The sequence below is a fragment of the Desmodus rotundus genome, chromosome 2 (genome assembly GCF_022682495.2).
Source record: "Desmodus rotundus isolate HL8 chromosome 2, HLdesRot8A.1, whole genome shotgun sequence".
Lineage (NCBI taxonomy): Eukaryota > Metazoa > Chordata > Mammalia > Chiroptera > Phyllostomidae > Desmodus > Desmodus rotundus.
In genome coordinates, this window is record NC_071388.1 from 2,340,826 (window position 1) to 2,409,926 (window position 69,101).

Sequence of the window (69,101 nt, forward strand, 5' to 3'; positions counted from 1 at the left end):
TTCAGGCATCCCAGCTCTGGGAGAGTTGCTGACCTTCATCCATGGAGCCAGGATGACATGAAGCTGGGACGATGTGAGGCCAGGGGACTAAACCAGGATGATGCACCTGGAACCCTCACCTGCCTTATTGGACAGGACGGTGCTCATTGGCAGGTACGGAACTTTGCAAACTCCTCCCCTGATCTCCTTGTTCTGTCCCCTCTCCCTCCTTATGAAACCTCTGCCTCCATGGAGAGGGGGAGCTGGGCTCTGAGACCTGAGTCCCCATCTTCCCAGGAGATGGGCTCTGAGACGACAGTCCCCCATCTTCCAGGTGGCCGGCACCTGAAAATAAATACCTTTCCTTGACATGGGCACCTGTCTCTTTAGTATTGGCTTTCATAGTGGCAGGCAGCTGGCCCTGTGTTCAATTACAGTTTTTGGCGACTCCAGATGGGACAATGTGGGCTCCAGTGAGGCCCAGAGGGCGGGCTAGAGTCCAGCTGCTTGTGGCAGGCTAACCCCATGGCAGGAACTGCAGGAATCTCTCAGGGGCTGCCGAGAGGCTTTATCTCGGGGACTCTCCCTGCTCTTCCTCTCAAGCATCAGCCACCTTTCAATGCCTTGTTGGTGAAAAGAAGCAGGTGGTGAGTGGGCTCACGTGCCCAGGCTGGGTACGTCCCTGGTGTGCCCGGCCGGGAGCCCTGCCCTGCCACTTGGGTTCTTTGAACCGTTTGGGACCCGGTAGGAGCCAACAGGCACTGCTTGGCAGTAGGCACGGCTCAGTGACAAGAAAAAATCCCAGTTCCCAGTGTGGGATTTGGTTGGGGCACTCTTTTCATTTCAGTGTGGGTCTCGTTTGCTTTTCTGGTGGCACACGGCTTTTCAATCGCCTGTGATTGTGGCTTCTCTCTTCAGCTGCTGGAGGAAGTCTCTGTTTCAGAGGTCTCGGGGGTTTCCCTCATCTGTCTGAAATGAAACTTTGGTTACGACTTGTAGCTTGCTTTCTTATCTTTTGGGAGCTTGGTTTGATCTCTGCTGTTTTGTATCCACCGGGAATCTGCGGCCTCTGCCATTTGGGCTTTGTGCCTTTCGGGCCTGTCCGGGTCCTGGTGTCAGATAAGGTTCCAAGTCTGGTCCCAGCCCCCTCCCTTCAGGGGATTTAGTTTGAGAACACCTGTTTGCTGGAACTTTGTCTTTGCTTCAGATACTGTTTTTGTTTCTCTTTTGAAAGAAGCAACTGGGTCTCAGAGTCCAGGAGATTGTATCTTAAACTAATTAGAACTGTGGTGCCAAAGGTCTGGTAAATGGGGTAAGATCTTTAATGTGCAAGCTTTTCCCTTACATCATAAGGATTCTGCTTGGAAAGGATCTAAATTGATGGTTTAAAGAGGGGAAAAGATCTCACTCCCCTCTCACACAGTAAAACTCAGAAAGATAAGGGAAAGCGGGAAACAGGCATTTTTAAACTTCAGCGGCTCCAGCCGTGCCAAGCCTGATACGTCCTCCACTTCTCCTCCAGTCCCCTAAAAACTGCCCGGGTCACTGGATCATCAAGCACCTCACTTTGGAGCACACAAAAGGGGTACAGTAATCGCCGAGAATAAAAATGTGAGTGTATTTGCCAGTGGAAAGAAAACCGTTTCTGAGAGTTATAAATGTATTCATGAATTTGTCGGTCTAGAAGAGTGCTAATGACTTACTTTTAGTTGTCACAAATGGAAAATGCTAATTAAGTTGGGAAAAAATACATGGTTTGGGTAATAAAAGGTATAAATTGTGGCAATAGATTTTGAAGGAAATCGAATTGATGGGAGGTTGTGCTAAAGTTGGTCATTTCTAGATGAGTTAAAAGGGCAAACTAAAAGGGACTAGGGAAGTCGCAGAAGGTTTGTGTGAGTCACAGAGGTTTGGTGCAAGTTGGAAAGTGACGCGGATCCCAGCCCGCGGGATCCGTGTGCTGTGGCAGCAATGGACAAATTCACACGGACTACAGAAATCCTGTGGAGAAAAAGGGACGGCATGGCCACTCTCTAAGTGAGAGAGGGCGAGAGGGCCAGAGAGAGCCCAAGAGAGCCTGACCCCTGCCTGGACAGGCTTTTATTGCTTTTCTGGGCACATTACATGGAGGTTGGTCCTCATTTACTATGCACAGGTTCACTGTAGGTGATTACCTTTCACAGACAACCAAGGACAGAATGCTACTGATTACTTCAAAGAGAAGGATGTTACAGCTCCAGGGGGAAAGTGGTTGAACTGGTTACACTCCATACTTGGGTGGTTTAGCACAGACTTTAGGAAGTTAAAGATACTCAGTAAACATTTGCTGCCTCAATCCAGGGTGAGGGAGTTTTAGCAAAAGCAAGTCTCACAGCAGCCGAGGTACAATGCAGGCCTGATTCCCCACAGGAGAACCTGTCCGTGTGCGTGGGTCCTGCCTGCCGAACCTCGCACCCACTGGCTTTTCCGAGTGGGAACTGGGCTACATTTCCCACGCGTGGAACAGTTCCCTATAAGAAAGGATTGTGTAGAAGGAAGAAGCGAAAAGAGAAGGGACTGAGGAAGTGAAAAAAAGATGAGAAAGGGCAGAGGAGAGGGACACATGGGAAGGAAGGATATTTGGAGAAGGAAGCTCAAGAAGGGAAATGGAAAAATTAGGAAAGAAAAAGAAAGGCACATGGTAAAGCAAAGTGATCATTTTAATGATCCTCCGAAAGTTCCCTTTGATCCTCCAAAACCAATTGTCATGTCCCAGCAGAAACCCCAGGGACAATTGACAGTGAGGAACGAGTTCATTGGTTTCGCGGTATGGTGTACTTCCATTTGTAATCCTGGCGGTTACCTTAAAACGTCGTCACCAAAAAAAGTGAATTCCTTTGTCAACTGCATTATAATCAGATCTGCCACCATACCACTTTAAACATTTTTTGTCACTGTTTTCCTCTGATGCATTTGCAAAAATGTTGCATCTTCCAACGTATTCTAAAATATGAATTTCTGCCCTGGCTGGATTGGCTCAGTGGATTGAGCACTGGACTGTGAGATGGGGCAGGGGGGGGGTCACTGGTTCAATTCCCATTTGCGGCACATGCCTGGGTTGTGGGCCAGGTCCCCATTTGGAGGCACTCAAGAGGCAATCACACATTGATATTTCTCTCCCTCTTTTTCTCCTTCCCTTGCCCTCTATAAAAATAAATAAATAAATATGAATTTCTGAAAATGAATTTTCAAATCATACTTTTGAAATAGGAGGGATTTTTAGGGCTCTGGGAAATGAATGGTTTGTGGAGATAGTGGTGGATAATGGGGAGAAACAGGAATGATTGTGGTACTGAATGAACTGAGGGTAATTACTGTCCTTACTACTTTGTTCAAAATATTGCTGATTTTTAAAAACTTGTTTGTTCTCTTAGAGCAATTTGGTAAATTGCAGCAATATTGAAGCATTTATATTTTCTCCCTAGCTGATCCCTCCAGAATTTGGAAACTCTTAATGAGTGAGTTTATTATTTTCATGGGAATATGTTTCTTTACATGAATCCAATAGTAATCTGATTTTTTCCAGTTTCCAGTTGTGGATTTATTAGCCAAGAATTTGACAGAATTTCACGTCTGAGAGAGACATGTCTAGACTCTGGATGTCAACAAAATGTTTTAAAGAATAAAGATTGACTTTGGAGCTGATAAAAGCCACTTGGAGAAATGGCCTGGCACCTTAGTTATTCACGTGGTTCCTGGCAGTCTTTCCAGGGAAGGAGCAAAGGTTGCTTTCCTGGGAGATGGCCAGGAAGAACCTCAAGACATTTTGGGGACCTCGAGAACTTGAGGAGTTCACCCAAACCTATAGGTGTCCCAGGCAAAGCCTGGTGGCAACTGTGCGGCTTCGTTTCTTCACCCCGAGAGGCTCAATCTAGAAATTCCTTGTAACACTCCCACAAAGCGGATTTCAGAAAGCCTATGTGACTAATTGCTATTTATTTTTTGTTTATGCAAATAACCAGGCCAAATCGAAACTGTACTTAATGCAGTAAATGAATTGGTCTTAATTTGGTTCCTTGATAAAAATGAGGGTGATTTTAGGCAAAAAATTATGTTTCAATAGAATCTATTATACAGTTATGAATATTAATTTCTAATTCAGTAAATTGTCTGTAGAATTTTATTTTTTCACTTGTGAACTAGACTGGGTCCTGAGTTTTTTTAGTTTTCTTAAATGTTTTGGCTACAACCATCTAACTTCCATAAAAATGGAAGAAAAAATGCCAGTGAGGATTTGCAACAGTGGAAAATTATAATGGTGGGAAATTGTAACCCACCCCGCCGTTCTTCTGACATTGTTTCTGTAAGTACTGACTCTGGCTGATATGTAGCTTGTAGATAAGCAGCATGTTTGTGGAAGAATCCTAGGAACAAGTTTCAAAAGATATAGACTTCAACCTTCAAGCATCCCAGCTCTGGGAGAGTTGCTGACCTTCATCCATGGAGCCAGGATGACATGAAGCGAGGTGACTAGTCAGGATGATACACACGGGACCGTCACCTGCCTTATTGGACTGGACGGTGCTGTTCTGCGTGTAGAGAACTTTGCACCCCCCTCCCCTGATCTCTTTGTTCTGTCCCCTCTCCCTCCTTATGAAACCTCTGCCTGCACTGAGTGGGGGAGATGGGCTTTGAGACGCAAGTCCCCCATCTTCCTGGTGGCTGGCACCTGAAAGTAAACCCCTTTCATTGACATTGGCACCTGCCTCTCGAGCATTGGCTTCCGGAGTGGTGGGCAGGCGGACCTGCACCCAGTTACAGGATGGTCTGGGCTGTGTAAGACTGCGGTGGCCAGAGGGCCTTGACACCTTCCCCATAAGAAGTCTAGTAGGGTGAACGTATGAGAGATGGTGGCTTAAAAGGAGGCTGAAAGAGGAAGGAAATGAGTGATTTTGAGAACCAGGTGAGGACAGAGGGTCCCATGCATGTGGCTTGGTCTCTGAGTTGAGGTTGGCTGTGATAGCCGAAGGGGAAGAAGCAGGCCCTCCCTGCCCCACTTCCTCCTTTGGCAGATGTTAAGTGAGTTCAGGCTACGCTTTAGGGTTTCCCTGTCAGCGACTCAGAGGAGGAACCGGCCCCACCTCCTCACACACACAATTTGAGGGAGAGGCCATGGCTCACCGTGGGCACAGCCATCTAGAACCTCAGCCAGGACCCACCCAGAGGAAGCTCAAGGGGGGCATTGGGCCTCCACAGTAAACTTCACCCAGGAGATGCTCGTGACGGAGTTGAGACTAGGCCCAGTTCTCCATCCTGTCCCCGGACTGCTCAGCGGGTCAAGCGGGTCATGGTGTAGGGGAGCGGCTGTCCCCAGGGAAGGCTCAAGCCCTCGTCAGGACTCTGCAGCCCAGAGAGCGCCACCATGGGTCATCTGCCCCGAGGAAGGCCGCTGCACAAGAGCATTCCACGTCTGGGCTGCTCTTTCTCCACAGACCTCCCTCCTGACCCTTCTCTCTGCTCACGCCACACTCAGCGGAGGTCTCTGCCCCATGCTTCCCGCACAAAGCTGTCAGACACCCTCTGACCCACACTCTTTCCCTGCCTCCTTTCTCCTGTCACAGAGAACGAAAGGTCCCAGCTCCTACCTAAGACCAGCCCCCCAGGGCCCCCAGATACCCCTCCCTCCTCATTCCTGCCTTTGTCTCCTTTCTCCCCACACAGTCTGTCACTCCCTCCTGGCTCCTTCTCAACAGACCGCGGGCTTGCATGAGAACCTCCCGTCTTAAAAATTACTCACCCTCTAAAACAGCCAGGAGATACCCCCACACACCTATGAAAATGTTAAAATCCAAGACGCCGACAACCCTAAACGCTGGCGAGCTCGTGGAGCAGGAGAAGCTCCCACTCGCTGCTGGTGGAGATGTAAAATGGTGCAGCCCCTTCGGGGGACAGTGTGGCAGTTTCTCCCAAACCTAAAATCTCTTTCTAATTGAATTTATTGGGGTGACATTGGTTAATAAAGTTATATAGGTTTCAGGTGTACAATTCTATAACGTATCACCTGTATATTGTATTATGTGTTCACCACCTCCAAGTCCAGTCTCCTTCCATCACCATTTAACCCCCCTCCCTTCTCCCCCCATGTCACCTTTCCCCGTGATCACTATATTGTTGTCTGTGTCTGAGGGGTTTTTTGGGGGGGTTGCTTAATCCCTTCACCTTTTCACCCAGCCCCTCAATGGCCCCTCCCCTCTGACAGCTGTCAGTCTGTTCTCTGTGTCTGTGAGTCTGCTTCTGTTTTGTTTGTCAGTTTATTCTGTCCATTAGGTTCCACACATAAGTGAGATCATATGGTACTTGTCTTTCTCTGACTGGCGTATATCACTTAGCATAATGCTCTCCGGGTCCATCCACGCTGCCGCAAAAATAAGATTTCTTCTTTTTTAGGGCTGAGTAATATTCTATCCTGTAAACGTACCACAACTTTTTAATCCACTCATCTACTGATGGGCACTTAGGTTGCTTCCAGATCTTGGTCATTGTAAGTAATGCTACAATGAACACAGGGGTGCACATATGCTTTTGAATTTGTGTTTAAAATTTCCTTGGATATATTCCCAGAAGTGGAATCTCTGGGTCACACAGGCAGTTCCATTTTCAATTTTTTGAGGAAACTCCATACTGTTTTCCACAGTGGCTGCACTGGCCTGCATTCCCACCAATGGTGTGCAAGGGGTCCTTTCCCCCACATCCTCACCAGCACTTGATTTATTGAGGATGGCCGTTCTGACAGGGGTGAGGTGGTATCTTATTATGGTTTTCATTTGCATCTCTCTGATGATTAGTGATGTTGAGCATCTTTTCATAGGTAAGAATAAATACACATTTTTAAAATAAATAAATTCCAGGGGTTTTTTGCATCCCCCCTTCTATCTGTTTTTATGCCAGTACCATGCTACTCCAATTACTATGGACTTGTAGTAGGTCATCAGGTGGCATGATCCCTCCAACTTTGTCCTTCTGTTCTCTTTTCTCAGGATGGCTGCGGCTATTTGGGGTCTCTTGTGGTTCCATATACATTTCTAATTCTGTGAAAAATGTCAGTGGTATTTTGACAGGGATTGCATTGAAGCTGCAGATTGCTTTGGGTAGCATAGCCATTTTAACGGATGTTGATTCTTCCTCTCCATTCATTGAACACATTTTAAATTGAATGAATTAAATTAAGCGCCAGGCACTGTTCTGGCCCCGGAGGATACCGCAGGAAACAGAACAGCAAAAGTCCCCTTCTCCCTTGCCCTGGGGAGGGTACGGGGCCAAGCGGGTGTGCGCTGCTGGCCAGGTGGTAACTCAGCAAACGTCAGTAAATTGCGCGATCCGTGACCCCGCCCCCGGCCCCCAGGAGGCGGGCGCTCGGCGGCGCGCGCACCCGCGCTGGGGAATTGCCCTGGTTTCCGCGAAGACCGCCTGAGCACTGAGCCCGACGCTCCGCCCAGCGGAGCCACCCGGCCCCCGCGCCCGCGCTCGCGGGAGGGGCCGCCCCCGCGCGCATCCCCCGGCGCGCAGAACCGGGTGCGGAAGGGCGCCGGCGGAGCCCGGCTGCGGGCGGTGGGGCCGCGGCCAAGCGTCCGGGACCCGAGCGGTGACAGGCTGCCAAGGTAAGTCGTAAACCGCGGGACGGCGGGGAGGGGGAAGGGGTGGCGCGCGCGGTGACCGCCCAGCAGATGCGCGTCCCTGCAGCCGCTTCCCGGAATCCCTCCTCCGGAGTGCCTTCCGCCCCTGCGGCCCCGGCCCACCCCGGCCCTGCCGGTTTAAGGGCGTCGGTCTGTCTCCCCAGCGCCGCGCTCCGCTCCTACCCCACTCGGACCTGGACCCTCCCCCAGCAGCGATCCCCGAGACCCGGGACACTGGCTGCTGCGGGGTGTGAGCCGTGCGACTGAGGGGCGCAGAGGGGACCGGGGCCGAGTGCCCCACGTCCTGCCAGATCCGTCGCTTGGAAGCTGGAGGGAGGGGGAGAGACAGGATTGAGCCCCCTCCAGGGTCTGGAGGGGGTGAGAGCGTGCGTGCGAATCCGAGCCTGCGTTTCAGACCCGAGTAAGTCAACCAGTTAAACCCAGTTAGGAGTCCGGCAAACAGTCAACTCACTGGAAAACGCTAGGTATTCCGCCTCCTTTGATTTCCTTGCCTTTTTTTTTTTTTTTTTTTTTTGCAACAGATCTTAGAAACCAGTGTGACAAGCCCTAGGGTCAGCTCTGAGCGGGGAAATCTAAAGAAAACATCCGGGAGACTTCCCTAGTGGTGTATGGTGTGCTCGGGGAGATTTGACCTGTTTGTCCCAGGAAGTGACTGGAACTTTTAAGTTCTCTACTTCACAAGTTATTTCTTGATTTTAGAGCATCAAGAATCTGCACGGCTCTTTTATTCTTACCTGTATTTCCTCTAAAGTTTCTCATGTATTGATTTGAAAGTTAAAGGAAATCTTCCTGAAATTTGCTCCCTATGATTTGACAAATAGTATTATAATTTGCCTTACGAAAAGTTAGAAGAACCACAGCCCAGAGATACTGTCTTGAAAGTGAAACCTATTAAAATAAATATTCCATTCCTCCCACTCACGCCCGCCGCGCCGTATTGGACTCATTTTCCTGTTGCATTTATAAACTTACAACCCTTCCAGCTCTCGAAGAGTCCATGGCGTGTGTGCTCTTTGACCCCATCATTATGTTTTCCTGAACCTTAAATGCTCTTTTGTGGTAAGATGCACTTTGATTTTACGTGACCAAGTAAGAAAAAGTGCTGCCGGTCGGTCTCACTCCCCGGGGCCCCTGGAGGGAGCACGGTGGAGGCCCAGAAGTTCAAATATCAGAAGGAAATGGGCCTTTCACACAGTGGGGAATCCGGTGTGAGCAGAGCGGAGCTCCACTGCCCTTGTTCCTGAGGAGGAGCATTGCTTCGAGAAATGAAAATGGTTCTTTCATTCAATTCGGGAAGAACCAAGGACGCGCGTGTGGCCGGGAGAGCGGGTGGCTGAAGCAAGGGTGCGCAGAACTGGAGAAAGAAGAAAACCGAAGAGAAAGTCGGACGTGGGGAGCAGGGCCGAGCTGCTGCCCCGCGTCTCCCGAGCCAGCGGGGGACTGTGTGCATCTCCTTTCCTTGCCAGCCAGGGCTCTACAGACTGGACGCGGGACAGGTATTCTTCAGCATTGCCCTTGTTGTTGTTTTAATTCTGAGGATTTTTTAAATATTTAAAATTTGCGTGTGCCCGATCACCAGACACTATACTGGTAAGTCAACAAAAATCTTGAAAATGCTCCCTAATGAGTAGGGAAAAAAGAAAACGAGTCTTAGCACATTTAACTATTTCCTCTTCTGACAGAGGTCAGAGGTCAGGGAGATGAGGCAGGTCTGCTGGGCTGACTGAGCTGGAAAAGCCAGCAGCTTGGTCAGGAGGAGCGCCCCCCCAGACCCTTGTGGCCAGGTCTTCCTCCCTCCCCCCCACAGAGAACCCGCCCGCCCCACACCACCTGCCCGGAGGAGGGGCGGGTCAGCACCAGTCCTCCCAACAAGCTGGCATCAGGCGCACTTGTGCGGAGAGGTCAAGATTTCCCTCCGCTGTGTCGCAGTGACAGGCGACAAGGCTGTCCAGGTGCGAGCAGGTGAACAGGAGTGGCGTGGGGAGGGAAAGAAAGTGAAAGAAGGAGGTGCTTGCAAGGAGTCGTCCTGAGGAGAAAGTAGGACCCTTGGAAGAGCAGGAAATTTCTCACAATAGCCTTAGGGCCTACTCTGACCCTATAAAAATGAGAGCTCCGTCAGTCAGCGAGTCAGGAGGAGGAAGCTGGAAGACTGAGATGAAAAGGGAACAGGGAACAGCAGGCTCAGGAACGTACTGAAGGCCTTGGGACCCTGGCCACAGGAGGAACGAGAGTCAGGCGCAGAATCGGTACTGCCGAGAACAAATATGGTTTCCTAGAGGACAGGCTGGATCGAAGCCCAGTGCATACAGATGGGAAGGGGCAAAGATTGGGCCAATTAGAAAGACCCAGCTCTGGGAGGCAGAGACAGCGCCATCAGGCATCAGGATGACGGGGATCCCCAGTGTCGAGAAACCAGCAGATGGGGCGGAAAATGCCAGGAAAAGCAGGATGAAAGAAATGTTATGGAAATGAAACAAAAATGGTCCGGAGGCCAAAAGAAAATGACATTTCCCAGGAAAAAGTGTCACTAAAGATGCTAAAATATAAAGCTTTTTCTTTTCTTCCAGTCTCTGTCTCGACTTGTCATTTTTACCTTTGCCATTTAATGTTGTTGCAAGTTAAAAAATAAAATTCTAGGTGGTTGGCCTGAGTTTTACTAATCTGCCTTCCACGGGGCGAAGCCAGATCTGCCCACGGACATGAGAGCCTGTGGCCCGTGTGGGGAGTCGCCGGGTGCCCTGGTCTGCAGTCACAGCACCACCACATGGAAGAGGCAAACAGAAGCCAGACACGGGAAGAGAGGGTCCCTGGGCACACAGCCAGCCCAGGGACACAGGCCCAGTGCAGCTCCCACAGGTCCCTCGGGCGACTCTGGGCACCCCTGCACTTGAGCCTGGAGGGTGCCAGATCCCCCTCCTGTGAGCCACCCCACGCCCCAGCCTGGACCTGCTCTTCCCTCCCCAAAACCTGCCATCCCAGCCACCAGCAGACTGGCAGCGCCCACATGTCTTTAACCTCTGCCGCTGACTGGCCGTGCAGGGATGGAGCTGACCTGGAGCTCACCCCCAGCAGATTGGCCACCCCCTGGGGGAAGCAGGGTGGGGCAGCTTCCACCCTCCTGGGAGGGCATCCAGGCAACGTGGGACTCTCGACAACGAGACCCAGCAGCACCCACAGGAGTCAGTGGTCCAGTGTGAGACCCTCACCCTGCGGGACACGGGGAAGGGGACAGGGAGGAACAAGATCAAGTGAGCCGGGGCTCACGGTTCCACTGTCCCATCAGACTCAACTAACAAAAGACCAGTTCAGAGAGAACACTGTTCAGAATTTCACATCGGCCACAGGGGAGCAGTGAACCAAGCGTGGGGAACCTCCGCATGCAGGGCCTGGGACCGAAGCTGGCCCTGGCTGCAGAGATGGCCGAGGGCTGGCCTTTAGGAAGGCCGATTTTTCTGTAGTCAGGGAGAGATTTAAGAAGCTCCATGAACAATTTCAGGCAGGGGGCCAAGAGGAGAAATTTGATTTTTCAAGCAAGCTAGAATTAGTTACCAGACAGCTCCGTGAAACTGGAGTGAGAGTCACCAGGAACAAAGAAGGGGAGGAGGGAGGAGAGGACTTCTAATCGTGTAGTTGTGTGTGTGTGTGTTTCCTGGCTGCTGAAGTTCTGCAGAGGCAGACCCGAGGCGGAGAGGGGCCGCCATCCAAGAGAACGATGGAGGCAGCACAGGCCCCAGGGCAGATGTTCAGGCACAAGGGATTCGCCTCCCAGTGTGGCATTCCACAGCCATGCGCGCCCTCTGCTGAGGAGGGACACGGCGATGACGTCGCAGGTGACAAAGGCATCTCTGTACTAGGTGGGTACGGAGTCATGGGGTCAGCTCTGGGCAGAGGGCCCTGGGCAGCTCACGGGTATGTGGCGCCTGCAGGCCATGGCAGTTCTGGCCTGGGACCTCCCAAATTCCTCTAGAGTACCCCGAGGGGCATTCCAGCACTGTTCCCAAGACAGGCCAGAGGTCTTGTCCGTCTGTGTGCAACCATTGTTTCATTTTGACCCGGGGCTGGCGGCTGCCCCAGTGCTGGGGACAGAACAACCCCAGCATCATAGAGCTGCAGGGTTCGGGTGGAGACAGAAGCTGTGAGAGAGAGAATTCCTTCTCACCTTGGAGTGAGGAAGACTTTCGGACTGAAAATGTAGATTCTAAGAAAGAAAATACCTTTAAACGTGAAACCATAAAGCTCAGAAACTTCTGCGTGGTGAAAAACAAACGCCAGTATAAGCAAATCGGGCAAGTGGCAAGGAAAGGGGACCAAAGACATGACGTCACAAAGGGCTGGTGCCCCCCTGCAAACCGGGAAGGAAACAAAAGCAACTCGGTAGAAAAATGGGCGCAGACACAGCAAGACAGCTAACAAGGATTGCTCTTACAGATGTGAAGACAGGCTCGGTCCCACTCAGAGTAGGAGAAGGATTTTCCATTCATGAGTTCGATTCTTAGAGACCCCAGAGCTTGCCGACCACCCCAGGGAAGAGGCTGTGGGGAGGCGGAGCTCTCACACCTTGCGGCGGCCACCAGGCCGGGCGGTGGCCTTCTCCGCCAGAGTCACAGATGCGCAGCTCCTCTGCTCCCGGTCTCTTCCGTCTGCCCCCCAGACCTGCCCCCACCGTCCCCACCCTGTACTTTGCCCTGGCATCCTGTCTGCTGTGGGTACAGCCATCAGCATCCTCGTTCTCTGACTTGTGCTTGGGTTCAACCCATGTGGAGCCCCAAGAGAAGGGAAGGAAGACAGTGCTGGGTCACTTACTGACCCCTCAGCTCCATCTGGCTTAGGTCACGGCTCTCCTCACACAGGATTCTCTTCTCCCAGAGTCCTGCGTGGGCACCTGCCCTCTGCCCCTCAAGCCCAGGGGGGTAACAGCCCCCGCTGTGGGTGGCATCACAAACCACATTCTTACAGTTTTCCTACATCCTGTTCACACGTCGGGTTAAAGACCGTCTCGAGTGTGCTCTTCGCTGCTGGGACTCTCACTCATCGGCCCTTTTGCCCGCAGTCCTACTTCCGGCAAGTTTCCCTTCGCAGAGACAGGCCCCTGCACAGAAGGACGCAGGTCTGAGATCATTTAGCGCAGCAAAGGCGAGCAGCGGTTGGAGTAGCCCCATTCAGACTAATGCTGGAAAGGATGCCCGTCCCTCGGACAGACGGCGCACCCTGTACCACGGCTGCAGCAGCACCTCGCGGTGCTGATGCAGAAAGGCCTCCCAAATCTTTCTTGGGAAAAGGCAGGGTGGGACAGGGGACGTATATATGCCAACCCTTGTCCAAAAAACGGGAGAAGTAACATCGGTTTGCTTTTGTTTATGCATAAGGGTATTCTGAAGGGCTCACCAAAAATAATAATAATGAAAGTACTTCTCTAACGGGAGCAAGTCTCTTCACCACTTACTTTTTGTATGTTGAAAGCTTTGGAACCGGATGGCTGTGTCCCTGTGTGAGGTTACATTCAAGTCCCTCCCTCACGGCCAGAGGCACGAAGGGTCTGGCACCCCAGACAGGGCTCTCCAGCCCATGTCTCCCTCGTCCTGCCTGAGCCCATTTGCATGAGACACTTCAGCGTCTTGATCTCCTGGTGCTGATTCCCTTTCAGATGTGAAAGTGAGGAAGGACTCGCGAAATCACGAAGATGCTCTGGGGCCACAATGCCTGTGCGATTAGACCACTTACCTTGTGTCTCCTGGGTGAGTGTTTCTTTTTATCATAGTTCTTGTAGGAGCAAGCCTGTGATGTCATCGTCACCCAGAGCCCTGTGGGGGGCAGCTAGCTGAGACCCACGCAGCCCGCGCAATGCCAAGGGCCCAGTGGAATGCAGACAGGAAGTCTGTGCTGATGGTTTGGAGTCCATATCTATTTCTGACCTACTGTTAATTTTAGGGGGAAAACCAGATAAACAAGAATGACTTAAGGTTCAATAACTATGGGGAATGTCTTCCTGTGTGATTTGCACAGTCGTTTCTGTCCACACCCTCATTCTGATCAGGATGGAATTGGTCACTTGCCCTTATTTGGGAAGAGGCCAGGCCCCCTCTGTCCGGCCAGCGTGGCCAGACGCAGGAGTCCTTCCTGAACTTTGGTTTAACGCTTCATTTATTACTGACGTTTTCCTGTGGTCGTTTTGTGCCTTTTCTCTACCTTTCTACTGATTCTCGTCTAGCCTCACTGTGTCACCTGTTCCGTGGTTATGAGTGGGACATCTCCCGGGCAGGACCGTCCATGCAGCTCAGGGTGTCCACAACACCCAGGGCAGCCACCCCGCTGCAGCACCACCCAGAGAGCTATGCAGCGGCCCACTCACCGTGCCCAACCCCGTTCTCCCCCACCACCCTTCTGACTCTCTTTACCTTTAGAGTCTGTTAATTAGCAGCATGCTTATTCATATTTGGAGAATTTTCCCAGACAGACTACTTCTCAGACCACTTCCTCAACCCGCCAGCCCTCGTCCTTAGTATCGGCTCCCACGCGGGGCTCATTCGGGGTCCACTCAGGACGAACTCCCTGGACCAGCTGCTGCTGAGACCGTGTCCACTCTCTAAGAGCATTGACTTGAGTGTGGTTATTTTCCTTAGCACATAAAGTCTTAATGTAAAAGTAACATGTGTAAAAGAATACCAGACTCCGAGCAGCAACTATAAATCGAACCCAGAGAAAGTGTTGCTCGTCTCACATGTTTTCCGTCTTTCTAGGATGTATCGGCCTTCTGTTTGGCGTTTCACAGCCTTCGCCCGGTAAGAGATTTCCCTGGCTTGACTAACTTTTGTGTAAGCTCACGGTTTGGGTGGCCACTCAGAAGTCTAAAGTGTGGGAAATTTGATATTTCCGATCCCAGGTTTGTTGCCCATTTTGTTTGAAATCTTTTCCTCAAATACTTTCTCTGGAAAAGGAGGCAGAATCAGCCAATTCTGGTTTTCACATTTGTCTGATGAAACTATTATAAGAAATGAAACACTAGAGATCATTATAAAACCCCTTAAAATAATATTCCATTAAACTCCTTCATAGAAGAATGAGGAGACACAGATTATGCCAAACAAAAATGATCCAAAAATAATTTCCCTTTAAAGTGCATTCTTCTACCTCTTATTCACTACCTGGTACCAGAGAAACGAAGATACTTTTCTTTCTTTCTTTCTTTCTTTTTTAGGTTTTATTTATTTATTTTTAGAGAGACGAAGGGAGGGAGAAAGAGAGGGAAACATTAATGTGTGGTTGCCTCTTGGGTGCCCCCTACCGGGGACCTGGCCTGCAACCCAGGCATGTGCCCTGACAGGGAATCAAACCGGTGACCCTTTGGTTCGCAGGCCGGCCTCAATCCACTGAGCCACACCAGCCAGGGCAGGAAGATACTTTTTTAAAGTAAACTTCTTGCCTACACGTGTAACTCTGTGCCCAGAACTTCACCTTGTGTCCAGTACACGCCCAGTCCTGTGACACCCACTGGGGGACGCCACCTCAGAGGCTCGCTGGTGGCTTCCACCTCCCAGCTGCCACGTCGGGTGCCCCCACTTCTCCACGGCACGGTCTGCAGCATGGCTCTGTGGCGCCTCCTTCGGCATTGTTGTGGGGTTACCTGCCCTATCAGGGCCCATTCGGGCCCACATTATTCTCTCCCTCCCCTCTGGGACAGGGAATGAGTTCAGTGGGGGGCGCATAGGAGGAAAGGATGGCTGTGGGCAGAGCTTCGGGGCAGGGCTGGATGCGCTGCCCCAGGAGCCGGGAGGTGAGCAGAGAGGCTGGAGCGTCCCAGGACGCCTGGGTGTTGTAAACCAGTGAGCCCCCCAAGTCGGGGAGGAGCTGGGTGAGCTCCGGCTCTGCCCACACAATGCTGATTTCCCGCTCCCTAAGCTCACCTGCCTGATGCCGCGGGGCCCATTAATTCATTGCATTAGTTCACGCCCCGTGTCGGGAGAGCCGTCTCTCCTCCCTGTGCTTCCCAGAATGCTGGGCCCCTTTGCTAGGAGTGTGGGCTGCAGACCCAACGGGTGGGCTGGACCGTGGCCCGGAGCACCCCACCGGTTCCGGATCCCTGTGTTTGTTTACTTTTTCCCCTGTCCCTTTAGAATTCTCAAATGACACTTGTGATTTCAACATGGTGTTAAGAAATTTCCGGCCAATTTTATCATGGAAGTTAAGAAACCCTCCCACTGCACCAACCCACTATACGTTATGGTACACAGACATGAGGTTAGTACGACATTTCGTTTTTCTCTTGTTAAATGTGTTATCTTTCTACTGTGTGGGAGTGGGGGGGGGTCCCCGCAAGCAACAGAGCCCCCGGCCCGTGTGTGTTTTATTCAGAGCTTTGAAACCTCAAAGACAAAGCACAAATCCTTTTGTAATTAGGTTGAACACTTTAACAATTCAAGGCTATTTTTGACAAAGCATATTTATAACCAAAGCCAGCGTCTACAGCTCAAAGCCTCAGAAACAAAATAAGTATTGTGACTGGTTTTCACAGTTATTTCTCTAATTCAGTAAGTCGGAATGTTTCCAAGGGAGTCATTCTCTGAGTGAGTCCAAAGGTCTGGTGACCAGATCGATGGCTTGTATTCCCTTTCCTTTGCTCAGGGAGACAAATGGCCCCTGAGAAAATGTCCCGGCCCAGACTGGGCAAGGCCCAGGCCCCGGGGCCTGGCGGGGCTGGACCAGTGAGCCTGTGCACAGAGCTCAGGCTCTCTGCACTGTCCCTCCCACTGCGGGGCCGATGCCAGGACTGGCCCTGGCTCTCTTCTTTCCACGTGGGACAAGCACCCTCACAAGTCGCATTTGGGCCCAGGAGCTCCTCAGGGTGACCTTGTGTTTGGTGGTTACTTGGCTGAGAGCTGTTACTACTACTGATGGACTGGAGGGCCTTCGAGTTTCTCCTTGGTGCTTGATAAAGTCTTTTTTTTAATCCCTGCCCGAGGACATTTTTTTCATTGCTTTCAGAGAGAGAGAGAGAGAGATGGATTGATTGCCTCGCACCCAGACTAGGGGTCGAACCCACAACCTTTAGGTTACCGGACGGTGCTCCAACCAACTGAGCCACGCTGGCCAGAGTGGCAGCTGCTAAAGTCCCAAGTTTCTCGCTGCACTTGGTCATGTGGATCCCCCACATGCCTTTCTGAAGCTGAAGGGATGGGATGTCTGTGTTGTCCTGTGTAGCACAGGCTGACCTAGGACGGGCCATGGGGTCCTCAGCTGGAGAGAGACGGGGTGTCGGGAGGGTGGTGTCACTCATGACTGTCCTGCAGGGGCAAGGAGATCTGGGACCTCCACCATGAGCGTCCAAGGTTTGCTCCCCCTCCCCCATCCGTCCAGCCCATGTTCACCGAGCACCTGTGACACCCCGGGGACAGCCATGGCCCAGAGTCCCTGCCCTGCTGGGGTAGCCCTTCTGCAAGTGGCCACAGACCTTGGTCAGTGAAATGTGGCAGGTGGTGGTAAATGGTCTGAATAAAAATGTACAGATAAGGGGGTGGGGAGAGAGCGGTGGGCGGGGCAGGGTAAGGTGTTGCATTTTAAATGAGGTGCTTGGCCCCACGACTTGGCAAAACAACCCCAGACCAGAGCCACCGAGGAAGGAGGAAGCGGGCCAGGCCCGTAATGGACTCATCCCGTAAGTGCCAAAGTTTTCCCTTGACTGTTTCTTTTCCCATCCAAGTGACAAAAAAGACACGGAGATTGTTGAGCACTGCACCAACATCACGAGCCTGTCCTGTGACCTCACGCATCTGTGGGTGGACATGTCCGAGACGTACGAACTGTGGCTCGTCGGGTCCCGGGGGAACGCCACGCCGGTCCATTGTTTCGGCAGCATCTTCCCAGAGGTGGACAGTGAGTTGATCTCTGTTTGTTATCTTCACACAGCCATCAAGGCCATCGCTATTTCTCTGCCGTGCGGTAGGCAGGTCTGCAAAGGTGCTTTCGAGTCGGGGCCAGGTTTGTGGCCTGATCCCTCTGCCCCGCCGAGCCTTGACTTTCCAATGCAGGAAGTGGGACAGTCCCCTGGGCTTTTGGAGGATTGGCGGTGCCTGTGGAAGGCAGACATTCAGGCACTAGGACCTAGTACTGGTCGGTTTGTTTTCCAGCTGAACAGGAAGTGGGGAGCTGGGCTACACGGCCTGGTGTCTGAGCAATCACAGCTCTCTGGGCTAGTGTTTTCCTTAGTGCTGCAGCCCCTCCCTGGGATTGTGCCCCGGTAGCCGTCTGCCCCGGGGGTGCCACCGCATGCAGGCCCCTGTGGGCCCGGACTCAGAGAAGTCTGCCACGCAGTACAGGTGCATCCCTTTTCCTTCCGGCGGCCGGCGTCGGCTGCCCCGCCGGTGTCTGTGGCCCTCAGCTGGACTCCACCACTTTGCCAGTGTCCCGATTTGCAATCTGTGGCCAAGAGAAAGCGTCAGTTTTAGCTCCTGGTCAAGAGGGGGCACGCTTCGCCAAGCAGCAGTGACGGCCGGGCCTGTTCCTGTGTGTGTCCACCTAGAAAAGAGAGAAAAGCATGGCTCACAGGTCACGGTGTTCGGGTCACTAAAGAGAGGCTAGTGAAGCTGGGAGGAGGTAGCATTTTTCAGGACTCCGAGTGGCAAGTATTAAAATGTGTCAAGACCCAGGTTTAGAGGAATGTAGGGAGTGGTCTTTCTGCAAAAGGTGTTTGCAGAGCACCTGCTGGGATCCCGAATTCCTCTTGAGCAGTTTGTCCTGAAGAGGTCATGGACAAAAGCAAAGATTTAGCTCCGAGAAGACTCGCTGATACACAGATTCTTTTCAGAAAAATCAGAGTCAGACCGCGAATCAGTGAGATCGTGGTCCAGCCACTTGGTGGAAGAGAACCAGCCATGTAAAACTATGAAGGCCGGGGGCAGCTGACTTCCTGTAAAGGGCCAGAGAAAGGCCACTTTAGTCTGACTGTGCGGGCCACGTCTGGTCTCTGTGAGAGAGTCTTTCTTCCCTTGTCCACAGCCCTTTCAAAGTAAAAACCATTCTCGACTTTCAGGCTGTGCAGAAATTCAATCCACAGGCCATTGTTTGCCAGCCCTTGATGTAGGTGAATATGTGTTATTAGATTTATGAAATGAGTGCAAACATCCCCCATGTGAAACAGTGTGGGTAAAGCATGGTGTGATTGTGGCTGGGGGGCGGGGGGTGAACTAGTGCAGTTTATATTTGTCTATATACGTCACACACACACACACACACACACACACAGCAGAGACAGGGCGATTAGCCACATTCAGGGACAATTATCTATATTTCCTGAGATTTCTCCCGTGGTTATGTTGATGGGAGAGACCTGGTTCTTCCTGCTGACATGTGTAAAGACTTACAGGTCAGCAAATCTAGTAGCGTGTGATCAGCTTATTAGTGACCCGTTCCCATGGAAGAGAACGGGGTTGGGTAGAATTGGGGGGTGAAAGGCAAAGTTTCAGGGCGAAGCAGAGCGGCAAAAGTATGAGTGGCTGAAGACCAGGGTGGCAATCCCCTGTATGGCCTGAGGCCAGGTGGCCGCAGGTCCAGTGTCCAGAGAGCCAAGAGTGCCCAAGCCCCCGAGAGAGAGGGAGCAAGTCCTTTGTTCTGAGGACTCACATAGTTGGTGGGATGGGAGGAAAAAAGTCACATACTGATTAACAGGTAAATGTGGTGCCAGCTTTCCTGGGGGAACGTGACCACCCAAACTCAGGCATGTGTGGGGGTCTGTTAGCCCGAATCCTTATCTCGCTCCAGACCCCATTTGTTCATCTTGCTGTAAAACACATACGTGACAGGAGGCAGTTAATTAAAACTGAGGCACTTTCCAAAGTTATTTATGGGCTCTTTCTGTAAGCATCAGGGACTCCCTCGTAAAACAGAGAGTGGCCAGAGGTAGACAGTTCACCAAAGTTGTTTTATGGGCTCCTTCTTTGGGCACCAGGGACCCTCTCCCACATTCCAGGCCCTGGGATGAAAGCACAGTTTCAAGGCTTTCTCTCCCAGGTAGTGGAAACGCTACATAGAATTTCAAGGACTTCCCTCCTTTCTTGCTAATGTAGTGTTTCTTGTGATGTTGGAACACCTGGCGATATTATCGGACCAGGCTCAGGGCTGCTGAGTTAGCATGTGAGACCTGTCTCCGTCCTCCTCCCTGCCTCGGTTTACTATTTAATAAACCTAAGTGGTTACAGGCGTTTCCTGGCAGCCAGGATGCCAGACGCTGGCCAGTAGCAGCAGCGCCGCCTCAGAGTTCTTCCTACGCGGTCCCCGCCTCAGTTATATATTACTGTTGTAATGTGGAAAGAAGCCATTTTTAGTTCTGTATTTAGAACATAGCCTGAAGACTGGGAAAGTACAGACTTCCCTCCCAAAAATCTGTCCTCCCTTTCTTATGACATTATGCCAATCACTTTTGTTGGTCCCCGTTTTTCACCAATTGACAAAAAGAAAAAAGAAAGAAAATCATGCTCCCAAAGAAATAAGCAAAACCCATGCTCCCAGGAGGACCGTGGGCAGAGGGACAGCTGCACGGAGGCAGGGTCACATCAGCGGGAGCAGGGACAGGCTGACGTGGGGTTTGTCTGACTTTGTTTCCTGCGCAGTGGATCTGGAGCCACCCGAGTTTGAGATCGCTGGTTTTACGGACCACATTCACGTGACCCTGGAGTTCCCCCCCACCCTGCCCAAGGGGCCCACGGGGCAAGGACCGTGGAGTCACCTCTCACTTGTCATCGAAGAGCAGTTAGAGGGGATTGTGAAGGAGGTAAGTGGCCAAAACCAGTTCTGAGTGGGCACATTTGACTCTTCTTCTTTTTTTTTTTTTTAAAGGTATTTGTAATGACTTGAACAATTGGATCTAAAGGGCGTGGGTCCATTGGGTCCATGTGGTCTGATTTCAGGAAACAGTTCTCCGGAGTCCATTCTTCATGGAACTGCATTGACATAGCCTGGCTGCATAGTTGCCTTTCAAAGAGCAAACCATGTTCCAGGGACACGGAGGCCAGAGAGGGGCGTGCAGGGTGCATGGGGACAGCAGGCAGATGGCAGCGTGCCAGGGCGGGCTTTTCTTCCATGTGGACGGCGCAGCAGCGCACAGAAGCCTCCGCGTCCCTCCCACTGCTGCCCTCGTGCACTTGAAGGGAAGGGGCTCTTCCCAGCATCCTCTTCCCCCCGCTTCCCCGAGGCAGGTAACTGAATGTCCGTAACCTCGAGTGACCCTGGTGTGGGAAAGATCTGGATCTTACCTGATTTGTTCTCTTGAGTTGTCTGCTCAGGACGCTAGCGTGAGTGGGAACGGACAGGCTATGCTGGCCGGCAGGTGGGCCTGCTGAGATGGTAGCAGACACTCACGTCGCCCTGTGTCGGTTACAGAACCTGGGCCCCCTGGCTGTCAAGGGCAGGCGCTTCAGGCAGAGGATGTGGGCAACAGAGGCCCTGAGGCCGGCGTGGTTGGGGTGCTGAGAAACAGCAGGAGCTGGGGAGCAGTGACCGAGACGAAAGTAGAAGGAGTGAGGTCAGGGAGGTCGTGGGGCTGGATGTGGAGTGTGATGGAGGCCCCTGGAGGATCCAAGGCTTTCCCAGGGCGTCCTGGCTTCAGTGCCAAGAAGAGACCACAGGGTGATGGAGGAGGAAACCCCCAAGCCCAAATCTGGGGGGGCGCCTCCAGGGGCTCCCAGGCACGTGGATGCTGGCCAGTGGACCTTGGGGGGACAGACGATGCATCTGACCGGGGTGGGTGGCACTGCAGAAAGATGAAATCCTTTGGCCTGGGCGGGGGGAGTGGACTTAAGGAGCCCTTGGCCCTGCCCCCCACTGTGCCCTGCTTTTTCTTTTTCCCTTCCCTCAGCTGGAGTGGGGAGCTTATGGATGCTTCAGGGACCTCCTCCTGGGGCCACAGCCCAGGGCCCAGCAGTTGGTTTGAATGCCCGACTCTGGTGTCTTGTAGGAAGTGCCAGAGCAGAAGCCTTAGTGCCAGCTGGCGGGAATCACTGTGAGGCTACCCTGTGGCTGGCGTTTCCTGCAAACCGGCTACCGGTTGGAGCTCCTTTTCTATTACAGGCACTCTGCCAGGCAGAGAGGATTATTTTGCTGTGTAAAATGCGCACTTTTTTGCCCAAACTTTTGAGGGAAAAATAAAGATGTGCATTATACGTAGGTTTACATACCGTATGATCATCCCATGTGTAAGGCATGTAAAAAGTGGGTGCACGTTATGCACAGCAAAATGCAGGTGTGTCTTTCCAGTTCTTAGGGTCAAGTCTGGGAGGCAGGTGTAAACGAGTAACTGCCCTACAGTACAGTGTGTTTGAGTCACGTGCGGATGAACTGCTGTGGGGCCGTTGCTGGGAAGGAAGAAAGTGACTTCTGAATTACACACCTGGAGGAAGGTGAAGTGGACGAGGCTCTTCTGGCAGAAGAAACAGCTGCGGTGCTGTGAGAGAATGAGCGCGGGAAGAGGAGGCCGTGGGGGGCGGCGTCCGATGCGCGGGGAGGTGCGCGACCGGAAAGTCGACCACAGTCCAGGTCGTGGAAGGTCCAGCCGTGGAGGAAGTGGACGGTCTGCGGAGTTCTGAGGAGAATGAGAAGGTCAAATACACACTGTAGGAAGCCACGCTATTCTGGCTGCCCGCCTACAGCACAGGAATTTCTATAAACTGATTTTGGACTCTTTAGCTAACGTCTAGATATTCTTATTGGAGGGTTTTTTTTTTTTTTCAGTATCCTCACCTGAGGATATGTTTATTGATTTTAGAGAGAGGGAGGGAGAGAAACAGAAACCTCGATCACCTACGTGCGATGCACACCCCAACCGGGAATTGAACCCGAAACCCAGGCACGCGGCCCCACGGGGCTGGAACCCGCTGGCATGTTTGGAGGGAGTCACAGGGTCAGGCTCGTGAACGGTAACGAAGTGCTGGAATCGAGGTACTGAAGGGCTGCCGGGGAGAAGGCGAGAGTGCTGCTGTGAAGGGCGTGAAGACTTCGTAACACATTAGCCGGTGAGGCTGAAGGGGTCCCGAAGCTGGTTCCCAGGTTTTAGGCCTTTGGCATCTGAGGAACACTGATGCCGTTGTCAGCAGCAAAGCCACAAGCACCGTGCAGACAGCAAATGGATTTTTTGGCCGTGTTGAATCGCAGGTCCGACGGAGCTGCCCAGTGTCGAGTTGGAAGTGCCGATCTGGCACCGAGCCCGCGTGCTGTGGCTGGAGGCGCAGGCGGAGGCCGTGGGAATAGTCGGCGCCAGAAGAGTATTATTGAGACAGAACGGAATCGCGGGGGGATGGTTCCGTCTGTGACACAGGAGGGATTTGAAGCTAGTAGGAGTTGGTGTAGCTGCAGAAACAGAGGCAGGGAATAAAGTGTTAGAATGCAGAGTTCCTACAGCCAAAACAGCCTGGAAATCAAGAGAAGAGAATTTTGAGAAGCAGCCACTGGGACAATTAATTCATGCAGCATATTGGGGGCATGAGAAAGAAAAAGACGGTGGTGTTTTTTTTTTTTTTTTACTGAGAACTCATTAGTGACCTTTTAAAAAGCAATTTTAGCACAGTGATGAGGTGATAATATATGAAGTCATGGAGACCTCAGCTGGTTTGGTGTTAAATGAGAATCATTAAAAGTAAAAAGAGAAGGAAGGGCGGGGGGGGGGAGAAAAGCTACATATGAAGGATTTTACGGAGAAAATCAACAGGCTTCATTTATTTACCCAAGAAATGCTTATAGAGTATATTCCAGGTATTGTTCTCAGGCCTTTTTTAAATGAACTTAAGTTTAAGTTTAGCTGATTTTAAAATTAATTTTCCATAACAACCCTATGAGTAATAGTACTATTTGGTAGATGGGAAAATGCAAGCTCGGAGGTGGGTAAGCAAGTTGCTCAAGGTCACCCAGCTGTAAGAGGCTGAGCAGGGTTTGACCCCAGGAAGCAGGGCTCCAGCACCCACGGTTCTGTATTATTCCGTTAGCAGCGACTGTACGGGAGTCAAAGCAATGGGAATCTTTAAGCAAAGGTAGGCTCATTGTTTAAAAAAAAAGGGGGGGGGGCTTGAAAGGAGACCCTGATGGGGAAGAAGGTAAGTAATGGATTTCTGTTTTATTTGTCTTTTCTTCCTTTCCTCCTTAGATCCTCTTCTAACCTGCACCATTTTACGTCAGTTTCTTTCACAATTACGACAACGGAGGTCACGCTTCCGTCTGTCTATAATCAGGTCTCCTCTTCAGCTGCAGACCCATATCCAACTCGCTCACGGGTCTTGCCCTGACATCATGCCAGGTCCTCTGACGAAAGGGTTGAAACCCAGACCGGTGACCGCCCCCTCCAGTATTCCCTAGCTTGTTGAATGGAGTGCCCAAAGACATCCAGTCACTCTACCCAGACGTCTCGGGGTCGTCGTGACCCCCTTTTCCCTGTTCTTCACCTGCTTCACCAACCCGTCAGCTCTTGTTTGAGATAACTCAGTGCTCTCGCCTCTTCCCGCCCATGCTGTCGCTGTCTCTGTTAAGGCCCTCGCCATTTCTCTCTCTGTCTGTGGGAGGTGGCATGCTGACCGGCTCCCTTGCCTCTGCATCCACTTCTTTGAGAGCTGTTCTCCGCAACTTTTTACGTGCGACTAACTGTGTCTTAGTGCAGCAGTTCAGGCGCCGTGCCTTTCAAGTGATGGAAGAACAGCCCAGGGCGGGCCTTTTGGGTAGTTTCAGCCGAGGTTAAGTTTGGTGAATGTTGGCCGTGAGGATGGAGACTTGGGGGTTTTTTAAATACAGAAGGAATGAAACACTGAGAAACCAGACAGGCTTCCTGAGGAAGCAAACCTTGAAAAAAACCTGGAGGAAATCGAGGGCTCAGCTACGAAGGGTGTACCCACTGTCACACAATTTTGAGAAGCCTAGAAGAACAACAGAGCAGCAAAAGAATGCGGGAAAAGCGAGGCCAGTATTTAAGTGACTTGCCCACTTCTGTACAGCAGTTTAAAAGGATCATTAACCGGATCTGTAATGATTCGGCATAGGTAGCTCTCAAAAGCAATAAATGAGAAAGGAAAGTTACAAGCAATATGTACAGTTTGGGTGTAAGAAACATGATTTTATTTTGTCTTATCTGTGGGTAGACACGTGGAAGTGTTGTTTTTAAAATGGGAGCCTGGTCGCTCAGTGGTTAGAGTGTCATCCTGATACACCAAGGTTGTGAGTTCTATCCTCTGTCATGACACATACAAGAATCAGTCAATGAATGCGTGAATGAGTGGAACAGCAGCCCTGGCTGGTGCGGCTCAGTGGATTGAGCGCTGGCCTGCGAACCAGAGGGTCGCCAGTTCCATTCCCAGTCAGGGCCCATGCCTGGGTTGCGGGCCAGGTCCCCAGTGGGGGGTGTGTGAGAGGCAACCCACTCTCTAAATAAATAAAATTTTTTTAAAAAATAAGTGGAACAACAAATAGATGTTTCTCTCTCTCCCCACCCTTCTCTCTCTAAAATCAGTATATTAAAAAACAGGTTTTTTAATGTGGGGAAGGAAGAATCATCAAGGACCAAACTTAGAACAGACTGAGTATTAACCGAATGTTAACTGGGAAAGCAGACTTTCACTTTATCTGTGACGTTCAAAATGTTTCCAGAAAGGGTGTATTTCTATATATAATGTAGGCAAATAAGGAAAATGTAGACTACACATAACGTAGACTAGTAAGAAAACAAAAAACAACATAAAAGTGAGAACTTGGAAAATGTCATATAACGAAAGTTACCCAAAAGAAGAACAGGATTGAGGTTTAAAGAGAAGGACTGTAGAATATCACATCTTTTAAAAACGGCACGGGGCGTTAGTGAGAGAGAACGATTCCCACGAGGCTGCGAGTGCGGAGGTGGGAGGTGGGTGCGGAAACAGCTGGCGGGCAGCTGGGGGATTACTGTAGAGGAGAGAAGAGCTTCCCTCATCAGCAGTCCATTCGCATTTGAGGTAAGAACGGGGGCATTTCCTCGCCGCCCGCCCACAGGACACCAGTGAGCACTGCCCAGTCTAGAGCATCCGCTGGTCCTGTGCGCTTACGCATACTCGAACAAAGGGAAATTTCCAACCCAGTTGACACATTTGTTAGGGAAATAATTATGAAGGAGTTGTGTAAATACAAGCAGAGAGAAAGTCAGTGACGTTTGAGAGAGAAATAGGTCGTTCGAAACTTGCTGATAGAAGCTGGGCCCAATTCAGATTCAGTCGCGGTAACCTGGGCAGTAAATAGCGAGGACCAAAACTGGGAGAACTCGGAAATCGTTCTGAGAAAAGAATCAACAGGACATGACAACCGAGTTACTTTTCCGTCTGTTCGGTTCTTCCCTTTCTTTCACTTACTCAATGCTCTGCTGTGATCTAGAACGATGTGAGTGGTTTTTATGAAAATTGTGAATAATTACTACTATACTTAGTGGTAATGACAGTTGGGGGTTCTGTAAATCAAATATATTTATAATTTTTGTTCTCCGTTTTGTTTGCAAATGGAAGTAAGTTTCAGTCTAAAGACATAAATGCACAAAAGGTGGGAAAATAACAGCATGGGCGAGAAACCGAGGCACAACAAGGATAAGGGGATAAAATGCAACCAGGAGTATGACTAATGTGTAGAGGGCTTCCTGTTGAAGTCCTCTAGACTCGACACAGATGTGACGTTAAGTTGTGCTTTTTGTTTTTAAACGTAAACCTTTTATTGAACTAAATACAGGAAAGTACATCGTAACTGTTCAGCTGAACGGCTATGAGGAGGGAACTCTGAACAGTTGGTCCCACGGTTAGCATTTTCCTGATGGTAGAACTTCAGCTAGGTTGGTGTTTGACACAACATTTTGTCGGTCGTGAGGCTTGGGCGCGAGTTCCAGCTTAACACTGACACTTCCCACCTCTCTTGTTTGAGTGTCCCCGGATGCGCAGTGGGGGTGGGGATAATACTCAGCCTCCAGGGACTTCAAGGGTGAAGTGGGTCTATTTGGGTGAAGCATTCAGCACTGCACCTGGTACACAGCTGAGCCTCAGCCAAGGTTAGCTGTCATTCCTCTGATTTTTGAATGAAATTAAGCCAGTACATAAGAAACACAATTCTTTTCTTTTCTTGTCATTTTTAAAAAGTGAAAGAAAACAACTTTGTTTAAAATGGGGAAGGGTGTGGACAGAGCAGGTGGATGGATGGTTGGCGATCAGTCGCTTGCTTCGGGACGCCTTAGGTTTGAGCTGCCTTGGCGGCCTCCAGGAGGGGATGTGGAGCAGGCGTTGAAAGCACCGTGTCTGGAGTTCGGGATGGAGCTACCAGCTAGAGAGACGGCCTGGGGCCTGGGGGCTCCTTGGAGTGTATTGAGTGTCTTGAGCCCAGGTGAGGTCCCCTGGGAGTGGTCCTGCAGAGAGAAGGGAGGAGCCCAGGGACAGAGCCCTGGAGGACTCTGGGGCAGATGGGGAGGAAAGGACAAAGGAGACTAAGCATGAGAGTGATGTTCTCGTAGCCGAGAGAAGAAAGTTCCAGAAGGACAGAACTTTGATCTAGAGAGTCAAATGCTATAAATGGGACAAGTTGGAAGAGGGCTTGGCATTGAGTGTTAGCTTTAGGAGCCTGGGAGTCAGGGTGACCCTGAAGTGGGGCCTTTGGCCAAATCCTGGGCACAAGAACGGGAAGGAGGAGAGAAAGCGGAGGCAGCTGAGGAAAGCTAACACATCTCAGGTCTCAGGAGTTCTAGGAAGGACGGGGAGAAGCGCTGTGGTAGCTGGAGTGGAAGGTGGGGTCAAGGGACCTGCATTTTAAGGTGGGGACAGGTGATAGCACATCATGTGCCAATGGAATGTTGGGGGGGCGGGGGGTGTGGAGCGAAGTCACAGAGGAGAGTGGGTGGGATTTCCTGAGCAGGAGAAGGGCTTGGCCTGGGCTGGGACCAGGGGCTGGGCATCCACATCAGAGGCTGGGGGCCGGGGCAGGAGGAGGAGGCTGAGGTGAGTGGGCGGGGCCTGCATTGCAGGCTGTGGTGCACCAGGGGCGGGGCCCACAGGTTGTGACCCTCAGCGACCCTTAAACACAGGTCCACTGCATGGCTCCTGTTGGCCTCTGTCCCCTTTTTCTTCCTTATCGTTTATTTGCCATGCGTGAGCTTTTAGTGTGTTGGTTTCTCTGTAAATAATTCTTCTTTCGAATAGCGACTTGCAGGAAAACATTATTACAGAAGGCTGTGTGAGAGCTGCTAGAAATCCTAATTTTTATAAATTAAGTGAGAATGTACTCTGAGAACTCTAAGTCATTATACAAAAGAACCTTCCTAACACTCTCTGTTCCCCAAATGGAGCAGCGCTACCCGGGAGAAAGGCAGGGATCTCGAGGGAGAAGACAGGAACCAGACGCAGCCTCAGTCCTGCTGCACACACGCTGTGTGGCCTTGAGGGAGTTACTTGACCACTCTGAGCTAGAGTTTGCTCATCTGGAGAATGGGAATAATGTCCACTTTGCAGACTATTTTGATAGACCAATGAGTTCACATTTATGAAAGCGCGTTCTGAAACATAAGGTAGATATGTACCTTTGATAAAATAAGATAATCTTCTTGCAAGATAGGAGAAGCTCGCAGAAGTGACCTCACGGAGACCTCTAGTCCCCTTTGGGATCTTTTCTCCTCCTTCGCAAAATGAGATTTCATGGATTAAAGATGTACATGTGTGCATGTAGTTTTGTGGTCAATTGCTTGCCCCGCTGACTTATAAATACTTCCTGCCAAGCCTCTGATCTTTTTATCCCTTTTCAAGATTTGAAGACAAGTCCCCAAAGATAAGTCTTGGGGCCTCTAAATAAAATTCTACTCCCAGTCTTACTGATTATTTTGCTTATTTTCTTACAGCATAAACTCAAAATAACTGAAGACACCAAAGGGAATTTCACTTACGTCCTCGACAAGTTAATTCCCAACACAACCTACTGTGTATCTGTTTACTTCGACCCCAGGGATATACAAAGAATAATTAGGTCTCCCCTGAAGTGTATCCACCTTCAGCCTGCACGGGAATCAGGTAGGACAGTTCTCGAGCAGTCATGCTTTGCTTTTACTCCAAGGGAAGCCCCATTTAAAGAAAAGAACCGGAAGGTGGGGGGGCACGGAGCGGAAGCGCCCTCTGTTGGCCAGTCTCCACCACGTGGCAAGTCACTGCTGTGTTGGCACACCATAGGGGCGTTCAGGCATCTGTCTTTTAAGGGCAGAATCCTCCTACAGTGGAATCACTTTTATTCCAGGGCATCCGGGCAAATTCAGTTCTGCGTGCCCTTAGCTGGGGCATTCTTCAAGCCAAGTACAGGAGGAGGCGGGGACAGGGGAGCAGGTACAGCGCTGGTGGCCGGTGTCCCAGGGCGGGCTGGGTGCCGTTGGGCGGTCCGGCCTGGCTCTCCGGAAGGCTGGCTGTAGCTCAGATGAAAGGGGACTCGCCCGTGTGGCCCAGGTCGTCGCTGATGATGCTGAAGCCCTCATGTTTCAAAGGCATCGATCCTGCACACAGTGTGACCCCCACGCCTTCCTCCACACGGAGAACTTGGCGAGAACAGTCAGGCCCAGGCGCAATTGCTGTTGCTTGTTGTCTCGGGAAGTCACTGCGTCTCCAACTGTGTGGCCAAAAGTGAAAAGCTGTGAATCTCTCCCCCAAAGAAGCTTTTCAGGATTTCCTAGCCCAGAGACAGTTTCTCTACAGCTGTGATTGGCCAGAGAGAAAATGCAGGAAGGTAAGGGGGGTGGGGAGGGCACCAGGGGGTGTGGCTTCCCTGTGGGCTACACTCAAGGGCGCCTGGTGGGGTCTCCCTCCAGCGTTCCCCGGGGTTGAGGGATGCCCAGACCAATGTTAGAGGGAAAAGCATCTTAAGCCTTCTACTTCAGTTACTTCCATAATGTCACTTAAACGTGGACCAACCCCAAACTGCACAGCTGCTTCAGGCCAGTAGCTCGTACAAGCACGTGGACCAGAAGCAAATTCCCACAGGTGTGTCCTAACACCAGTCCTCCGACGCCCCCTGGGTGGGTTCCAGGCGTCCGTGCAGACTCCACAGGAGAGGGGCTCAGTCCCACGAGACTGCCCCCACAACAGATGCCAGTCTCAAGTCCTCGGTCCCCAGGCCCCCCGAACTTCTGTCCAAGCCAGCTACACATTCTCAGTTTCCAGGCATCCCTTCAGATTTGGTACCTCCCTGCAGCGCCGCAGAGAGCTCAGGAAAGCACTGGACTTAGGTTACCGGTGTACAGAGTGGGCACAGAGGACGCGCCAGGCGCAGAGGTTCGAGGTCTGGAAGAGTGCCAAGCGCAGGAGCTCTGTCCCCTCAGAGTCAGCGTGCACCCCCCCCAATACTCAGGTCCAGCGACCCAGAAACCTCCAAGCCTCGCTGTCCTGCATTTTTATTGGGTTTCGTTATGTGGATGTGACTGATTAAATCATTGGCCATTGGGGATTGAGTCATCTCCTGCCCCTTCCCTCTCCCTAGAGGTCAGGGTGTGGGGCTGAAAGTCCCAACCCCCTCATCACACCTTGGTTTTTCTGGGGAACAGCCCCCATCCCTTCAGCCACCTCCTCAGCATAACGCAGATGTGGCCCCACCGCCACCTCTGTCCCTTGTCACTCAGGACATTCCTAGGGATTGCAGCTCCTGTGCCAAGACCCGGGAGCAAAGGCCACATGTATTATTATTATTATTATTATTATTATTATTATTATTACATCCTGACCTTGCAAACAGAACTGCATAACCCATTGAATGGAGAAAATATATTTTATTCTCTACTCACAGAACACTTCCATTCTTCAAATGTTTGGGTTCTCCGCCCGCCCTCCCCCCCCACCCCCCGCACCAAGCAGTTCTCTGACAGCAGCTCCGTGTCCCACAGTTTAAGTCAGTTCTGACACTATCCATGGGCTGGCAAAAAAGTCCACTTGGTTTTTTCCATACGATGGCTCTAGTGGCGTTCCATTGTCTTTATGTTCATCCGAAACAATTTTGTTAGATCGTGTTGTGACAGCTGCCATGTCAGTGTGCATTTAAAAAAAAAACTTAACCAGAATTTATGTAGCCATTTTCATATGGAAGGTGGAAGAAATGCACGATTGTTGGCATATGATGCTTTATTATTTCAAGAAAGGTAAAAATAGAACTGAAATGCAAAAAAAGGTTTGTGCAGTGTGTAGAGAAGGTGCTGGGACTGGTCAGACGTGTCAAAAGTGGTTTGGGGCGTTTCTTGGTACTATTGACATTTTGGCCAAATAATTATTTGCTGTGGGGCTGTCTTATGCATTGGAAGGTGTTTAGCAGCCCCCCTGGCCTCTCCCCCTGGAAGCCAGTAGCAGGAGATAGCCAACATACTCAAAATATCCAAATCAGTAAAGTTATCAGTGAAAATGAAAAATGTGTCTTGTTTTACGGAAAAAAACAAGTGGACTTTCTGGCCAACCCAATACCTGGAGACAGTGACAGACCCCACAGGTGAAAGGCTCAGTCCCACGAGACTGCTCCCCCACCCCGCCCCCGGGCCCTGCTGCTTCAAATGCCAGTCACAGTCCCTGTTGTCACCGGGGCTTCGGACCAACCATCTATGAATCAGAGGTTCCCAGAGTCCTCCTCAGGTTTGGTAATTTGCTAGAAAGGTTCATAGAACTCAGGAAACCCGTTTTCTTACTAGATTCCTGGTTTTTATAAAAGGATACAACTCAGGAGCAGCCAGCTAGTAGAGACCCTTGGGGCAAGGCATGGGGAGAGGCTCGGAGCTTCCAGCCCTGTGCGGCGAACCCCTCTCTGCATTTGCTGTGTTCACCCCGAAGCTCTCTGAACCCAATCCTGGAGGATTATTATGGAGGCTTCGTCACGGAGGCAGGACTGATTCAATCCTTGGCCATTCATTGGTGATTAATTCAACCTCCAGCATCTCCCTGGAGGTGGGGCTGGAAGTTCCAACCCTCTCATCGCAGGGTTGGTTCCCCGGGCAACCAACCCCCAGCCCTTGGAGCTTTGCAAAAGTCGTTCATTTTCATCAGCTCGGTTGTGGTCGTGGCCAGAAGGGGCTTGTCGTGAACTGCGAAAGACGTGCCCTTCGCCGCCTTGGCTCCCGGCGGGTAGGGTCGTCCACAGAGCTCTCGGCCAGGAGCTGGGTCGCAGCCCATGTACGTATTTCTTATGAAAACCACAGTATCACACTAATAAAACCTCAAGTTGATGATGTTAAAGAACAAAATTCAACCAGGCAAATGTGAAGATTACTTGGATTTCTGAAGCGATTCATGAATCGGGCAGCATCCTATCCAGCAACTAGAAGGGCACGCCAGTGACTTGTCCAGAATGGGATGATTCCATAGGCAGAGAGAGGACGGGACCAAGGCGTTAGAAGAGCGGGTTGCTGGGGGCGAGGACACCTGCCCTTCTGGGAGGGCGGGCGTCTCCTCAGGCAGACTCTGCCTCCCTAGTGTGGGTCAGGAAGCTCCAGACTGACGGGCTTTGACTTCGGCTCTTGGGACAGAGGGCCAGGCTGCAGTTAGGTTAGTTACTGAGTTGTGGTTTGGTGACAGTGGCTTAATAAAAGTGACAACATTTTGGCTCTTGTTGTTAACAATCTTCACAATCACCCTAGCAGCAGAGAGTTGTCCTGTTTCACAGAGGAGGACTCAGAGAAAGAGAACCAGGTGGGTATAGCTGGTGGCAGGTGGTGCTGGGCAGGGGCGCCCGGGACCCACTCTTCTCACTGCCCTTCCTCATTCCTGCTTGGAGGGGTCTTGGAGGGGGTCGACCCCCTCGTCTCTTAGGAGAGCCCCCTTGGCTTTTCTCTCTCCCTGTTTTGCCTGAGGCCATGGTTACATTAATATGAGTAAAGGTCTCTCTGGAAACTTGAGAGCTTTAGTCACTGATAAACAGAACCCCCTTGAGGCCGAAAGCATTTCTGAAAGCAAGGCTCTATGGAGACATATACTAGCCAGGAAGAGGACTGGTCCTGGGATGATGCGGACTCTGGCCAGTGGGGTCTGTGTGTTGTGGCTGCGATGACAAATTCACACGGACAGCAGAAGTCCTGTGGAGAAAAAGGGACGGCATGGCCACTCTAAGTGAGAGAGGGCCCCGACCCCTGCCTGGACAGACTTTTAGTGCTTTTCTGGGCACATTACATTGAGGATGGTCCTCATTTACTCTGCACAGGGTTCACTTTAGGTGGTTACCTTTTATAGAAAACAAAGGAAAGAATGTTGCTAATTACTTCAAAGAAAAAGGATGTTGCAGACGCAAGGGGGAAAGTGGTTGAACTGGTTACACTCCATACTTGGGAAGTGTAGCACAGATTTTAGGAAGTTACTTTAAAGATATGCAGTACACATTTGCTGCCTCAATTCAGGGTGAGGGAGTTTTAGCAAAAAGCAAGCCTCAAAGCAGCCTAGGTACAATGCAGGCCTGATTCCCCACGGGAAAACCGATCCGTGGGCTCGGTTCCTGTGTGCCAACTCGCTCCCCGCCGGTTTTCCATATCGGGCTGGGCTACATTCGCCAATGCCATGCGGATCGGTTCCCTATACTGGGACACCCAGTCCAAGCCACCAGCAGCCAGGGGAGATGGGGAAGACCTGTGCCCGCCGCCCTGGGGCTGGCCGGCTCTTACACAGTGAGTCTGGCGGGGGGAGGGAGGTGTTTTGAAAGCACTTGCATCAGCTACACAGTAGGAAGCAGGGGATGGCGCACAGTCCCGAGGGAGAGTCCGCTCCTTCCTGGTGGCTGTGGGCAGCCCCGTGCATGTGTGAGCATGAACGGGTGGTTGGCTGGTGGTTTTGTTTAGACAGCCACCTGGAAGTTGATTCTGAGTTTCCACAGAAGTTTGGGACTGTGAGTAGTCCGGTGTCACCCACAGCTGTCAGTGGGTCACTTCAGTTTTCTGTTTCTGCCACTTCCTGGCCTGCTGTCACTTTATTTAGGACAGCTGAGAATTTGTCCCTGGTCACCATCGTTACGTAACTGCTGATTTCCTCTCAGTCCAGTCGGATTTAGGAAGTCAAGTTATTTGCAAGCAGAATGTTGACATTTTCCCAAACGAAGCTGGATGAGATTCTCAGGGGGAACTCACAACGGGGAAAAGAACGGAGCAGAGCCTGGGTTTGGGGTCCTGGTGTGACCAAAGTCTGCCTGGGAACGACCCAGGTATTGGTTTCAGGCAGACAGACCCCCGTGGCCCACTCCTTCCCGCCTGCAGTGCCTACTGGCGTGTGGCGAGTGGGCATGTGATGTGGGGCCAGCTCATAACGGTGGAGATTTGTCCCCCGCCCGCCGTTCTTCTGACTTTGCTTCTGCAAGTCTCACGCTGACCATGATGTGGCTTGTAGATAAACAGCATGTTTGTAAAGAATCTTAGGAACTAACTTCAAAAGACATCCCAGGTCCAGGAGAGCTGCTGGCCTTCGACCGTGGGTTTAGGATGACGTGAGGCCAGGTGACTAGTCCAGGATGACGCACCCGGGACCGTCACCTGCCTTATTGGACTGGACGGTGCTGTTCTGCGTGTAGAGAACTTTGCACCCCCCTCCCCTGATCTCCTTGTTCTGTCCCCTCTCCCTCCTTATGAAACCTCTGCCTGCACTGAGCGGGGGAGATGGGCTTGGAGACCTGAGTCCCCGTCTTCCCGGGAGCCAGCACCTGAAAATAAACCCCTTTCCCTTCCATCAGCACCCACCTCTTGAGCATTGGCTTCCGTAGCAGCGGGCAGCCAGAACTGCCCTCGTTCACGGGGCCTTGGACACTGAGAGGTGTCCTCAGTTTTGATCAATTAAATTTAAGTAGCCACTTAAATTGGTGGCTAATGAGCACCGAATTGAACAGTCTCTCATGGAACATCATTATAAAAACTAAATCTCATTTTTATCATTTAAAGAAAATGTGCACTTGGATTCCTTTCTATCTCCATTTTTGCATCTAACAGTCTAACAATGGTTTTTCCACCTGTTGCTCCTTCCGTGTCTCCCTCTCCGCCAGACCCGTGGGCACCTATTCCCACTGCGACCATCTCTTGGCTTTGTTTTGAAACAGTCATCTAATTTTTCCTTGACAGGGTCGCCGGAATCTGCTGGAATCGGAGCCTTGATTACCGTGGCCTTAATAGTGGCCGTGTCCGTGAGCACCCTGGTGATGCTGAAGCGGGTTGGTTACATATGCTTACGGAACGTGCCCCCCAAAGTGCTGGTATGTGGTTTTATAAATTTTCTGTCTTTATTTTTTATTTTCACTTAAGAATGTTTAGTCTCTACTTGAGTATTTGCACAGCAGAAAACCCCATTTTCTAAAAGCACCAGGCGCCGCAGCACACCGGCTTCCCGTCCGTGTAAACAGGGGTTTCGCACTTCACGTTCCTGGCCCACGTCGTCTGCGCAGCGCTCGCTCAGTGCTCCACTGGTGTGAACGCACCACCTTCCCCGTAACCCTTCCCCGCATTGCAGCATCTGAATCGACTTCTTTCTCATTCTTTTCCTGTATTTTCTTTCTTTTGGCTGTTACGAATAATGCCGTGAACGTTTTTATACAGGTTATCTTTCCGTTTCAGATGACCCCAGCGGGACACACTCCCAGAGTGGGTTTGTCTTGTCATTGATAACGCCGGCGGCAACATATCAGGGCTCACACTGCTCCGAGCTCGGGGACACTGCCTCAGCGTTCCTGCTGTGGCCGTCCGTTTGCGTGTGTGAGAGTCCCCTGCGCTTGCTCTCGTCTGTGTGACTTTCACTGTCGGCGAAACCGGCCTCTTTGTCTTCGCTCCCGTGTGCGCTGCCCGAGGCTCCGAGGCTCCCTCGGGGCCCTTACTCAGTCACGGGCTGGAGCCTCCCCACATCTCTAAAACGCCCTCGCATCTCGTCCCCTCATTTGTCACTTCCCTGCCCCATTGCTTTCTCTCTCCAGTAGTTATGCAACTTTTCATTCAGAACTATCCCATCTTTCTATGTGTCAACTGACTCACCTCATCTAATTTTTTAACAGCCACATATTTAAATATTCCTCCAGAGTTGATACAATTGTATTCTTTTCTTTCTTCTTATTTTTACTGGGTCAGATGGGCTGGGGAAGGAGTGTTGGTTGGGTCGGTATTTCTACTTTTGGAGGTTTTTAAACTGCCCATTTTAAACTGGGATTTGAACTTGGCATTGGGCTGTGCCTTAGGAGATGCGAAACCCGGAACACTGTGTGCCGGGTTTCATCCACACCGTCGTGTGAAAGGCAAGATCGTTAATGTTTCAGAAGGCAATGTAGGGGGTTCTTTGTGGCTTTGGGATAAGGAAGATTCTCAGACACAAAAAGCAAAAACCGTAAGGGAGGATCAGTGATACATTTTCATACATTAAAATTAAGAATTTCTTTTTCTCAAATGTCATCATAAGCAGAGTAAAATGATAAAATCACAGACTGGGGGAAAATATATGTAACAAATAATTGACAAGTGATAAGCATTTGGGTTGTATAAGAGCTCCCATGAATCCATGAGAAAAAAGATGAATGCCCCAATAGAAGAAACCCACCCCGCTGCCCAGGCCGGGTCTGGGTAGAGCAGGGAGGAGCCAGTCTGGGGAATGGAGCAGCCGGGCAGGCTGCGGGCAGACTGAGACCAAGAGGGTGCTGCGTATGCCCTCCTTGTGGCCACCCATCATCCACTGGAGATGGGGACACTCGGCCACCTGTGTTCTCCTTAGCTCGCCCCACCTGTCCCTGGAGTGTTTTCTTCCAAGGGCGGAAGAGAGTGCCCCAGTCTCTGTCTTCCTGGACCCTTTGGAGGTCAGTCCAGGGGGCTTTGACCTCCTCCCCCCCCTTGCAGTCAGTTCCCCACAGTCTCTCCTCACCCACAGCTCCCTGACACCCTCCGGAATGGCCGTCTGTCCAGCCTGAAGGAGCACAGCAGGAGGGGCGGAGGGAGGGCAGGAGGATGGGCTGGCTGGGCCAGACGAGGTCTGGGCCTCAGGCTGCCTGCCTGGTGTGAAAGCCAGGCTCCTCTGGGCCAGCTTCTTACCTGTCGGCTTCCTTCCTCACCTGCGGACGGGGAGCGAGACTAGGAAGCCTGCGACCCAGCGCGGTCAGTCGGGAGGGTGAAACAAGCCTGTCGGCACTCCGTGGAGAGCCCGCCCACTGGGAACACTCTAGAACCGTTAGCTCCGACCATTGCTGCCGCAGCCGTGGCCTCAGCCCCACGCAGTCCGTCTCCTTCAGCTTTATGATGTCGGAAGATGAAGGACAAACACAGCTGACAGACTCTCTCTCTCTCTCCCTCCCTCCCTCTCAAAGAACTTCCACAACCTGCCGGCCTGGGCACTCCCTGAGCCGCCGCCCTTGGAAGCTGTGGCCGTGTTGGAAGTCATCCACGTCCACAGAAAGAAGAAAGTGTGGGACTACAACTATGACGACGAAAGTGACAGCGACGAGACCGTGCTCCGAGCCAGCGCAGGGGGTTATACCACGCATGGGCTGACCATCAGGCCCGTGCGCCCGGAGTCCAGCCCCGCAGCCCCCCTGGAGGACTACAGCAACCCCCACGCCCAGGAGGACGAGCTGCCTGAGCCTGAGGCCGAGACCCAGTCGCTGATGGCGCCAGAGCCCGGGCCCCGGTGCTCTGAGTGTGTCGGCGGGGTCTCCGAGGGGCAGCGGACTCCGCCCATGGGCCTCTTGTTCAAGGACAACAGCAGCTCCACTGAGAGCTCTGCAGACAGGAATTTCTTCAATGTGGACTTGAACTCTGTGTTTGTGAGGGTCCTGGATGACAGCGACACAGAGGTCCCCCCGGTGCCCTCTCTTGCAGAAGAGACAATTGATCCGGAGGATCCCGACGAAATGGGGACAAGCCTTCTGGTGGCCAGTGGACAGGGCACCCAGCCACCCCTCCCCGGCCCCCCTGGGCTGGGCCTGTGGCTTGAAGATGCTCCTTCTGATAGAAGTGACACTTCCGAGTCGGACGTTGATGACAACGCTGGTGTCAACATCGGGGATGGTTATTTAATGAGATGAACCCCCAAACACTGAATTAACTGACATCTACCTCTCCCCTGTCCCCTGGTACCCTCACTGCCCCTGTGGTCAGCAGGTGTTCTCGGGGGCAGAGTGGCCCCCCTTCTTCCTCCCGGTGCAATGCCCGAGGTGGGGGAGGGGCGGCAGAAACCTGGTGTCGTGGTGTGCATTTTTTACATGTTCAAAGTGACAGGCTTCGCAGGGAGAGTACCCCGTCCAGTGGTCATGCATTGATACTGCTTCTGCCCCTGTCTTCCAAAGGAGCAGGGTTCCTGGGGTTTTCTGGGGTGGCCCGGGGTGGGCGTGGGGAGAGAGAAAAGGAAGACCGCAGGGTTCACAGCAGGAGCGAACTGGGCAGTGCCTCCCACAGGTTCCAGAAAGAGCAGAAAAACGGGCCAAACAAGAGGTGGGAGGGCAGACGGGGGACTCACAGACAGCAGAGGACATGTTCCCAGGTGAAGTAAGGAAGGTCCTGCCGGTGTAACAGTGGGAAATTGTGAAGGTGAGGGACTGTAACCCAGCCCGCTGTTCTTCTGACATTGTTTCCGCAGGTGCTGACTCTACCCAACATGTGGCTCGTAGATGAACGCTGTGTTTGTATAAAAATCTGTGGGACTAGCTTCAAAGACCTTCAGGCATCCCAGCTCCAGATTTGCTGACCTTCAGCCTTGGAGCCAGGGTGACGTCCGTGGGACCATCACCTGTCTTACTGGACTGGACAGTGTCCAGTCCTCGTCTGCATGTAGAGAACTTTGCAACCTCCTCTCCTGATCTCTTTGTTCTGTCCCTTCTCCCTATAAAACCTCTGCCTCCACGGAGAGGGGGAGATGGGCTTTGAGACGCGATTCCCCATCTTCCAGGAGGCTGGCACCTGAAAATAAACTGCTTTCCTTTGTATCAGCACCTGCCTCTCGAGTGTTGGCTTTCATGGTGGAAGGCAGCTGGACCTTCGCGCGGTTACGTGGAGATTTAGGCTCCTCCCAGATGCCCTCTTCTGTTGCGGGCACTCTGGAACCAAAAACAGCCCTTCATCCAGCCCTCCTCAGTCTGAGTGAGGAAGACAGGCCCACACACACATCTCTCTGGCAACAGGCAGGCACCAGAGGAAGCAAACGTTTGCATGCAGGAGAGGACCTTTGTGCCATATTTAAGATTTTTTAAAAAGCAAGTGAGACAACAAACATGCAAAAGTGCTTCAAGATCTTCAGAAGAAATAAGGCCTAAAGTTTCTAGAGGTCATCTGTAAGAATTTAAGAAGTTCTACGCGCGCTGATGCCCACTATCCTGTGTGTGCCCACAGTTCCTGTAAAGGGGGTGGGGGCGGAGCGCAGGGAGGCATCCAGAATATCAGTAGCCAGCAGCGCAGGATGGAACCCCTCCCCCAAAGTCCATTCCACTGTGTGACCCTGAGCATGTGGCTTAGCCTCTCGGAGTCTGTGTCTTCACTTGTGAAATGAGCAGGCTGGACTAGGGGATCTCCAAGACACCACGGAGCTAGGAGAAATATTAGGAAATAACACGGGACTCGGGACCCCCGGGGAGGTGCAGCAACGAGGCTCCCAGGGTGAAGGGTATAGGGCCCTAGCTCAGGCCCCTCACCACAGGAGAAGGTTCTCAGGCCTTTTTCTGGGTTCATTCAAAGGGGGGGAAACAAAAATTACATGAGTCCTAGTTCAAGGACTTTGAATCGGTTATTTTCATAATCGCTCTACAGTTACGCAAAGGAGAGGTCGTGCGACAGGAAGCATTCTTCTAACGCAATTCTACTTCTTAGGAAAGGGACTTCCTCGTACACGTGGCCCCCTTCTCTGCCCTCCGGGTGCAGCTGTCATACCTTCAAAGGTTTCCGGAGCGATCTTTTACAGCAGCGTGTGTACAAGTGTGTTTAAATTCTGTGTAATGGTTGGTGGTTGGGAAAGGGTACTCCACGTACACCCCTAATACAAACCCGGGGTGTTTTGCCAGCGGCTTCTCCCTAGCAAGCGTGCGCGGCGGCGGACTGGGTCTGCCGGCACCTCTGCGGTTGCGCAGAACCGCCTCGCCGCGGTGCAGCGCGGACGGTCCCAGCCTCGTGCCTCCGTGGCCCTGCGCTTCCCCCGCAGCCCGGTGCTTCCCTTGTCTGGGGTTAACAGCCTCCCCGCCGGGGAAGTTCGAAAAGAGGAAATTCCCGGCAGTCCTGTGGCAGACACGAATCATTGCCAAGTCAATGACCAGTGTCGTTTGTCCCTGGAGGGGAAGCAGTGAACCGCAGATGCTCCTGGAGTGCTTTAATATGAGCTGGTGGGCGGGGCGGGGACACCCGGTGCCCGTCGGCTCACCGGAGGAAACGGGGAACACTGTGCTGGCGGGCGCCACGAGACGCCGCCGCCACTCGGCACTGGCCAGGTGGCACCTCCGGGACGCGCTGGCCCGTGTTGAGCTGGGGGGGGGGGCCCCTTCCAAAGCGCGCGGTGCGGCACAGAGCGCTGCAGTTCGGCGACCTGTTTTGCGCCCAGTGTCCCCCACTCCCGCGGAGGGAGGGGCGAGGGCCCGTCCTCCTCCGCGGCCCCGCCCACCCGGCCGGGACGCTGGGGCGTGAGCGAAAGTGGAACCTGGCGGCCACGCCCCGCCGGTTCCCGGAAGCGGCTGCTGCGTTGGGCTGGCCGGATTGTCGCAGCGCCAAGGGGACTTGGGGAAGTGTGCCCACCGCCCCCAGCGCCCTCGGGGATCCCCGCGCGGGCATGGCGCGCAGCTTCCGGAGATGGCTGGGCAGCTGCCTCCTGGTGTCAGGTAAGGCCCTGCGACGAAGGGTCCTGGGGCTCGGGCTAGTCCTCTGCAGGGCTGGCCACCTGCTCGGGGCCGAACCCGCCAGGGCGCCCTGACAGGCGCGCTGGGGAAGCCAAGGGGAGGGCGACGTCGGGCAGCGAAGACCCCAAGGGCCACCCCTGAGCGGACGGACCCCCTGGGCCCCCTGGGAGGGACCAGCGCTGGATAGGCCGCCGGGGCCTCCCACTCAGCGCCCAGCACCCCAGCATCTGAATTCTTCCACCTCAACTCCAAGCTCTGTGGCTTCCGAGTTCTAAATCCAGGGAGTCCTTTCCTGCCACTGTGGGAGGACAGAAAGTCCGTCCGCCCCAGCTGGCACAGCCACACAGCAGACCCCAGACCTGCAGGGGAGAGCTAGTGCCTATTTCATCGTAAATGGCGCCATGCAGAAGAACCTACTCGCCCCGATGGCGAGTAGGCGGCAGATTCCGCAGGGCAAAGTCACAAGGCACTGGGGGTCAGGGGTTCAGGGTCGTGCTGGGAGCTGGTTGTTGGAGGGTGACGAGTCATCTCTCCAGGTGTGGAGGACAGCTCTGAGGTCTGTCCCTGTGTCCCTCTGGTCTCGTAGGAAAGTACGGGGGGTATCATTCCGCCTTAGGACTCAGGAGCTGGCACATGACTAGGTCCAGGCGTTCTCTTGAGCATGCAGAGGTCCTGACCTTGTGACCATCAGTCAGGTCCAGGCCGCTGTCATCCTCGGCCTCTGGGGGGTGGCTGGTGGTCTGGGGGAAAGACTAGGTTTCTGAGGGAGTCAGAAAGCCACCGGACCTCTGGAGCCTGGATTTAAAGCTGAATGTGAGGAAAGTTGTAAGGACCCTCGGCGCCACCCTCCTCCAGAGATGGAAGCCACCTGCCCTGGTGCAGACGGCCATGGACCCTCCGTCCTCTCTGATGAATGCTTCCCGGCTGCCGGACACGCTCCCCAGGCGCTCTCCTTCCCTCAGCTGTTTCCGCTCGGGATCTTGCGCCTCGGCCAGATCTCGGCCAGGTTCATAGCCAGGCCCTCTCCTCTGCTTCCCCTACACCACTCTGCTGGTGCACATGGGTGGACCCCCGGCACAGGCTCCCAGCCTCAGGCCCGTGGCTCAGATCTGCATCTCCACTGGCCGAGTGGTGCCGGGCCAGTGACGGTTTTTCGAACTCATCCCTCTTCCCTTGCGTATGTTTGACCTTTTCTACTAACACATCTGAACGTGGTTTCTGTCTCTAGCCCAGGTCTGCCTGCAGTGCCTAAGACCCTGTCATCTCGCTGTCCCTGCCATGGCTCATGGTCACCCCCAACCTGACGTGGCTAAAATGGGACCCTTGCTCTCCCTGCCCCTGACCAACGGCCTCAGGTGCCCAAGCCAGGAGTGGAGGTCAAGTTCTGCTTCTCCACAGCAAATGTGTCCAAAAGCCCAGGGTTCACGCCTCTGGGAACGCATCTGCTCCCACCTGCCCACACTCACACCTTTCTGTCCCCACCCACATGCCCATTTGAGGACACGGAGCCGTAGGGAACCCGAGTGTTGGATATGGTCATTTTCTCGGACGGCCTTTTTGAGGAAAAAAGTTGCAAATGTTTTCCGTTTCTTTTTACAGCTTTAGGAATGGTCCCTCCTCCTGTAAATGTCAGAATGAATTCAGTTAATTTCAAGAACATTCTAGAATGGGAGTCTCCTGCTTTTCCCAAAGGGAATCTGACTTTCACAGCTCAGTACTTCAGGTGAGTCTGGAACGTCCTTGGTGGGAAGGTGCCCGAGGATAGAAGCCGGGGCTGGTCACTGCGCCGGGCCACAGGAGGCAGTCTGCCTGCTGTCGCCCAGGTGACGGTGACGGCCCACGGGAGCCTCCCCGATGGCCTCTTCCTCTCTGTCCAGGCAGCACTGTGAACACTGCTCTCTGGAAGCAGACGAGGGAGATTCCTTTCGCTTTGTCTTACGATGGCGCGTGGCTGGACGATTGCAGTGACGGCGGTAGACAGAGACGTTTTATCACGTGGGTGTGGAAGTCACTGCACAGCGGTGGCCTGCGAGAAAGCAAATGTATCGGTGTTTCTTTAAGAAAATTGTCACTGATACCAGCCCCTGTTATTAGAGGGGTGTTGCTAGAAGTCAGCCGTATGCAGGCGGAAGCCACCCAAGGAAGCGGAGGCCAAGTCAGAACGGCCTCCGACAGAGCATAAGGCTCGCCCCTGTGCTGTGGGCGCCGGAGGTTTGCATGGTGGGTGCCCAGTGCTTCCCTGCCTGTGTCCTGAACTTGAACATAAGATAGCTACTGCCTCGGAAAAGCTCTGTTCTCTGAAAACATCGGGGACTCACGAAGTGAGTGTCTAAGACGATCACCGCCATGGTGCCCTGACCTCCCGGACCTGTCCTGCCTGGTGGTGTCTCTCTGTGCCAGCCCACCCTCAGCAGCCTGTGCTGCACGCCTTAGGCTGGACTGCAGGTGACACACCTTTATGTCAGGTGCAGAAGGCAGGAGGCCACCTGCTTCCGGTGTGACTCACGTACAGAGGCAGGCGATTTCCTTCGGTGAAGCAGGAAGAAGCGTGGGTTCCAGAGTCCCTTCACCCCACACCCTGCTCATCCAGCTTTCATTTCACAGGCCCAGCCAAGGCCCGCTGAGTCTGAGAAGAAGTGGAGAGATGAATAAGACTGTCCCTGTTGGCTTTTGTTTTTAACCGTTTAGTTCGGGATAATTCCAAGCTGACAGAACGTTTCAAAATTTCAAGTACAATACAAAGAACATCCTAATAACCTACACCCAGATTCACCCGTTTTTGAGGCTCACCACGTGTTCCCCCCTCTCCCACCTCATGGCCTTTGCCCCTTCGCAGTTCGCTGCGCGTTTCCGGAGAGCAAGGACAGTCTCTGCAGCCGCGCAGCCATCCACGTGGGCAGCCGTCGCACTGACGCAACCCTCTCGCCTTCTCTACTGCCCGGTCGGCTTCTGGGCACCTGCCCCAGGCCTGAGGGACATCGCTCTGCGGCGGGCTGTCTCCTGGCCCGTTTCCACACAGGCTGCTCTTGTAACACCTCCTCCGTCCTCTCCCCTCAGGCACCTGGCTGTAGAGATTTCACTGCCCTCCCTCTGTTCCCCCCAGGCCTTATTTTCGGTGTTCTGTTCCTTGCCCTGGTAGTAGAGAGTTTGGTTTGGACGTGAGATTTTCCAGTGACTTCCTGGGAATGGGGAGGCCAGGCCTGGGTTCCCAGGCTCCTTGGTGTGGAAGTGCCCAGGACAAAAAACCGTGCTGGGGGTGTCCTTGGGGAAGAAAACTCTGATTATTCCAGAAAACTGTAGTCTTCTGCGGCTCTGTCAAAGCTTTGCTTAGAACCGCGCCTGAGGGACTGCATTGGGCAGGGGTTGCCAGGGGAGGGGCACCTCGGAGCATGTGTGCGTGGTTTTACAAATACATAAATGTTTTTTTATTTATATTAATCCTTACCTGAGGGCGTGCGCATTGATTTTAGAGAGTGGGGAGGGAGGGAGGGGAGGAAGAAAGCTGTCAAAGTGAGAGAAACGTCTATTGGTTGTCCCTCATAGGCCCCCTGACCGGGGACCAAACCCTCAATCCAGGCATGTGCCGGACCAGGAATTGAACCTGTGACCTTTCGGTGTATAGGGCAATGCTCCAATCCACTGAGCCACACCAGCCAGGGCTGTATTTGTGATTTTAATATGGAAACATCTAAAAAACATTAAATGTAAACACGGGGAATAGTCATATTACCTATTTAATGGGGAGGAAAATATTTTGAGTGTGATAAAACTACCTAGTGAAAGAGCTGTTACGTAGAACAGCTTTGGCAGTACTCTGTGTTCCAGCCAGTGGGTGCATTTGTTTGCGTGAAGGAGGGGCCCCCGGGAGGAAACCCGCTTAGGGGACCGAGTCCTGGATTTTGCAGAAGGTGGGACAGGAGGCAGCCATGAAGGCTGCTCAGTCGGCGAGAGGCCCGTGGGGTAGTAAGTGGAAGAGTCAGGTTGCCAACTACCGGGAGCCCGCTTGGCTCTGCCCGCCCTTCGCAAGAGGCTGTTCCAGTCGCGCTCAGAACCTGGTCCGGCGCTCGTGGTGCCCGGAGCCGTGGGCTCTCAGTCAGGCCGACCTGAGTTCGGTCGGATGAGCTTCTCAGGTCGTCCATGCCTGTGTGTGTCATCTGCAAAATTGGGGAAACGACACTGAAAAAAACACTCAGTGCCCTGTCTGACACCAGCTGCTGCACCGCGTTAGCCATCAGTGCTCTTACCAGCGCCTTCCTTGTCACCTCTGCTTAGCCACAAGGGCTGTGGCGCAGGGACAGGAGGTGGGGCTGGGGAACAGACGGTCAAAGTCCTCACTGTTGGCACGACAAGACCCCGGCTCTTCTGGGCTCAGGGGGAGCTAATCACGCCTCTGGAGGCCGTGGGTGGTTAGGTCGCAAGCACCTGCTGGGCATGTAGACACCCCTTTTCTTCTTCCACTCCACGTCCCTGCTGCCCTCCCTTCAGTGGCCGGTGCCAGGGCTGGGGATCAGAGCTCAGCGAGTTGTTTCCCGATTTTCCGGAGTGATTGCAACACTAGTCATGTACAGGACTTTATTTGAAGTCGTTGTAATCGACCCGCGGCAGCTAACCAGCGAATGCTAACACTGCACAGACCGTGTCCCCGGTCTCAGAAACACGAGCAAGGCAGGGAGCTGTCTTCATCGAGGGCGTGGACGCCTCCGCCCCCTCCTGGAGAGACCCGAGGGTGGGAGAGTCTCTGAGAAGTTCTGCTGTGAAGACAGACTCCTCTTCACATTCACCCCAAATCCCTTGGCCGTGGAACGGCCTATTTTTGAAACATCTCAAGGATTCTAAGGTCCCGTGGGGCACAGTTTGTAAAATGCTCGTGGAGGACAGGTACTGGTCGTCACAATGGGTGAAGAAGAATTTGCATTGCTTTTCCCTCCCTGCCCCCTTCCCCGGCAGCAGGGGGCACGGGCTCCCGGGCCTGGAGGGGCAGCTCTCACAGTTTCCTCTCACTGGTTTGCAGTTACAGGAAATTCCAGGACGTGTGCGCCAACACTGCCCTGACCCAGTGTGACTTCTCCAGGCTCTCCAAGTACGGCAACCACACCTTGAGAGTCAGGGCGGAACGGGCAGATGAGCACTCCCAGTGGGTGACCCTCCTCTTCTGCCCTGTGGATGACAGTAAGTCCCCTTAGGTTCCATCTCCTTGTGCTGTCACCCTCGTGCCTCGGTGTTTCCCCGTGGGCTGGCCCGTCAGCGGGAATTCACTGAGTGCCTGCCGAGGGGAGGATGGGCTGTGCAGGGAGCTGAGGGAATCACAAAGAGGGACGTGGCCTTCGAGACACTGGTGGGGGAGGCAGGACAGGATAGTCAGTGAGTGAGGGACTTAAATATAAATTCAGGAACTGCAGTGCTGCAGGGTGAGGAAGAGATGGGGCTGGCACCGTGAACGGGAAGGTCTGGAATGAGTGGTGTGACGCCCTCCGGGAAATGCATTAGTGGGTGGTTTCTCGTGCGAACATCTTGGACCCTGAGGCAGATGCGGGTGGGCCAGCCTGGTGCCCCTGGGCTGCAGGCCCGCACAGCACGCCCCTGCCCTGCACGCTGGACGCCTTGCTCGCACAGTCGTAGCTGTGTGTCAGAGGGCAGACGTCTTCAGGAGACCGACTGGTTTGCACAGTTACGAAAAATAAACGTTGACGTTTTTGAAATGGGGTTTCTTATCGTTGTTTTGCTTTGTTCTCCTATCTGTAGCCATTATCGGATCTCCTGGAATACAAGTAGAAGCACTCGCCAATTCTTTACACGTACGTTTCTCAGCCCCCAGAATTGAGAAGGAACACGAAACCTGGACCATGAGGAACTTCTACGACTCGTGGGTTTACAACGTGCAGTATTGGAGGAACGGCTCCGATGAAAAGGTGAGCGAGGCGCGTCCTGCGCATCTCAGGTGGAGCTCCCTGTGCTCTGCTCAGGGCTGGTCCGGGGCCGTGACCTTAGAGGGAGGGGCCAGGAGGCCACAGACTCAGGGTCTTGCAAGGTGGCAGCACCTTAAGGTCCGGAGGCCCTCAGGCCTGGTCTTCTGAGCGCCAGAAGCTCCCGGTCTGGGGGCTGCTCAGTGTCCCTGACTCAGGCTTCCCAGGCCCCGAGGGAACAGAGTCTGGTCAGTTCTGCACGTCACTCGGGCCTGTCTTTCTGAGAAGGGAAGTTGCAGAAGGCAGAGCTGACTCAGCGAGTGGCTGGGGGAACTCAGAATCAGCTGAGTCGGGTGATGAGCTGAATGACCACAGGTTCCTGGCAGCAACCCTAAGCCCCCCTCGCTCCCCCCGCCCCGCCTGAAGAGTCAGATTCGTGGTCAGGCAGCCCCTCCCCTGGACGCTGGATGAACAGTGTCCCCTTTTACCTGTTGGAGCCACGTTTCCACATTGCTCTCCTCCTTTTCGGGGGACAACTCCTTTAAACACGGGGGCTGGGAGTGCAGAGACCTGCTGGAACGCTGCCCCAGCCACTGTGCTTGGCCTCGGCTTCCTCATGTCTGCAAAATGGGCTAATAACCCGCTTCGTTAATGAAGGGTGGACGGCCTGCTTCATAGGCTTGCTGGGGAGTTTGATGACATAGTGAAAAACTAAACTTGTCGCGTTGCCCGATGTCTGTGTGCGGTCAGCAGGTGAGGCCCCTCCCCCTTCCTTACGCAGGCGTGGGAAGGTGGTTGGCATTCGTCCTTGGAAAAGTTCTTATTCTTAGTGCTTCGGAGCTGAGTGTCATCTGTGGCCCTAACTGACTTACGTGTATGTTACGTAAGTTAAGTTACATCTGTGTTATCTCCTCTACACTAAAACGTTGATTTTTATCACCTACTTCTCAAGCGTTTTGGAGGAAAGGGTCACCCACATGTACTGTCATACGTGCAGTTAAATCTGTAGGCACATACTGCAGAGCCCCCACAAAATCTCAAGTTCACTCCCCCCCCCAGAAAATGCTCCATTGAACGAAGCAAGATATCCACCTTCTTCACAGAATAGTCGGTGTGGCCTGAAGTTCGGGCCTCAGGAAAAGTGTGTCTAGAAAGCAGTGCAGACTAATATGCTTCGTGGCCGCTCGCCAAATGCAGGTGGCTCCGCTCCGCTCTGAGATGCAGAACTAAGGCAGGTCCACCCGCTCGGGAGTGCGCTGCAGACTCTGACTAAGGGCTGGAGTGCACCAGCCAGCAGCCCGAGGGCCTCCGAGTGTGTGTTTAACTCCTTATCTTGAACATACCCCCAGGACAGGCCACTCACCTGTTCGTCCCATTCCTGGGCCTTTGGTGTGCCGTGCCTGTGAAGTCACCCAGACCGGTTTACGTCGGCTATCTACTGAATATTTGAGCCCCCACCCCAAATTCCTGCATTGGCTCATAATCCCTAATGTGATGGTCCTAGGAGGTGGACCTTCGGGCAGGGGTGAGGGCACGAAGGCCAAGCCCCCATGAGGGAGATTCCTGCGTGTATGAAAGAGACCTCATCACATGAGGGCACATCGAGGAAACGGGCAGCTAGGAAGCAGGAAGTGACCCTCAGCAGACCTTGGTCTTGGACGTCTAGCCTCATGGTTCTGAAGCCGCCCGGTCTGGGGCGTTCTGCTCTAGCAGCTGGAAAGGACCCAGACAATGCGGTTCTCTTTAAGAACACCAAGGCTTCTGAGCGGGCGCCTGCTGGGTTAGGGCCCCAAACTAATAGTGGAAAAGGCTTTTGGAAATTCCTTTGCTTCCTGACGGGAGACAGTGAGAAGATCAAACCAGAAGCTGCCCAGAAGCAAGAGGAGGCTGGGAAAAGCAGCGAGTGAGAGGGCACCTCTGAGTGGCCTTTCCCCGCCTGCCGCACCTCCGGCCCCCCTCTGCCTGGGGCCTACGAAAAGAGAGTGTGGAAGGTTTCAGCGGGTTCAGGTTTCTGGAAATGCAAGACAGGAGTTCGGGGCACATTTTAGTTTCTCATTATCAGAAGGCGTGGCACGCCCTTTGCGCATTCCCTCCGCGCAATGCGGTGCTTGGGCTCAGCGACTTAGCTTCTCACACGGGAAAGGAGTGCCCACGAGAGGGCAGCAAACCCAGGCCCGAGAAGAACAGCCAAGTGCTGAAGGAAGGAGACATCTGTTCACTGTGTCAAAGTTGCTCTTCCTGCAACAGGTTTTACATGGCACCCTTTCGGGAGGGCGTCCCCACCACATGGAGATACAAGTGGAGTACGCTCCTAGTTCCCTTTACTTTGCCAGGAACGATTTTGGATTCTCCAGTTCAGGATTATATCAACAGTCATGGGATCTTATATTCAGATTAAACTGAAGGGATCAGGGAGCCCCCGCCCCATAGCAGGTGCGGTGTGTGCCCTCCAGGTGAGGTGGCCGCTCGAGGAGGGCAGCCCAGGTGCCCAAGGTGAGGAAAGATTCAGGGGAGTCCCCAGGCAACCAGCGTCAGAAGCACACCCTTGACTTAGAAAGGAGGTGACCATGGGTCTCGCAATAGGCGACTGGCAGGTCAGCCGCTCGGGCTGCTGTAATGAGACACCACGGACTGGGCCACCGGGATCAGAGTGTGTTGTCTCAAGGTTCCAGAGGCTGGGAGGCTGAGACCAGGGTGTGGCAGGGCTGGTCCCCGGAGGCTGGGGGCCTCTGTGCCAGGCCCCTCTCCCAGCTCTGGTGGGGCTGGCCGTCTTCCGCTCCTGGGCTTGTGGGAGCCTCGTCCCAGTTGCTGCCCCTGTCATTACATGGGACCTTCCTGTGTGTGTGTATCAAAGCTCTCCTTTCCATAAGGACACTGGTCAGGTGAGGAAGAGACTCAGTGTACGTATCTTCTTAAAGTGGGAAGTGGGGTGGTTTGCACGTCCTTTAACCCAGGGAACGCTAAGAAGGAGCTGTTCGCGAGGGCCACAGTCAGCCCCTGCCCGTCCCTCAGAGCGGGTCCCTGACACGACCCGGGCAGCGCGGCTCCTTCGTCCTCCTGCTTAGAGCCTGAAGCCCAGGGTGCACGTGATTGGAAAGTGGGGGGAAGAGGATGTCCCTTCACTGCTCAGCCATGTGCTTATCTTTGTCTTCCTCAATAGCACACAGTCGCTTGTCAGCGTGACTTTGAGGTCCTGCGAAACCTGGAGCCCTGGACAACGTACTGTGTTCGAGTGCGAGGGTTTCTCCCCGACCAGAACAAGCCCGGGGAATGGAGCGAGCCTGTCTGCGAGCAAACCTCCGGTGACGGTGAGTCGAGACGCACGTGGCCCGCGACTCCCCTCCAGGCACTGTAAGCAGCTTCCCAGGCCCTGGTGCCTGCAAGGCTCGGGAGGCTCTGCAGACGTTGCCCTCCCAGCTCAGACCCCCGCCCGGGGCAGCCCTGATGGGCGGGCCTCATGCTGGGCAGAGACCAGCACCTGGAGAGGCAACGCACTCACTCTTGGCCTGAAGGGATGGATGGCCACCTCCCGTCTGGGGCGGAGAAGTCGGCCTCTGTGCACCCGCCTGCGCCCTGCTCAGCCTGTCCTCTCAGGCTCCCTGAGCCAAGTCCCATCTGTCCCCTAAGACCCCCAGCAAAGGCTGCCCGTCTCCAGCTCCTTCAGACACGTGATGGGAGGGGCGGGTTCCGGAACCCTGTCACTTCAGCAGGCGATGCTGGTGTCAGGGGCCATCGTGGAGCGGGTGCCAGGCCCTCAGCGCCGAGACCAACAGGGAGCCTCCACAAGTGTTGTTTCTTAAGGAAAACGGGCGGAAGGGAGGTGGGGGGGCGGGTCCCTGGAGTCCTGGACCCTGAGAGTATTTGCATGCAGACACAGCACAGTTGCAGCCAAGGTGATAAACTCGCAGCCAGATGTCTGCACACACGAGCCTTCGTGTTACGCAAAGGCCTTGTCAGAGGCTCAGCCAGCTCAGACCGTGGGAGGATGAGGGCAGGCAGTCCCTCCTGGCTGTTCCACTTACTGAGGCCCTTCCAGGAGCAAGGCATGGAGCTGGGGCCACAGAAATACAGAGGAAGGTGACAGAGAATCCCCTCCAGAGAGAGAGGCCCTGGCCCTAGCCTGGTCACGGCCGAGTACCTGTGCAGATCCGGGGGGACCACAGTGCTGCATTCGCGTTAATTCGCCCTTTCGGCGCAGCGTCTCCTCCTGAGTGCTGGTTCTGTGGCTGGACTCACCTCCCGCCCGAGTTTGCTTCATCTCATGCCCCCCACCCCCATCGGCGGGGGGAGCTTCAGGCCCCGCACCTGTGTGTCCAGACTGCTCTTGTTCCAGGACACACCTCCCTTCACACCTGCTGGCTGCTCACCAGTCCTCCTGAATGCAGTGCGCTGTTATATAAGTTACTTTGTTTCACTGTCCCCAACGAGGTTGTGAAAGACTTTGGCAAATACCAGCTGAAACCGACACCCCGGTGTCAAGGGCAGTGTTGTGCACCTGGGCTCCGTATTTTTGGGTCATTCTCAAGATAAAAGCCCTGTAGTCCTGTGTACTTGGCCAGGACAGCGTTTCCTTCTCAGGGAAGCCGCCCTGCGGACCAGCATGCCTAGCATAGTTGCGCTTTCCACACCTTTCCGGAGGATTAGCAGAACCAGCCCATAATATGCCATAATTTACCAACAAGGAACTCAGTCCAGAAGAGAAAAGGCAACCACTTGGAACAAATTTCTTTAAGTGTTTTTTGTTGTTGTTGAAGAGTTGATTTATTTATTTGTAAAGAGAGGGGAAGGGAGGGAGAAAGAGAGAGAAAGGAACCTCAGCCTGCTGGAGGAACCTCGATCAGTCCCCTCTCACACCCCCTACTGGGAACCTAGCCCGAAACCCAGGCACAAGCCCTGACCAGGAATTGAACCACCAACCTTTCAGTTCACAGGCCAGTGCTCAGTCCACTGAGCCACACCAGCCAGCCACACCAGCCAGCTCTTGAGCTGATTTCTTTTTGGTGCCCTAATGTCATTGTTTTTACTTATCACCCTTACCTCTTTCAAGGGTATGTAAACAACCACTTAATTATCCCCTCTGGAATGTTTGTGTTGTCCCTGGAGATCAGCCTGGGCCTCACAGGCCTGCAGTCCCGCACCTTCTTGTCTGCTGGCTCTTGTCCTCTTCGGTGAGCCCCCGGTTCACGTGCCTGGGCCAGGGGCCTTCCCCGTCCCCAGCGTGGCCTGCAGTGTGGTCAGAGCTGCTCTACCCTGGACGCAGCCGGTTTCTCGGGACTGCAGAACCTCGCGGGAAGTGAAGAGTCTTGCTGTCTCTCTGGAGGGGAGTCTCTGGTCACCCTCCTTCCTCCTGTCGCGCCCCCCGCCCCCCCCCCCCCCCCCCCGTCTGGGCTGAGGTCCAAGGTCAGTGGCTGAGTGGACCTGCCTGAGCCCCCTTCTGTGGCATGAGCTGGCTGAGCCTGTCAGCAGTGCCTTTAAGCAACAAAAGCCTGCCTTCCGTTTGCACAACACACTGTCTCCACAGGCCCTCTTTGCGTTTTTCTCCCTCACTTTATTGCTCTTGAGAGTCTTTTGTGCTTGAACCTGAGTTCTCTCCCGCGGGACCCCACCCTGCTGGTTCATGACAACCCCTGACCTTGGAATCAATCGTCCCTGTCTCCTCTCAACGCTTACTATCTGTTCTCCCAAAGCCTTGAGAACCGCCGGATTGTCCCCATGTCCCATCCTTCCTGGCTGTCCCGTCCTTCCCGGCTGTGAACTCCAGCACAGCGTGACTGGGCAAGCCCCAAACTACCCTGCAGCAGCCTCCTCGGTAAAGCAGGAAGAGTGAGAAGTGCCGCTGGACGCTGGGGGCAGGGGGCAGGGGGCAGGGGCTCAGCGGGCTCAGCAAGGAGCTCGCCCTGGGTGCGCGTTCGATGCCGTCACGATAACGATAGTGTTGAAGTCACATTTTAGGGATTCCCAAGGTTTATGTCACGAAACACGGCGTGAGCCATACAATGTGACCAAAGAGAGCAGTTTTTCAAATATGTTGGGACTAGAAGTAATCACCCATTCACCGACAAAAACCAAACATTTTGTAAAAGAAAAGGAGAAGTAGGACCCATTGACGACTGACTTTTGCCAAACATCTTTTTAGGTTTGTTTAAACACTGTATCTCAGTCAAACCTCACAACACGTGTGCGTGACAGCTTCGTAAGGGTCTTCTCTCCTACAGAAGGGATCAGGAATGGGGGGGCTCGGGGGGGTGACCCACCCAGAGTTGCTCAGCTGGTAAGCGACAGAGCACAGGCCGGGCTGAGCGCAGGCTGTCTGTGCCATGGATGCCCACCTGCAACACAGGTTAATCCGGCAGGTGAGCGAGGGTGCGACGTCCCCGTGGATGAAACGGAGAGGCCAGGTGCCAGCCCCGTGGCCTACTGGAATCAACAAGGTCGAGAGCTTTGTGGAGAGGGTGTTGGTGAAGAGACTCTCCCGAGACCCTCGGCCTGTGTGAAGTAGTGCCCTCTCTTTTGTCCCTCCTCTCCCTCGGGGTCAGTCCCAAAAGCGTCCTCAGGGTTTTGTCACCATCCACCAGGTGTGCCTATGGGCTGTCATCCTTGTCCGAGACGCTGTTTCTCCTGGCTGGGGACACGAGGCGCCCAGGCCCTGCTTTCTGGGGCTCGTCAGGGTGGCCCAGCCACCCGTGTTCTGTCAGTGCGTAGGGGTGAGGTTGGGGAGTAGCCAAGTTGGAGGACTCCCGAAACGTTGAAGAAAGGACAGATGGGCGTGTGGGATCCCAGAACTTCCTCAAGAGCCAGGATGTCCGATCCCAAGTGCAAGTCCTATTGTGCAGGAGGGGTGGACTGGGGCCACTCCAGCCAGCCCTCCTGCCACGTGACCCCCCCCATCCACCAAGAAACTCATGTTTGCACCGAAAGTGGGGGCTGGAAAGCACCACCCCTGGACCATGGTGGGTGGAACAAGAGTTCACCGGTGACCTAGGGGGTGGGGCCCTCTGAACTCAGCCAGGGCACAAGCTGGGGAGATGAGGAGGCCGCTCCCCGAGGATGAGGGAGAGAGGCAGGTGGACAGAATACCTGCCCCTGGCCAGATGTTTAGGGGGCAGCTGGGAGCCGAGCCCCAGGGGCAGGGAGTGCAAGCAGAGGCCTGCGGGTACCTGCAGCTGACGGAGGAGCTGCAGGAGCACCTGCTGTCTCCGAGATGGACATCCCCCACCAACAGTCCCCTGAGTGACTTGCTCCGAAAGGACAGGGTTTTTCCTCACCCTACTCAGCACCAAGGCTCAGGGATTGATCCGGAGGACGCTGCTGGGTGCGGGGTCAGGCACAGAGAGGGCGGGTGGCTGGGGCAGAGCCAGGGCCACGCATAACCGCAGTGGCCTCCTGGATAGATTCTGTCAAGAGGTAAGGCCAGGCGCCCGTTGAAGCGTGGAAACAGATCTGTTTGGTGAGTGCTTCGGGAGGGGACGTCGCTGACAGGCGTTAGGGAGGAAGGAGGAGGGAGGGGAAGTAACATAATAACAGGCGGAGACAGGTGGTCACTCGGTGTCCATGCGAGGCTGCCACCCATGACCCATGCCGATGCCCTCCCGCAGGGATGGCGTGATGGTGACGTGGTAAAGGGCTGACTCTGGATCTGGGAGGAGACACTTCTGGGTGCAGGAGGGGACCTTCACCTCAAGGGGCAGAGGAAGGAGCCCCAGCTTTTTATGGGAAATGCTTCCAGAGCGGCCCGGGAGTCCCCTGGGCAGCCTCAACTGTGCCCGGACAGGCACACGGTGGCCTCGGGTGGCGAGGAGCCACAGAAAGAAGTGTGGGTCTGGGTGCAGGGGTGGGGACGGCAGCCCTGGCGAGGGCGCTCGCAGTTTTAAGATGTCACAGCACAGCTGTGTGGTGGGCTCTGGGGCCCTGGGAGAACAGGTGTGTCCCCGACGGGGGCTCTGTGCTGCCCACGAGTGAGGATGGGGGATCCGAGTTCTTGCTCATTATTTCCTGTGTGAGTGTGCCGGCAGCCATGCCAGAAACCCGGCTGGGAGGAAGATCGGAGAGGGGGCTCATCTGAAGCGCCAGTGAGCGAGGGCGCCCTGCACCCGGGTGGGGAGAACAGTGTGAGGTGGCGGCGGGTAAGGACAGGAAGGTGACAGCGCATCCTCCCTGCAGAAATGGGCCCCTCCTGGATCGTGGTGGCCGCCGTGCTGGGGGCCGCGGTGTGTGCGGCCTGCCTGCTGCTCCTGGGCTGCTTCGCCCTGCTGTGGTGCGTCTACAAGAGGACCAAGCGCGCCTTCTCCCGGGGGAACCGGCTCCCACAGCACCTGAAGGAGGTAGGTGGCGGGGAGCCGGATGGAGGGGAAACCGTGACCTAGTGGAGCTTCCCGAGTCAGGGCCGCCTCCGCTGGGCCGGTGTGTTTTCCTGGAGGGACACATGTGTCTGCCTGCTGAGCCGCTCCTGGGGCCTGTGCCCAGCCAGCCGAAAGGGAGGCACAGAGGTGTGTTCCCGAGGCTGCTCTCCCACCTGGATGCCCAAGGGGCCCCCCCTTTGCTCTCATTCCCCAGGACACAGACACTGAGACAGACATTTGCATCCAGAAGCCATAGTGGGGAGCACCCTTGGGAATAGCCCTCTAAGGGTGGATGGTAGCAGGACGGTGGGGGCAGAGGTGGGTGGGGTGCAGTCCTAGCAGAGGCCTCCGCCCATTCTGGGGGCTTCGGAGATGTCCCAAGCTAAGGCCAGAGGGCCTGGGAGCCACTCGCCATGGGCTGGATATGGGCCTCACTCATGAAGGGCTACAAGCAAGGAGGCTTCCTGGGGAGACACTCAGCTCCGCGTGCCTGGATGGGGGTGTGTGCCTCCCGCCTGCAGGAGGTCGGGACACCCTGTTGTGTCTGTCAGCGGCCACCCCAGTACCACGGGGCCCCCAGAGCAGCTCTGCAGGTCTCGGCCTTTCCTGAGGGGTTGCAGGAGTGAGGCCAGGGCCACAAGCTCCCGCCGTCACTGGTCTCAGTAGCCCAAGCCACACCCCTGGTCCCCGACAAACCCCTCCCCCACGGACCCGGCACCACCTCGCACGGTTCTTCCTTAGCTGTGGCCAGGCTGAGCCACGACACTAGGCCCCTCCCCGTGGAGAGGAAGACCCTGCACGCCCTGCTCCACAGGACCAGGGTCTTCAGGGCCGAGTCCCCACCTCTGAAATGTGGTGTCCCGGGGCCGTGTCTCTTCCCGCTTCTCTGGCCCTGTTAGCATTCAGACGTGACACTGATGTCAGGCCTTGTCCCTACACTGGCCAGTCCGCCAACACAGGCCCCCGGGAAGTCCGCGCACCCCTGCCGAGACGCCGCCTCCTCTGGAGGGCGGGCCCTGGGGTCCCATGTTCGTGGGAGCTGGGTGGTGAGCACCTGTACCGTGAGGGGGATCAGGGACACGTGACCCCAGGCAAAGGTGTCAGAGTGGCTGGAACCTTCTAGCAAGAATGCCAACCAGATTGCAAGCCCCACAATGAGCCAAGAACCTTCTGAGGATGAAAGGTGAGAATTTGCAGCAGAGGAAGCAAACAGGGCGGCACTTTCCTCTGGGTAGAATGTGTTTGGTACATGGAGAACCGAGAGGGAAAACAATTCTCCTGCTAATTTTGCTTGGAGCTTCGCCATCCAAGAGACCGGCCTGGCAGGAAAGGAGAGGTGGGGCGACGTGCGGACGTGCACATCAGCAGCCGGAGACCAGGAGGCCAGCACAGCGAAGGGCCGCCCGTGTGACCTCTCACCTCCAAGGTTGCAAGGCCCTGCAGCCCGGACCGCGGGGCCGGCCCAGGGGTACCTGAGGGGCTGCTGCAGAAGGACCCAGGGGAAGGCGCAGGACTCGCCCGGTGGCCAGAGGAAGCTGAGGCTCCTCGAGTCAGGAAGACCCCATCTGACACAGAACGCAGAGCCTCTGGCAGCCGGGGCCCAGAGAAGGATTGAGTCAGGAGATTTGCTGGGGACGGGGAGGAGCAGCAGTGAGGTCCTCGCCACGCGGTGCCGTGGGCCGGTCACCAGCTGCTTCTGCGTGAGTCCGGACCAGACCCCAGCCCAGCACGCTTCCTGGAGAGTGAGCGCAGCTCCCTCTGTTCTTCCGCCTGTCCCCTTTCCCGGGCGCATCGACAGCAGCTCCTAGTCCATTCTTCCGAATCCACTGGACCTGAGGGTTTGGGCAGGTTCCTTCCTCATGCCCCTCCCCCGGTGGGGGGCTTCTGCAAATCCACACCAGCAGGCAGCTGTGAGCCCAGATCGCGTAGACCCCAGGGGAGGGTGGGGATCACATCAGAACTGATCCGTTAGAGGTGGGACCAGGAGGAAAAGGCTGGAGGCAATGGGCAGACAACGCCAAGCTCTGAAAACTGCATCTCCATCCCGTCGTGGAGGTTGGGAGCACAGGTGGGCCCACAGGGGTCGCAGGTGGAGACCGTGCAGCCGCAGGTGTTCGGGAACCGTGTGTGCACCTTCGCTGTTGAGCAAGGTGGACCGACGAGGCTGCTGCCCGACCGGCCCGCGGCTGGGAGCAACAAGGCCTGCCGGTCGGTCGTGTCCATAAAACGTGAGCCGCCGATGTTTTAAAGTTCCAAGTAGCCAGTAGCCACATTTTTTTAAAAAAGCAAAAGATATTCATTGCGATCTATTTCATATAACCCAATATATCAAAAATAATTCAACATGTAGTCAATATTTTAAGAAAGTGCTGAAACGCATCCTCTCTCCCCAAGTCTGCGGAGCGTGGCCTGTGTTGTGTGCTCCTGGCACAGCACGTGTCGGTCCGGACGAGCTGCGTCTCAAGTCGCCACCCGTGGCTCGTGGCTGCCACCCTGGACCGTGCAGGGTGGAGGGGCTGGAACCAGGGGGCACGCGGGTCAGCCCCCAGGAGGTCCCTTACTCAGCCGGGGGGCGCACGGGGGAGTCTGCTCATTACCCCAGGACACACCTCCCAGCCTGCGGTGCCCCTGCCCGCTGGAGGAAGGACGGCCAGGCCGTGTCGGTGCCGCCGCGGTGTGACCGGCAGGCAGCCCGCGGTCACTGAGAAAACGAGCTGCAAGGTTGTTGTCGCTGTTTCTTAATTGTGGTAAAAAGCACACGACATGAAATCTGCCGGCCGACCGCTTTGCCTGTACAGTTAGTTCAGTGGCAACGATAGCGCGTGTTGCTGTGCGGCCGTCACCGCCACCTGCCCCCAGAGCTTGCTCATCTCCCCGTTGGTCCTCCTGCGCCCCCGGCAGCTGCCCCACTGCCTTCGGTCCCTATCAGTTTGGCCACTCTGGGTGGCTCGTACAAGTGGGCTCATCTAGTACTTGCCCTTCTACGGCTTATTTCACCTAATTTCTACCCGAGTGGTGGCAGGTGTCTGAGTCCCCTCCCCAGTCAGGGCTGAGTGACCTGCACCGTGTGTCCGTCTGTCCGTCTGTCCACCCGCTGGCAGACACTTGGGCAGTTTTCCCCGGGCTTCGGGGACGGGTGGGCGGGGCGCAGGTGTGCGAGTATCTCTGAGACCCAGCCTGCAGGGCTCCCGGGTGGCTCCCCAGAAACGGAATTGCTGGCCCTGTGGTCTTCGCAGGTTTAATTTTGTGAGGACTCCCATACGTTCTTGCCACGTTCTTTCAAAGAGCGTCCTCAGCCAGGAGCTCCGTGTGAAACCTTTGTTAGCCCAGGACAAGAAGTGGGGAAATGTAATAACTCTCTTTCTCTCTCCTGCAGTTTTTGAGCCAGCCTCATTGCAACAGGCTTCTGTTTGTCTCCTTCCCGAGCTCTGACGAGAACGAAGTCTTTGACAAACTGAGTGTCGTCACAGAGCTCCCCAGAGGTGGCAGGGAGGGTGCTGGGGATGCCTGCAGCCTCAGGCCGCCGTCAGGGGGGGGCCTGCCCACCAGCTAGTCCCTGAGGAGAGGGCATGTCCTGCATCTCACAGCCACCTCAGAGGCCATCAGAGCACGGCCAACGGGGGCCCAGACGCCCGAGCAAGGCCCAGTCTGGAACTCGGCGACCTGGGACCGTGTCTGAACAGCCTGAGAGCTGGTCTTGAAAAGCTCCCTTGGCCAAAGGACTCCGTCTTGGGAACTGGCTGCTTGGTAAAGGCCTTACCCACTGAGGCTGTCGTTTCGGCCCGTTAGGCTCGCTATCAGAAGAAACGAGTTTTAATTGTGAGAACTGAACGTACTTAGGATGAGGAGTGAAAACCGGTGCTATGACATCCCACTGGACGGCCGACCCATGATCCCAGAAACCGCACTGCGCAGAGTGCGGGCTTTGGGTTCCCAGGGCTTTGTTTTTCTCCCTGTTGCGTCTCGTGCAGCGTGGGCCCCATTAAAGGTTTATTCTCGGCCCCGCGTGTGTTTGTGACGTTGCGTTTGCAGGCTGTCAGGCGCTGGGCAAGGCTCTGGCGAGCCTCGTTGAGGTGCCTTTGCTGGGTGGGAGTCCTGCGTCCCTGCCCGCTGTCAGCTGGGAGCCGGGGCGGGGCGAGCGCCCGGCCACACCTGGGAGCTCCCAGTGTAGGAAGGAGGGAGAGCGGAAGGGCACTGGGCTTTGAGCTCCACCTCAGACTGTCCCCCACCTGTTACCAGTCAGTTTCTGCCTCTGCACGGATGGACAGACAGACAGACGTGGGGCTGGAAAGACCTAAGGGCGAGCATCTCCACTGAAGGCGCCCACCCCGGTGCCCCCCCACCCAGCACTCGCCCCGTAGAGCGCCGCTTACCACAAACAGAATCTCACAGTGCAACCAACTCCCAAACTTGACAAACGTCCCTTCCTCTCTGCCGGATCGCTCCCTAACACCCATTCGTCAAAGGCTCCCCCCAAATACGAAAAACACTTTTTGACATAACTTGACATTTTTTACATGGAGCCTCATGGGGGGAAAATCAGAAGTTTGTGGACCTTCCTTGCGTTCATTTGCCAGCTCAGTATTTTTACGTTATTTTCAGTAACATTGTGAGGTGGTGACAGCCGTATTTTCCCATGTCCCTTCCTCTGGTTGGGGCTGGTCTGAGGCCAGGGACAAACTGGTTCTGTCCCTCCCTGGGACCCCTGATGAGTGACAGGGGCCTGTGGGCGCATCCGGCTCGGACAGAAGAGAAGGAGACGTCCCACCAGTTGTCCTACACCCACCGTGGGCCCTCGGTGGTCTTTTTCCCTCACTCAAGCCCCCGCCCCCTTCATCTGTCCAAGAAATGCTCACCCTGCCGGTGTGATCCCTTCCTTGCGTCCCCATGCCCTCTCTGCTGCGCTGTAGACACAGAGCCCTGCCCAGCCCCGCGGGACAGCCCCTCCAGCGCTCCCAGAGATTCTGCGAGCTCCCCCACGTCACACCGGGGCATTCCTGCCCTCCCATCAGCCTGTCAGTTTCCAGAGTGTGAACGAGAGCCCTAGGCAGGCCAGCGAGAGCTTGACGGGGTGGCGGGGATTCTCCCGTCCTGGACCCTACCCAGCCGGGTGCAGGGGGCAGGACAGCAATGACGCATCGTCTGTGTGGCTTCCTGGCAGAGTAGGTGACCAAGCACCTTCCCTCCAGAGGTGGTCATCCTGAAGCGCTCCAGGGGAACAGGTGAAGCCTGAGATTGGCTGGCTGGATGCCAGGGGGCGAGCAGCCTCCTACCGAGACTGGGAGACATGGCGGGGAGACGGGGCGGGGTGAGAAGGGCTTGGGTCCTGCTGGACCAGGAGCTGACGGCTGAGCCCCTGCCCCACCCTGCCAGGGAGGACGAGGGGTTTTGTGTTGTGGGGGTGGGTGGGACCAGCGGCATCTCGGGACCGAGGCCTCTGCTCACCTCCGCCCTGCACACACAGGCCCCAACTCTGCTGGACATTGGTTTGGATCTGAAAACAGGCCCTCCCACAAATTCACTGTCCTAACAACTGTTTATGTCTCGACACCTCTTTAATGAGGAAATCTGCGCACTCTCTGGACACCTCTATCACTTGGCCACAAGCCGCAGGCAGTCTCAGTGAGAGGGAGGCTGAAGTTGGACGTCCACGTCCCGCAGCGCGGCGCAGCAGGCCACCTCCCTGCCCCTCTGGTGAAGTCAACTCTGTTAACTAAAACGCTGGACCTAATGTCTACAGAGCAATGTCCCGTGTGTGTCCTAGCAAGGAAGGAAGGAATATTCAGGGGCCTAAGCCTAGACAAGCCGGTCAAGTGTCCCCTTTCCCCTTGAGGGCGTTTGACAAACCCTGTAGATCCCAGCCACTCCCAAGGGTCAGGGGACAGGAGACAAAGCTCAGGACTCACCCAAGGCAGGGTCTAAAGGAGACACCTCCCCATGAATCTGAAACCCCAGAGAGCCCCGCTTCTGTGTGTGGCTGAGGCAGCAGCCGAGGACACCCACCCCCGCCCCCGTGTGAGTTTCCTGGGGCTGCCGCGAGCGAGGGGCACAAGCCAGTGACTTGGAACAACAGAAATGTGTCCTGTCTCAGTCCTGGAGGCCAGCAGTCTGAAACCAGTAGCAACAGGCTGCATCTGGGCATCCGAGGAGCCTTCAGAGGTGCGGGAGACGGTGCTCCTGGTCTGCTCCGAAGGCCTCTCCCCTGGTGGTGGCCGCACCACTGCAGCCTCTGCCACCATCTCCTTATTGCCGCCTCCACCCTGTGTCTAGTCTCCCTCGGCCTCTCTGATGAGGACACTTGTGGGTGCATTTCAGGGCGCCTCCCCCCACCCCGATAACCCAGGACAATCTCCCTCCTCAGGATCCTTCATTTCATCACATCTTCAAAGACCCTATTTTCAAATAAGGTCACGTTCACAGGTGCCCGGTACCTTTGGGGCCATTCTTCAGCCTGCTACACACCCCTGCCGGGGACTAGAAGGATGCCTTCTTGGTTTTGGATTTGCTTCCTGGGTAGAGGGGCAAAACAGCTCTTTTCTGAGAATTCATCTCAAAGAGTAGGTCCGCAGCCCCAGGTCACTCCACCTGGGAGACTGAATAAAACCTCAGGGTGAGCTGTTGGGAGACCCGGCGACCAAAACGGAACTAGAGCCAGCAGAAACCGCCCACCCCTGAGCCAGGCCCTTGAGGACTCCAGATGCGGCTAGAAACAGTCAGAGGTCCCACATGCACCGCTCCCAGTTACATCCGCAGAGGTGACATCACCAACGTCAGCAGAGCACAGAGGCTGCCTTCTTCTGCGTGGCAGTGGTCACGCAGGAAACCCCAGTCTCAGCAGCTTTTAAGACAAAGATCTCTTACTCATCTTACAAGGGGCTGGAGGTCAGCCATGGTTCTGCGACTTCTTCCTTCTCGAATGAATGCAGGCTGAGGGACGTGCCACACAGGGACAGAAATGCAACTGCCCCACCCCAGTGACCCGGGGGCGGGGATAACGGGGGAAAGAAGGGGAAGGGTCACATCAAGAAACACGTATAAAGGACCCATGGACAAAGACAATGGGGTGGGGGGTTGAATGTGGTGGGGGGGCAGGGAGAGTAAAAGGGGGAAATGGGGACAACTGTAATTGCACAACAATAAAAAATTTTTTAAATAAAAGAGAAATCCAACTCCCACAATAGTTCTCGAAGCTTCTGCTTGGACATGGAGCTAGTCACTTCTGCTTTTCTGGCCAAAGACTTGGAGAAATCCAGCGTCAACAGAGTGGGGAGTGTCCTACTCCCAGGGAGAAGCGCACTGGCAGCACCAGGGGGGTGGGTAATGCTCTTACAAGGGAGGGAAAGAATCGTTAGGAGCGATAATTACAATAACTACACCTGCTGCACACTGAGAAATGACCAAACGTTTTTGGAGGAGGGGCAGATAGACCCCGAGGGATGAACAGTATAGCCACTGAAATGGGAAAGTCAGAGGAGGCCTCACAGCAGAGGAGACACAGCTACAGGGAGAAGCAGGGAGCGAGAGCAAAGGAGGAGTGCGTTCGTCGGTGTTCTCCCGAGAGACAGAACCGCTAAGGGGTGTGTGTGTGTGTGTGTGTGTGTGTGAGAGAGAGAGAGAGAGAGAGAGTGTGAGCGTGGAGAGAGAACCTCACTGTGGGGAACCAGTTCACCCCGAAGCAGGGGCTGGCGAGTCCCACATGTGAAGGGAATGCTGACAGGCGAGAGTCGGCATTTCAGTTGAGTCCACAGCAGTCTCAAGGCAAAACCCTCTCTTCCTCGGGAGACCTCGGTCTGTCTTCTGTTAGGGCCGCCAACTGACTGGAGGAGGCCCACCCACCCGCAGCGCCAAGGGCCGTCCGCTTTACTCAAAGCCTGCAGATTCCAGCGTTCATCTCATCTAGAACAGTGCTTACCGCAACATTCAGACTGGGGGATGGACCAAACCCGTGGTTGCTGTGGCCTTGCCACGGTGACAGGTAAAAGTCACCGGCACTCTTAGGGCGAACCCGAAGTCGTTCCCAAGGGGGCAGCGCAGAGCAATGTAAAGATGGAGACTGTGAAGGTCACGGTACAAGATCCACAAAGGAATGAGTGAGGTGACCTGTCAGCTGTCCCACCAGAGTCCGGGGGAAGAGGGGAGGGAGGATGGGGCAGATGCACTCATTTCACTGCTGGGCACAGGCGCTGTGGGTGTTTAGGGCCTGAAGGCCCTGCCGCAGGAAAGGGTTATGACTCACTGAGGGCTCAGACGTCGGTCAGCGTTTGTAGCAATACAGTACTTTCCCTTAAGGTAGATACATTGGTTTATTAGACACAATGTATTTTGCCGTGTATCATGCGCACCCACATTTTCGTGGGCATCATTCACAGGATTATTATGCCTATTACTATCCCCATGGTATGTCATCATTGTACCATGTATAATGTGCACCCTTATTTTTCCCTCAGGAATCTGTGCAAGAAAATGAGCATCGTACATGGCAAAATGCAGTGAGGCTATTGTGCACATAAGAGACTACACACAGTGTGAACATGACTTAGGTGTGTACTAGAAATCCAGAAAATTCATGCGGCTCTCTCCATGGCAGTATTTGCTCTGTTGCAGTGGTCTGGAACCGAACCCACACATTTTTTGAAGTGTACCTGCATTTGAATATTTGAAAGGATGGTGGCTGATGAAAGGTAGCAGTTTACCAGTTCAGGAATCCCCACACATCCCAAGCCGACCAAATCAGAACTCTCACCAGAGCGAAACTTGCAGACACCAAACGCAGAGAAGGCAGGTTCCCGCCAGAGGAAGAACAGTTAGGCCTCCAGATGGCATCTCAGCCGTAGCAGGTGCCGAAAGGGATAGGACACCATCCAAGTACATCAAAAATCTTTGATCTTTGTCAACTGAGAAGGGGATATCCTGCAAAAAAAAAAATTCTTTCAGGAAAAAAGATAAAATAAAGAGTCAGACAAACAAAAGTTAAGAGCTTTTGACTTCAAAAGACCTTGACTGTCTGAAGATCAAAAGATGTATTTTAGGCAGAAGGAAATGACCCCCAGGCGGAAGTGACGGCCTGTAAGAACTACGGGGAAGAGAGTGGTAATTACTCACGTATGCCCAGATAAACACCGGCTGCACCAAACAACAGTAATGCCGTCTTGTGCCGTGTGTAATGCACATGCTTTGCCCAAATTTTGGAGGGAAAAATAACCATGGGCATTATATATGGATAGTACAAATTCCATACCCATATAAATGTTTTTAATTATTTTATTTATGCATATACATTTAAAGTGTAACTCCGGAAAGCAATAATGATATCCATATGCAAAATAAAACCCTGGACTATGATCATCAGTTTTGTTTCTAAATATAAATATATAAATAATTGAATTTCTTTTTTAAATGAAAGATTTTTTTTCCTGCAAGTTTGAGCCAAAAATATGATGGGTGTACATTATACGTGGAAAAATACAGTATACTCTGGGTTTAAAAAACAACTAAAACTCAGGGGAACAATGGAAGAGCAAGTGTTTCAAAGTTTCAGTTGCATCTCAGAGAATTAATAAAGATTTATTTGAGAATTGGACACATTACATAAGTTAAAATTTCATGCATAACTTCATCCCCAGAAAAGCAGTTCTCAGTTGGAGAGAGGGGCCACTGTGTCACCGGGGGACCCTGGGTGACGTCTGGAGACATTTCTGGCTGTCCCCGCTGGAGGGGCATCACGGGCCTCTGGATGCGAAAAGCACCAGGACGCACGAGGCAGACCCTTGGGGACGCACAGCCCGGAACTGTCTGGGCCCAAGTGTCAGCAGGGCTGGGACTGAGGAAGGAAAGGCAGAATGGGAAAGAGTACTCAGCCAAGAGATTACTCCAACAGGGCCGTAGGAAAGATAGCATTTTTGAAAAAAGAAAGGCAGAACTAATAGAAAGCATAGAGTAATGTGACAGAAATAAATCCAAAAGTAAGTGGACTCAATGATCCAGTAAAAGACAAGATTGTCAGACTGTACTTTCTAAGTTAATAGTGAATGAATCTTGAGCTGTCTTTAGGAGACCCACAGAAAACATAAGACCGTAAAAAAATCGGAAAAGAGGGCAAAGGATGTCCTGGGCCAATTCTAACCCAGAAAGTGGCTTTTACTGTATTAATATCATACAAAACAGATTTTAAGGCAAAAAGCACTACTAGAGTTGAAGAGGACCATTCTGTAGCCATAAGAAGTGTCAGCTCATGGGGGCGAGGAGGCGGTTCTGAAGTGCGTATTCGCTTAGCAACATGGCCTTGAAATAGAGCTGATGGACGGAGCCGTGGGACTCTGGCCAAACTCGCCGACACACTGATTCAGTAACATAGCCGATGTCTGGGCAGCTCTGGCGGTGAGCCAGACGCCCTGCTGCGCTTCCTTTGTCTGTTGGTTCCGAGGTGTAGCCAGCTGTCAGATACCCCCTTACATAGTGTTTGAACCACTAGGTTGGGGTGGAAATGTTGCCACGTAAGCCACGGCTCACCACGGAGTGTTAGACACTTCAAAATGTCACAGGCACTAACATGTGTGTGCGCGCAGGGGTGTGCGGGCACGTGCACACATGTGCAGGTGTGTGCTGGTGTGTGCATACATGCATGTGTGTGTGTGTGGCAGTGGGGTGTATGACTGTGGAGAGAGGGGGAGCCGATGCTGTGAAGTGTTAATAGTGATGCTGATGAAGGATATCTAAACCATCAACTTTTCTATGGATTTAAGTTTTCCAAATAAAACGTTGGGGGAAAATGTAATGAACATGCAAATGCTTACAAAGAGCCTTCATTCCAACACGCATTCAATTCCCAGGCAGGTTCAAACACACAGAATATTCTCCAAACCAGCCGGTAACAGGCCTCAGTCTCAGGAAAGCACATCAGAGTGGGCATTTCACATTCATTTGGCTGCTGCAGCCTCATGAAGCGTTTGGTCCCAGCATCTTTCCGTCCGACAGGTGACATTTCCACCGCAGCCTGACAGGGAGGGTGCTGCTGGGGGACACGCACTTGAAGGGACACCAGCTGCCCTGGCAGAGGGTCCTAATGGCAGGGGACCGCTGTGCTCCGTGCCTGCGGGTGCACCGGCTGGTGCGGAGAAGGGCTGACCCATGCCGAGCAGCCCTTGAGGGGCTCCCTGGGAGGGGCGAACAGGAGGACCTGTGGCTGCCACACTGCACCTGCAGGATGCTGGCAGGGGTGTTGGGGCCGAATCCTGCCCTGGCTGACTCCTTGTCACTTGCCAGGTCACCTCGGGCACTCACAGCCCTGTCCTCCCCAGAATTGTTCGAGTGTCTTTTGTCACGTCATGGAGCTGTCCGAGGTGTCTTCCTCTCCATAGACATGCACCTCATTTTCTTTTCCTTCATCCTATTGACAAAGGTAGTAGTAAGTGCTCACAGTGTGCCAGGCTTTGGGAGAAACACTTGACCTTTATCATCTTGTTGACTCTTTGTGGTCGAAACTTGCGCAGGAACTTCTGAAACTATGTAACAGAAAGACTCCCTCCCAGATGCCTGCCAGAGACTGAGGCCTGTGCCCTCTGGGGCCTGGGTAGCTTCTGTGGCCTCCAGTCTCTGGAGCCCGGCTGTATCGAGAAGGATGTGGGCGACCAGCTGCTGAGGCTGCATGCTTTGCAGCTAGGAAGCGAAGACGAAGGGAAGAACGCCACTCGTGAGAAAACAGCCCGGGTTCTGAGCCGGCGGAGCACTCAGCAGGTCCTCTTGTGCGCCACCTCTGAGCGCTGGGGCAGAAATGAGTGTCCTGCTGGTTTGAAAGGCCCCTGAGGGAAGCCAGGGGCGAGCTGCCCCTCCTTCACCTACACCCCTCTTCCTCCTCCTCCCTCTCTTCCCCCTGCACCCACCCACCTCCACCCTTCTCCCTCCTTCCCCTTTCTCCCCTCGTCTTCCCCTGCACTTTCTGGGGGCCCAGCCTTGTGGGGAAGGAGCTCGCCATACTCCCCAGGGGCTCCTGCCCCGCCCCCCGGCCCAGACTCTCCTGGTACTGGGTCCTCCTCTCTTGACTCGTTCTCAGCTCCGCTGCCACTGCAGCCGCCTGGGAGCCGGAGAAATGACAGGGCCCAGACCTCACCTGGACCACTGAACTCCCCTCTCTGGGGAAGGCGGCAGGCCCCCTGCTTTCTAAAGCTCCCCCAGGGGGAGAGCAACCAAACTGGAGAGCAGACACAGAGGCTGAAGGCAGCAGCCCAGCAGCACTCCCAGACAGCACCCTGCTCCCCAGCCTTCCGAGGGCCACCCCTGCTGTCAGCCCCAGCCAGCAGGGCCCGCCTGCTGCCACTGTGGGTGGTCAGCAGACCGTTCATAAAGAAAGGGGGGCAGAGGGGAGCAGACACTGAACTTCATACACTGGGGAGCAGGAGCCTGCCTGCTTCACACCCCAGGGGGCCGCAGCGTTGCCCACCATTCCTTCCCCTCTCTGGTACCAGATCGTTGGGGGGGGGCGCTGGGGGCGGCGCTGAACCTTCGGGGCTGCAGACTAACTGGGGAGTGTGGACCTATCAAAAGCTCACAAAAACTTGGGAGGTTGATCAGTTCTTTTGAAAAAGCTCCTGGTTACAATCCCAGGGGAACAAAGAAGCGCTCTCTCTCCCTCTCTCCCTCTCTCTCCCTCTCAACCCACCCCCACCCAGTAACACACTCAGGCTGAGCTCTGCTCTGCGGGTTCTCTCTCGCTGGGGGGGGGGGGGGGGGGGCGGCAACCATGTGGATCTAGGAGCTACTGGGACCTGCAGCAGCCGTCTGCAAGCTCCAGAGGACTGAGCTTTACACGCAGCGGACACTCTGGTTGGTCACTGGCCTCGCTGTGGCCTCGCTGAGACTTCAGACTTCTTCCACAGCAGGATGGACGAAACGGGAAATTGGGAACTCAGGGGAGCAGCTTTTGTTTCCACTCGAGCACATTTACATGTACATCATTTGATGTCTAACAACGTTTTCAGAATCTGGCATAGGTCGAAAAGATACACTAGGCTAGTCAGCGGTTACATGTGAACTATTAAAGGGCCTATGTGGTTAGGCTTTCTAACTCAGCCATCTGTCTTCCTGTCCAGGTTCTTTATGCGTTTTGCAGGGGATGATCTTTGCATTTGTTCCCTCGTGCTTAAATCATAATAGTTCGTGCATTTTCCTTGCTCTTTTACCCTTCTAGTTCTGTCAATTATTACTCCTGTCCAAGGTGGGGGGGGGGGGTTGTGCTAAGGGGGACATCTAGTAAAACTTTTCTCCATTTTTTGGGCAGCTGGCCTGCCCATTGTCTAATATTAATCTTCCAATAGGTAGGGGAAGTAGGCCATGGAGGGGTTACAAGGGACTTTTGTTCTATGGCCAAGAAGGCATTTTGTACAATTGCATCGGAATTCTGCGGATCAGTGGACCTGAAATACAAGTGCTCAAAAACCCCACCACCTAGTAATAGCAAAGACATGCATGCAAGAAGAGATAGACAGGAAGTCCAGCCACAGCTGCCTCTGGTGGGCAGACGCATCTCATCCGTCCCGACTGTGTCAGGGGTCAGCTGTTGGTCGGCTCCCGACACTTGCTTTTTACTAAAACGGGTTAGAAACCACACCCTCAGTGGCAAACTTCATTTTAGCCCTAAAAACTGTCATTCTCTTTGTACTGAGCAGACATGAACAAAACTAACTCCATCCCGGATTTCATTTCATTTTTTTTAAGTTTCTTGCTGTGACCTTTGACCGACCTCACTGTCCTTGACAAGCACGTCAAAGCTGATGATTATCAGTGTTCCTTAAAATGTAGCATAAATGCGCGCGTGAGCCACGGCCAGAACCGCAGCATAACAGAGATGAGCACCAGACTAATAAGAGCAGCGGTTACGAACAACCGAACAACCGTCGGTCACAGGGGGTCTGGTCCCAGCGCTGCGGCATTCCTCGCCCCTTGGCCCTGTCAACTGTTCGTACCGAGTCACACGGTAGAAAAGGTACTGTCACCAGGCCTGGTCGCAGAGAACAGTCTGCACAGGGTGGCTGGGCTGTCGATTCTGCTTTGACCCGGTCTCCCGGACGTCAGTCCCCACCTGACGTTCTGTCACACTCTGTGGAGGTGCCCGCTCTGTCTTCCCACCTGCAGGTGCTTCCGACCGAGGTGGCCGGTGCACCTGCGCCCACCGGCAGACACTCACCAGAGGGTGAGGAAGAAAGAGATGCAGACCAACGATAAGCAGGGACCAAATACTGCAGAAGAAATGTTTTTTAAAAGTCAGTATTTTCCCTTTCTTCTAGCTTTCCAGGCATCCTACGTAGAACTCATAGCTAGAAAAACATGTTGGGTTGGTTTTTTTTAGTGACAACAAATTGCATTCGCTTGTTTTATTTAAACAAGGGGACAGACACCTGGAGGAAACAGCGGAGAAACCACGTCAGTGTGAGGAACACAGGAAGCTC

At 54.0% G+C, this 69,101-nt stretch overlaps 2 protein-coding genes across 7 annotated transcripts; both read left to right on the plus strand.

Moving 5' to 3' along the window:
- The first annotated feature begins 7,390 nt into the window (after nt 1–7,390).
- IFNAR2 (interferon alpha and beta receptor subunit 2) lies at nt 7,391–38,534 on the plus strand. Of its 5 annotated transcripts, XM_053916784.1 has the most exons (11): nt 7,391–7,616; nt 7,796–8,052; nt 8,174–9,148; nt 13,297–13,387; nt 14,390–14,431; nt 15,764–15,887; nt 17,347–17,519; nt 20,252–20,412; nt 28,501–28,669; nt 34,702–34,832; nt 36,915–38,534. In XM_053916784.1, the coding sequence occupies exons 4-11, from the start codon at nt 13,333–13,335 to the stop codon at nt 37,629–37,631; spliced, it is 1,572 nt and encodes a 523-aa protein (XP_053772759.1). In that variant the 5' UTR covers nt 7,391–7,616; nt 7,796–8,052; nt 8,174–9,148; nt 13,297–13,332; the 3' UTR covers nt 37,632–38,534. The 5 variants fall into 5 exon arrangements, 4 of the variants coding, with proteins under 4 accessions (XP_053772759.1, XP_053772753.1, XP_053772755.1 ...); XM_053916778.1 differs by lacking the exon at nt 8,174–9,148; XM_053916780.1 differs by lacking the exon at nt 7,796–8,052.
- Nucleotides 38,535–40,196: 1,662 nt separating this feature from the next.
- IL10RB (interleukin 10 receptor subunit beta) lies at nt 40,197–58,661 on the plus strand. Of its 2 annotated transcripts, none has more exons than XM_045195388.3 (7): nt 40,197–40,400; nt 42,018–42,141; nt 45,430–45,587; nt 46,227–46,327; nt 49,482–49,629; nt 54,482–54,642; nt 58,037–58,661. In XM_045195388.3, the coding sequence occupies exons 1-7, from the start codon at nt 40,352–40,354 to the stop codon at nt 58,211–58,213; spliced, it is 918 nt and encodes a 305-aa protein (XP_045051323.2). In that variant the 5' UTR covers nt 40,197–40,351; the 3' UTR covers nt 58,214–58,661. The 2 variants fall into 2 exon arrangements, with proteins under 2 accessions (XP_045051323.2, XP_024417091.2); XM_024561323.3 differs by having other exon boundaries at nt 40,214–40,400; nt 46,161–46,327.
- The last annotated feature ends 10,440 nt before the right edge of the window (nt 58,662–69,101 follow it).

Bases quoted from the DNA above. Each gene is read 5' to 3' on its own strand.
- IFNAR2 (XM_053916784.1), top strand. From the start codon at position 13,333: ATGCTCTGGGGCCACAATGCCTGTGCGATTAGACCACTTACCTTGTGT. The intron at 20,413-28,500 runs GTAAGTGGCCAA...ATTTTCTTACAG, and splicing joins TAGAGGGGATTGTGAAGGAG to CATAAACTCAAAATAACTGA. The intron at 28,670-34,701 runs GTAGGACAGTTC...TTTCCTTGACAG, and splicing joins TCAGCCTGCACGGGAATCAG to GGTCGCCGGAATCTGCTGGA.
- IL10RB (XM_024561323.3), top strand. From the start codon at position 40,352: ATGGCGCGCAGCTTCCGGAGATGGCTGGGCAGCTGCCTCCTGGTGTCA. The intron at 42,142-45,429 runs GTGAGTCTGGAA...ACTGGTTTGCAG, and splicing joins TTCACAGCTCAGTACTTCAG to TTACAGGAAATTCCAGGACG. The intron at 49,630-54,481 runs GTGAGTCGAGAC...TCCTCCCTGCAG, and splicing joins CGAGCAAACCTCCGGTGACG to AAATGGGCCCCTCCTGGATC.